Raw genomic sequence first — 72,089 nt, forward strand, 5'->3', positions numbered from 1 at the left:
AAAAGTGTTTGGAATTCTTAACGAGCCTGGAATTTTTAACCTAAATGCGACGGGGTTCACCTGCTTGATGATAAGAAACGGCCCGATGAACTTAGGGCCCAATTTCCTGCAAGGTTGTCTGAGCCTGATATTTTTCGTAGACAGCCAGACTTTCTGGCCAACCTTAAGGGAGCAGGCGGTACGGTGTCGGTCCGAATTTTTTTTTGCAACAAGTGAGGCTTGTTTTAAAGATGAATGTACCTTCCTCCAGATAACTCTGAGATCCCTGGCAGTGGAACGGATCTCCTGGATACCAACGGACTGGAGTGAATACAAAGAATTAGATCTGGGGTGGAAACCATAATTGCAAAAAAACGGAGAGGTTTTGGTGGATGAGTGACAGGAGTTGTTACAGGCAAATTCTGCCCAGGACAACAAGGAGGACCAGTTGTCATGGAACTCCGATATGTAGCATCGCAAGAACTTCTCCAAGGACTGGTTAACCCTTTCAGTCTGCCCATTTGACTGAGGGTGGTATGCAGATGATAAACTGACCTTGATTCCCAGGAGGGTACAGAATGATCTCCAGAACTGAGCTATGAACTGGGAACCCCGATCGGAGACTATGTCTGTAGGGAGTCCATGTAGGCGGAAAATGTGTTGAATGAACAAGACGGCCAAATCTCGAGCAGTAGGAAGCCTAGTGAGTGGAATGAAATGCGCCATTTTGCTGAACTGGTCTACCACGACCCAAATGGTATTGTGTCCCGCAGAGGGTGGCAGATCGACTATAAAGTCCATGGACAGATGTGTCCAAGGTTTAGCAGGGGCGGCCAACGGAACTAACTGGCCTACCGGGGCGAGTCCTGGGAACTTTGTTCCTGGCACAAACTTCACAGGACCGGACGTGACTCTTGACGTCAGCAGACAGAGATGGCCACCATACAGTACGGGAAAGGATTTCCAGTGTTTTGTGGACTCCAGGATGTCCAGCAGTCCGACTGTTGTGTGCCTCAGCAAGGACTGTCTTCCTTAGATGAACTGGGACAAATAAACATCCTACCGGAGTGTTATCAGGAGCCAACCTCTGGAACCTTTGTAAGGTACAGCTCAAGTCTTGAGTTAATCCGGCATGAATCATAGACACAGGAACAATAGGCTCTGGGCAGGTGACCGGAGCATGATGTGCCAGGAAACTTCTAGACAGGGCATCCGCTTGAATATTTTTAGAACCAGGACGATAGGAGATAATAAAGTTGAACCGAGTGAAGAACAGCGACCACCGAGCCTGTCGGGGGTTCAGACGTTTGGCTGACTGTATATACTGCAGGTTTTTATGATTCGTTATAACGGAGATCTGGTGTGCAGCGCCTTCCAACCAGTGTCGCCATTCCTCAAAGGCCCATTTAATTGCCAGCAATTCTCGGTTTCCTACGTCATAGTTGGTTTCCGCTGATGAGAACTGACGGGAAAAAAAGGCACATGGATGTAAGCGGTGGGTCTGGGGGTCTTTTTGTGACAAGATGGCCCCAGCACCGACGTCAGAAGCATCTACCTCAAGAACAAACGGTATCCTAGGATCCAGATGTCTGAGAACCTGAGCAGACACAAAAGCTTTCTTCAGGGTTTTGAATGCATTTATTGCCTGTTGTGACCAAACAGTTGGATCACCTCCTTTGCGGGTTAAGGTGACGATAGGAGCCACGATATCAGCAAAGCCGCCAATAAACCTCCTGTAGTAATTGGCGAAACCCAGGAATCTCTGGACCGCCTTGAGGTTATTCGGTTGTATCCAATCCAGAATGGCTTGGACCTTGGCTGGGTCCATGGAGAAACCTTCTGAGGAGATTATATAACCGAGGAAGGATACCTTCTGGACCTCGAACTCGCATTTCTCGAGTTTAGCGTAGAGGTGATGTTCCCGTAATTTCTGTAGGATTTGTCTGACATGACCCTGGTGCACAGACAATGATTTAGAAGATATGAGGATGTCATCTAAATAGACAACAACAAAGTGTCCCAGGAACTCACGTAACACCTCATTAATCAAATCCTGGAATACGGCAGGAGCATTACTAAGACCAAACGGCATGACCAGGTATTCGTAATGGCCCGAGAGCGTGTTGAATGCCGTCTTCCACTCATCACCTGCTCTAGTACGTATGAGATTATAGGCCCCACGAAGATCAATTTTTGTGAAGATGGTGGCTCCTCTTAATTGGTCAAAAAGAACGGAGATGAGGGGAAGGGGATAGGTGTTCTTAGCCGTAATAAGGTTCAGCCCTCGATAATCGATACAGGGTCTGAGTCCACCGTCCTTCTTGGGTACGAAGAAACACCCTGCACCTACTGGGGACTTGGATGGCCTGATGAAGCCCTTCTCCAAGTTTTCGTCAATATACTCCTGCATGGATTTGGTCTCTGGACCGGAGAGAGGATACAAGCGTCCCTTGGGTAATTTAGAGCCCGGAATGAGCTCAATGGCACAGTCGAAATTGCGGTGCGGTGGTAGTGTGTCAGCAGCCTTTTTGGAGAAAACATCCCAGTAGTCATGATACTGAGAAGGGAGCTGCTCCGGAATAGACTGAATAATACGTAGAGGTAGTGTCAAGCAAGACTGTGTACAATGGGGGCTCCACTGGACAATTTCTCCTTTTGCCCAATCCATGACGGGGTTATGGCAGGATAGCCAAGGGTGGCCCAGAATTAAAGGAACCGACGGACATTCGATAGGACGTAAGACTATGGATTCCGAATGGAGAGCGCCAATGTTCAACTGTAGTGGTGGGGTCTCCCAAGTAATCTTGCCGCCTGGCAACGGACTACCATCTAAGCCACATACCGTAATGGCAGATTGGAGATTAATTCCGCGGAATCCCAGCAGAGCGGGCAAACTCGATGTCAAGGAAGTTGCCAGCAGCTCCACTGTCAATGAAGGCTGATAGTTTCGTAGAACGAGCACTGAACGTGAGCTGTGCAAGGACCAATAGTGCATTTTTCGGGGAAACGATCTGCAAACTTAAGTGAACTTTCTCCTCGTTCCCTAGGCATGCTCGTCCCGACTTGTTTGGGCAAGAACGGGAGAAATGGCCCCTTGTGCCACAATACAAACATAAGCCTTGTGACCGTCTCTTTCTTCAGAGGAAAGACGATATGCTCCCAATTGCATTGGTTCCTCACCAACCTGGGAGATAGGAACGAAGGCGGATGGAGGTGATGCTGTTTTCTTTTCAGTTTTCCGCTCCTTATATGTCCTGTCAATTTTAATGGAGAGGTGCATCAGATCCTCCAGAGAGCTAGGAGACGGGTATTGCACCAAAGAATCTTTAATCTGTTCGGATAGGCCAACACGGAACTGACTACGTAAGGCAGGGTCGTTCCATCCACTATCAGGTGACCATCTACGGAAGTCAGCGCAATATTCTTCTACCGACCGTCGGCCTTGTTTCAAAGACCGTAGATGAGCTTCCGCGGAGGCCACTCGATCTGGGTCATCCTACAGTAGACACAATGCCTCAAAGAAGGAGTCTACGGACTGCGTGACAGGACTGGTCTGTGGCAAAGAAAACGCCCAGGACTGGGGGTCACCCTGTAGAAGGGAAATAGTAATCCCAACTCTTTGCTGCTCTGAACCGGAGGAGCGGGGTCTCATCCGAAAATAGAGCTTGCAGCTCTCCCTGAAGTTCCGAAACAGGGTTCTATTTCCGGAGAACTGATCCGGTAAATTCATTTTGGGCTCACAGATGGGATCTAGAGTAGGTTGTGAAGCTTTTGTGGCTTCTTCTTGAACAGACATACGCTCAGCCAATCCCTGCATCCTCTGATACAAGGACTCAACATGGCCTGCTAGGGCTTGTGCCGGAGACGGTGAGGATCCACTTGCATCCATTCCAACCTCGTCTCCTTGAGTGGGCCGGTTATAATGTTAGGAACCCCTCCAGCCAGCACAACACAACCCGGAGTCTACTCTGCCAGCCAGGTGTTCACTGGAGCCCCTGATGGTGGGGACAGACAGGGCTGCAGACTGACAGAGGGTCGTGAAGTGTGTACCGGCTGGGGAGAACCCAGGCAAGAAGAGTCAGGTCCACGCAGAGGTCAAAGGCCGGCAGCAGGTAACAGTAACAACGAACAAGCTGAGGTCAGAGGTCACAGGCAAAGTAGTAGAACGGGTAAACGAGCCAAGGATCAGGGTCACAGGAAACACAAGCGAAGTCAAATACGAAGCTAAGGGTCATACACGGGAAGTCAAAATGTAGATACAGGAAACAGGAACTGGAACAAGCAGGTCAGCAGACTGGAGCACAGAAGCTATAACCAGTAGCAGACCTCATTGCCTTAAGTAGTCAGCCCATCCAATCAGAGCCTAGCTCTGATTATCCTCAGCCTTGCCCCTAGATAGTTAGGCACCAGGTGTAGTTTTCTTTGAGCGCATGCGCCTGGCTTCTCCCCGCCGGGACGTAGCGCTGCAGCGTCTACCCGTTGCCCCGGCAACGGCCGAGTCATAGGCGGAAGTGATGTCTCAGTCGCCATAGCGACGGATGGGACGCAGGTAGGAGAGTCGCGGCGGCTGGGCACCGCCATGGCTCGTAACAATCAGTGACTATTGTCAAGAACGGGGACTAATTAAAGAGATCATCCAGAAACATGGGTCGATTTTATTTCTTGACAGAGACTTGTAAAAACTGTTGGAACCAACGGTCATCCCATTTCAAAAACAAATTGGTTCATAGTCACTTCACAAGGAAAAAAAATAACCACATGTTGCTCATATAAATGTGGTACCTGCAAAGCCTGTCAATGTATGATACCAACTATAAAGTTCCAAGAAAAATTTGGTGAGATTCATAAAATAAAGGATTACATTAATTGTAACACCAAGGTGTTAATAAAATGTACCTGTAACAAGGTTTATAGTGGGATGACAACAAGGCCCTTAAAGCAAAGGTGTCAGAATCTGCCTTCTCTTCTACTGCAGATTTGCTTCAACATGCTGCTTTGTCTTGACAACTCCTGTCTCTTGCACTACTCTGGACCTGATATTATTTGAATGTACCCTGCAGTACCACTGAACCACCAGAGGTGCTGCTATCATGTCTTGCCTTTTCTCTCACTAGCAGGGTTTAACCTGATGCACCTACTAATTATTTGCACCTGTTCTCTCCCTATATACACCTGTTCTCTCCCTATTTATGCCTGCTTCCCTGAGTTTCCACTTGCTGGTCATTGATGTTGCTGTTCCTGATATTGTTGTTCACATTTGTTACACCTGTTACTTCCCCTGTTCCCTGGGACTAATGCAAGCTGCTAGCCGACATCCTGATTTCATTTCAATCAGCCTGTTCACCTGCACCAGCCATATTCTTTGTTACCTGATTTCAACCTCACCCAGAGATCCATTGTTCAGTGTCTGCAATATTTGATTTGTACCATTTTCTGCATTATCTGGAGCATATTTACTCAATAAATGTTATATGCTTTTACCATACTCCGGGCTCCATAGCTGTCATTTCCAGATCTCAGCTTAATCAGGGGAGGGCTGGCAGACTTTAACCCCGGGGGCAAGCATACAGCACTGGCCCACAAGTAGCGGCCCATCCTTAAAAGGTACAATATATATTTTTGGCACAATATATATTGGTTTTTTTGGTACAATATATATTTATCTATATAAAAAGAGGCTATTTTAGTGTTGCTCTGGGGGGCCTGGGCACTTTAGACAGGTTAACCTCCTATGATGTAACATGGTTATCATTTTAGACAAATACACAGACGATACTGTGTGCACTGCTGTTAGGAGCACACAGTTCTGCCTTCACGGGCAGTAGACGGTGAAGCGGGACATACCTTCCAACTGTCCTAAGCGAAACAGTCACCCAAATTCGGAACTGTCCCACCAGATTCAGGACAGTTGGCAGACTGTCCTGCTCTCTCCTACTTGTCTTGTCACTGTCACCACTTGTGGCTGCTGGTTACTTTAGTTCCTTTGCTGGTTGTCTGGATCCTTGGAATATTGGTAAAAAAAAATAAAGAATGGGTAGATAAAATTTACAAAACTTAGAAAACAACAATCCCCAGTATTAAATGAATATATAACCCACGTTTTATAATTAGGTCCCCCATTTATGCCCACATGCTTTAGTCACACATGCCTCCCCCTTCTGCCCACATGCTTTAGTCACACTCCACATCTGCCCAGCACGTTTAGCCACACATGTCCCCCCTCTGCCCCAGCACCTTTAGCCACACATGCTTCTCACCTCATGGTGCCGGCTTTAACCTAAGACTCAGGGACACTCAATGACCTTTGATATGCAGGTGCCCAATAAAGAGGGGAAATTTTATATGAAACCAGCCCGCCAAGGCCACCGCACCACAGAAATCAGTTCAGGCTTAAAAGGCGAAATGCAGCCATATGCTGTTCTTCTGCTTCAGGACAGTAAGATGAGCGATTATGGTTCTTTTTGAACTGGTCCAAACTTGTGCTAGCATGTGGATCTCCAAGTCACCAGAGACCTTGCTACCTTGTCTACCTGCAAAAAACAGGAGGACATCGGTCTTGTTCCCTATCTGGTAGGTACATGTGTACCAGACTGTCTGCCTTATGTGCTCTAAAGCCCAAGGGAGATTATTAGAAAAGAAATCCTGCGTTAGGTTAATACCATACTCAATAGGGTACCAGCTGCATAGCAATAGAAATGCCTTATATGGATACAAATCATAAAGACAGTTTTTGTCAGCAATTGTTCATACTATTGGATAGGATTACAGGATTAGAGCATATATTCTTGTTGTATTGGGTAGTCATCATCCAAGATGACTGTTTGGAAGCTATGTGAAGTCTGATTGAAGAAGAATCCAATTCAACTACAATTCTTCTGCATCCTGAAATACGAATAAGGAGGCCCAGTAGGCAGTTGTGCTCCAGACAAGATGGGCCAGTCAACCAACAAAATATCTAGTTTACCAACATTCTGATTTTCTAGCTGTTGCACTGACACCTTCAAGATGACGCTTACAATTTAATTCTGTTATATTAATAGTCAATAATAGCTGACAAGTTACTGTCACGAGCCGCGGCGGTACGCCGCATCCTGGTGTGATCTAGCGGCAGGGCGTGCTCTAGTTTCTATGCTCTGTTATTATTCTTTGGGATTATTCTTGTGGCATAGATGTAGGAGGGTATAGGGACATCCTCCGACTCCAGGGGGAGCTCTCATATGATTTAAACTGGTTCATTTATATTTTTGTACATGCTTCCTGGTTTTTGTTGTTACCTATGCCAGTTCTAGCTAGTAATTAATTAGCAGCCTCCTGAGGCTGATTGTGAGCCCTGTTCTCCTCTGTCCTGATTGGCTCTTAGTACTATTTAAAGCACTGAGGTCTGAGCCTCACTGCCGGTTGTAGCGTCCAGTTCCCTGTCTGCTAACCTGCTCCTGTGCTGTTTGGTGTATACCTTCTGGATTGAACTTCTGTGTATGACCCCTGCCTATACCTTGGACCTTGCCTGCTTGCCTGTGACCCTGATTCGTTTGCCTGTACCTTGGACCCCGCTGTATTGCCTGTGACCCCGACCTTTGGGGTGTTACCTGATTATTCTGCTTGCTAGTAACCTCTGACCGCTGCTTTCGTCTGACCATCCACTGCCATCTACGCTGCATCCTGACCTGCCGCTACGGTTTTGTATTACAAACTTACACTACATCTGGAGTTAAGTCCTGGGGCATCTGAGTACCGGTGAGCGTATAAAGCTCTATGGGAAAGGCGGCTGCTAAATGTGAAGACCTCCGCCATACTAGTTCTCTGAGTTTGTGAACAGACCATCAGCGTAACAGTTACACAAAAGCAAACAATTATGCCTTAGTGATCCCTAGCAATAATTTAACATTGTTTAATTCAGTATCAGATTTACCAGTTTGTCTAGCATCAATTGCCCACCCAAGGGCATACAAGCCCTATAAACCCTAAGTTCCTCCCTGAGCTCTAGCCTAATTAACAGGTGTCAAACCCATGTCTTCCTGCCCTGAGTTTGACACCTCCCATCTTCCTGAGATAAAAGTGATTAGACAAGGTGCTCTGTTAGGTAGTTTGCCAGAGCTCATTACAGCTACATCCTTGCTCTACCAACTGTAAGTGAAGATTCTCTGCTACACATGTGGTAAGTCAGTCATATTTTCATAAACCACAAACAAGATACCATTTCAGATACCACCAGATGTTCATGGTGGTGCCTAGGATATCATAAGCATATTTGAAGTTGTGCTTTCAGGCTCTTTCTGTTAAAAAATTGAGTAGATAGATTCCCAAATACAGCACCTATAGAAGGCAGACACAGTGATAATTTTGGACAGTAGATAAAAAATCTTATTAATAAGGTCTTTAGAGCCACTGTGATTAATCCTCAGAAGCTCAAAACCTAGCAAAGGACATATGTAGGTCCCAACACCATACTGCTTTTAAAAATTGCCCCATGAAAACATTTTGTGCAACCTTTTGTAAGACTGTGGGTCCAGAAGGAAAAGTGCAAAACACAAACTATAGGAAGTTTAAGATGGCTCTCAATTTCTGCAACTTCCAGAACACCTGTAAAAATGAGGTCTGCTTGTGGTGACAGCAGCCATACGACCACCTATAACCTGGAAATGCCCTGATAATGCACATTCTCCATTTATTTTAGCTCATTCCACAACACAAAATCTTTTTTAGCATTTAAGTACAAATAACCCAAATTTAACTAGGAGCTTCGTAATCTGCAAAGGTCCCTCAACATAAAGTGTACCCTGAAAATGATAATGCACCTAATTGAAAATATAGGCCATTTCAAAAATATGCATAAATCTTTTTACAGAAAGAAAAATATTCTGCACCCCCCTCCTCACATTAAATAGGGATAACCCTTTAAATGCATTTCCACAACCCCTTTAATCTCAATAAAGTAAAGTTGTCCAGTAAAATGAAATTTTGTTTCTGCATGTGGGTGCATAGCCAGACACATTTGGTCAGCAAGGGACACCTCACTTTTCCCATCAGAAGAAACTAATTTTACGCACTAGCTGTAAGAGACAACTTGGCTTACAATTAATGTGCTTATCTGTAAAAACTAATGTATTTGCACAAAAAGAGGTGTATAACATCATAAAATGGCATTTCCGCTGCAGGCCTGCAGTTCTGCCCTTTTGAAAATGGCCCTTAGTCTTATATCTAATATATGAGTTAAAAAGCGATGTTTTTTATAAATTAAAAAACAAACAAACCCAACAATAAGCATGAACAGGTGATAGTAAGTAATAAAAGAACATCTAGGAAAAACTGTCCCTATAGAAAAACTAATCATCTTCAAATTACTTTTAAGCAGAAATTTATTTGGGTCACGTATTGTACATAAGATTCACTAAAGAGTATATAGGACCTGAAATGAAGCTATTACTAAAGACATGCACATTTAGCTAAAGGCCAGGGAAACAAAAGCAACTTCAATTCCTAAGAGCCTAGTTAGTAATTCTGAATTCCACAAATAATGACTTCACCTCATAAAAATGATAAGTACATTTCCATCTATTCCCACTTATCAATTTAAGATGAAATCTTTTTTTAGACATTTCAATTTCATCACTGGATAGAAAAAACTTTTAGAAATCTGAAATTACCTTTCCTCTTTGTTAGATGAAAATGGCTCTTGTACTTGAGAATGTTTGGAGAAAGTACCAGAAGCAAAGAAACAATTCTTTCTATTCACAGAACAATTTGGCATGTTAGAGACAGCTGAAAAAAAGAATGCATTACAACTACACAAAGCCTTTTTTTTCTGATATAATTTCCTTTCTGCACCTATGAATGGATTCTGGTTGCGGTCCAGAATTCATGTGAAAGTAAAGTGCTAGAGCGAACGTCATTCCAGATGAGTGGAACTAGGGGGTGATAGGGGGAGAAAATGCTGCAACATGTTCCCATCAATCATCACCACTCCTGTTGCTCCAACACTGATGAGAGGAAGCCGGCAGTAATTAGTTAGTGAGTGACCCAATCACCAATCACTTCACTCTGTCAATGTATGAGAAGTACTATTTAGCAATATTTACTTATTATTTGTGCCATGCATACCATGAGAAAACACACATCCCAACCCGTTGGAGGATGACCTGAGGTGGTGAATGGCCGAGAAACAGCAATGACTACAGCTAGAACCTTAATTAACCTGCATACATAGTTTTAGTAGTAAGGCAGCATGTGATTGGTTGTGAGCCATACAAGAACCTGGGCATGAATTTTAGTTGCCAAGCTCTACTTCTGCTGTGTTTATAATTATTCCTTTTTTGCATATTTTCGCAAATGTTAATTATTCAGGTATAACATTCATTTCTGAAAGATGCTATTTATTATGATGTTACAATATAAAGTAGTGGTCAGAGTGGAAATTTACAAGTGGCAGTATGGAAATTAAGAAGTGGCGGTAGGACAATGTAAGTGAATGGATTTTGATAGCTTTACAATGAAGGCAGTAGGACAAGTGATTGTATGGCATCACTCGTATCGCTTAAAGGTGCACAGCTACACTGAAATCATTATAGCCAAAAGCTGCCCTAAAATCATAATAACCAATCAGAACTTAGCTAGTCATAGTTAGACATTGAAAGCAAATGTCGGTTATTTGTAGAGATGGGCGGGTCCGGTTCTCCGAGAACCGAACCCACCCGAACTTTGGGTATCCGAGTACCGAGCTGAGCAGCTCGGTACTCTCCCGCCCGTTCAGAATCCAAATCGAGGCCGAACGTCATCGTGACGTCGTCGGATCTCAGGGCTCGGTTCTCGCGATACTTCAACTTTATAAATACACGCCTCCACAGCAATCCATCGCCATTTGACAGAGGGAGAGAGCAGGGTGTAGTCATAGGCTGATTAGAGCAGGGACAGAGAATACAATATTGTTCTTGCAATTGCTCTAACCAAAATCGCTAGTGCAGAGAGGAGGATAGAGGTTTATTATTTTTTCTTAATATTTGGCACTCCCCATCGCCTTTGGGGTGTCCCCCATAATTGTGCATTAATATTTCTGGCTGTCAAAAGTCATATCTGTCAGCAGTATCTACCAAATAATTTTTAGCACTCCTCAGTGCTTTTGGGGTGTCCTCCCTAATTGTGCATTAATATTTCTGGCTGTCAAAAGTCATAACCGTCAGCAGTATCTACTAAATAATTTTTAGCACTCCTCAGTGCTTTTGGGGTGTCCTCCCTAATTGTGCATTAATATTTCTGGCTGTCAAAAGTCATATCTGTCAGCAGTATCTACTAAATAATTTTTAGCACTCCTCAGTGCTTTTGGGGTGTCCTCCCTAATTGTGCATTAATATTTCTGGCTGTCAAAAGTCATATCTGTCAGCAGTATCTACTAAATAATTTTTAGCACTCCTCAGTGCTTTTGGGGTGTCCTCCCTAATTGTGCATTAATATTTCTGGCTGTCAAAAGTCATATCTGTCAGCAGTATCTACTAAATAATTTTTAGCACTCCTCAGTGCTTTTGGGGTGTCCTCCCTAATTGTGCATTAATATTTCTGGCTGTCAAAAGTCATATCTGTCAGCAGTATCTACTAAATAATTTTAGCACTCCTCAGTGCTTTTGGGGTGTCCTCCCTAATTGTGCATTAATATTTCTGGCTGTCAAAAGTCATATCTGTCAGCAGTATCTACTAAATAATTTTTAGCACTCCTCAGTGCTTTTGGGGTGTCCTCCCTAATTGTGCATTAATATTTCTGGCTGTCAAAAGTCATATCTGTCAGCAGTATCTACCAAATAATTTTTAGCACTCCCCAGTGGTTTGCGCTCAGAATGGATTCAAAGCAGTCCACATATGATCTGAATGAGCAACCAGGTTCTGTCACCAGTCCTGATGTTAGTGTTCCCAGTACGTCATCTGGCCAAGGCGATGTCAAACAACAGAGAGTTTCCAAATTAGTGCAAAAAACAAAAACCAAAAAATTTTTTACTGTATTGAAGCGAAAAAGAAGTGTAACTGAGCAAAAAGTTAAGTGACGATAAAAAAAAAATTGCAAGCATACCATTCTACACACGCAGTGGCAAAGAGAGAATGAGGCCTTCACCTTTGGCTATTAGTGGCAGATCCCAAAAAGTTACCCAGCCTACAATTGGTGCACAACTACTGTTACGCGTCAAAGCTGCAAGATAACAGTGAGGCATTACAGGAGAATATTTGCTCTGATTCACAAATGACAACAATCCCTGTGGAGAGTTCATTCAACAGTGGGATGTCTAATCGTGAGCATTCTGCTGATGTGTGCCTTAATAGCCCGAGTGTAGCCGGTGATACACAAATTGAGGATGCCACTTTGGATGCCACTTTGGAATTAGAAGAGGATGAGGGGGAGATTTGTGTAGGCGATGAGGGCGCTAATGATGATGTTGATGATTATGATGCAGACAGATACCAAATTGCCTTTCTCAATTTCTATTTATATTCTAGATTATATAACGGCTGATTAGTTTTCTATTTTACTCCTAGTGGAGAGAGGATCTGATGCAGACAGATACCAAACTGCCTTTGTCCATTTCAATTTATATTGTACAGTATATAACGGCTGAATTTATTAGTATTTTATACAAGTGGAGGGGGGCCTAGAGAGACAGAAACCAAACTGGCTTTCTCCATGTCAATTAATATTGTACAGTCTATAATGGCTGAATTTTTAGTTTTTTTAAAAAAGTGGAGGGGGGCCTATAGAGACAGAAAGCAAACTGTCTTTTTCCATTTCTTAACATATTTAACTATAAGTGTGGGGTGTAATATACATCCAAAGACGATGGCTGCATTGCCAATATGCATAGATGGAGAGGAAGACAATCTGTTTTGTGTGTAGAATAAATGAAGGCATACCAACGAAGAATTAAACTGTTTTTTTGGATGATTTATTACCTCAACAATTAGATTACTTGTCTCTAAAACAGTTGGAGCACTAAATTGGGTTAATTTAGGCCCAAAAACATGGATTTTCCAAAAAAATAGCAAAACAAAACCAAACAAAACCAAAACCAAAACACGCAATGGCGGTTTTGCAAAACCAAAACCAAAACACGACGGTAATCCAGATCCAAAACCGAATCCAAAACCAAAACACGGGGGTCAGTGACCATCTCTAGTTATTTGATATGGCATTAGTGTATGTTTGGACTTTTGCGCAAAGTCATTAAACAACCCTAAACTTATCTCAAGTTTTACGTTGAATGTTTCAGCATAACAACACTGGTAAGATTCAGTGCAGCAACATTTGTACAGTATAGGTGAATACAGGAAGAGTAAAAGAGACATCTGAAGTGACTGTAAAAACAGGATGTGACTGTAAAATGCTTATGTTGGCAAGAATAACAGCTGTTACAGTAGCTGAACATGAAGGTCAACAGCATTGATGTAGAGATATGTGTGTTCTGACAACTGCTCTCCCTGCCAGTCTTCAGTCCTCATAAAAAGGAATTAAAACTAAGTGAAAAACTTTGGTGGTCCATGACAATCAGACATTTGTGAAATGTGCTTTTGTAAGGAACTATTTTCTTTAGAGGCTTGTATTTCAGACCACAGTCTACCCGTAAATGTTTATTTTAAGCTTGTGATGGTTTTAATATGGTGTGATTTCTCTTTTGGATGATCTCCCTGATCTCACTTTAATGAGTAGGTTACAATATAGATTTATTTTAGAGTCTATTAATCTTCTATTTTTCTTTTATACCTATTTATACTCTGTTTCACTGTGACGTTTTACACCTTGGAGAAGGTTGTAGCAGCATTTACATTTCCATTTGTCTACTCTTCTCACATGCACTAAAGAATACGGCCTATGGAGTGCATTAACTTCTGCATATATTATTTGAACTATTTGGATTCAAGTTACAGGTATTTTTATTACTACTTTTACTAATTTAATACCAATGCAGTGAGTATAACTTTGAAACATTCATTTTAATTCATGTTTCCAGCATGTACACTACATGTAGAAATTCCACTGAAATAGATAGGCCCATTGAAATGATTGAGAAAGGTTCCAGTAATAAATAAATAAGAAATAACTTTTTCCCCAAAATCTTAAACCAGCTGCAGTCAGCCTTGTTTTGCAGCGTTAGTGAGAGACTATGTTCTTTTGGTGTTTTGTATGGTGATTTTTCTTCTTTTTTTTTTCTTAAATGCATCATATTTATTAACACAGTCACTAAATCTAAAACGTATGAGTCTCCTGCAAACTACGTGCTACGAAGCAATGGTCAGAAGCTACCTAAAGACATATTAGAAACCTGAGAATGAGTACAATAGTCCCACAAGGTGTATTTGCGGACCATGAGCCAATTTTTCAGATGCATAGATGGAACATGAACTTGACTGATGGACCACCGCATTTTCCTCCTTATTAACTTGTGTAGCAGCACGGGCAGATTGGGAACTTAAAGTGGCCCTTGAAATTATTGAAGTGGCCTCATATGGGAGGGACCAAAGCCACTGTATTTGGTCCCTTTGTCTATAAAGTAGACAGGGTTTTTCCAGGTAAGACCTATGACCAATCCATCCCTGTGATCAGTGATGCTATTCTTGCACATGGACACTCTTCAGCCTTTGCTACTACTCTTTAAGTTAGTACACTAAATTTGAGGTGTTTAATATGAAATAGGTAGCATGCTATTATATTAATTTATTGGTGGCACTTTCTTTTAACCAGTGGTTGAAGTGGGCTGGTATAGGGTGGTATACCATACATTTTCTACTGCCTTCTTTGTAAACCTATTAAATTCCATTCACTTATATTTTCCATACGGCAACTTATAAATTTCCACTTCAACCACAGTGTCCTGAACAGAGAGAACTTACAGTTATTTATAAGGGTTAACCCATCACATAATTGTGGGGAATAAGTGAAAAATCATAACTGCAGTGTAAATATGTTATATCAAATGAATCCATTGATAAATTGAGCTATTAAAGTGTAAAATGGGAAGACAGAAAGTCTGTTGTATGTTCCAGTGTGAGAAGATAGGAGTGTCACCTGGGGCAACTTCAAAGAGCCCCTGCTGTGAGATATAGCCTGGCCTGGGATGGAGTTTGACACCTGAATAGACTTTTAGGAACCGCTCAGCATGTTGTCTGCTAACTTGACTATACTTTATATAGACAAATAGAATTCAGTTTTAAAATATGCCACTTAAAATCAATAAAAGTAGTGATACTACAACTACATATTGCTTCATAGCATGATGAAGGGCAGCTCATATGTCAAAGTCAGAATTCTGCCCCACAAGGAAGTTAAGGAAATGAGTATAAGCTCTACGTTTACACTGTATTTAGGCGTGTTTGAAATCAAAAGATGGACAAGTTCATAGGGGATTTATTAATAAAACTGGATCTGTGTGACGCTCCACAGAGTTAGGTCACATAGTAGAATTGGTTAGTAAATCAGGCAACATGCAAATGGTGATTGAAAAATGTGTCACAGACCACAACCCCCAGGAGATTGGAAGAGGTGTGGAAGTGTCTTTGAAAGGCTGAGACCAGGTACAGCAAATTGTCAGACTTTGGGAAATCAATTCACATTGATAAGCTGTCCAACTTCCAAGTCAATTTTCCTTAGCCAGAATATACCACTTCGAAGTAAGTTATACTCTGAATTTAATCCTTTTTATTTTAAACTGTTTTGCTTGTGTATGTTATGTCTATCTATTTATTGTTTATTAATTATTTTTTATATCTGGATGCCCTGTACTTTTGTATATTAAATCTATAATTTAATATGTTGCGTCCTTAATACTCTAATGAATCCATTAGCCTGTTAAGAATTTATAGCTTGACCAAGTTAACCCTTTGAATGCCAGTGTATGATTTGCTGATACATTTGATTGACAAGCTTATTGTGTGCTTGCATTTACATTTGTGCAACAGTCTGGAGGTGTGAAGAGTTAACCCTTTGTTCGCTGGTGTGGGTCTTGCTAGTCTGTGACCAGCTAGAAGCCTTGTGTGCCAGTGTGGGACAGTAGATTGGGGTCCTATTGCCTGTATTCAATAGGTGGTGGCAAACCTGAAGTGTGTGAGGTGTGGGCGCTGTTTGGGGGCGATTCAGTAGGTCTATAACCTGTGTGATAGGTAGAGAGAGACTGCGGACTGGAATCGTGTACAACCTCATACAGCAAACACCCAAAGTCACGGCAGCTGGGAGCGTATTCTTGACACACAGCTTTTAACCATAATACAGTACTTATATGGAAAGAATACTTGTCAACATTTGAAAACAACATCTAAGCATGCTTTGCTGCTGGGTATCTGAATTTGTACCAGTTGTGTACTAATCTCTTTATGCAGATCAATAAAACTTCAGGCCAAACCAAGATGATTACATTTATCTTTCTTTTTTTTTTTTAATAAAGCTGTTTTTATAAAATTGGCAATAAAAATAAATATTTTCAAAGGTTGATAGGAGCCTTGACAGTTATGAATACTGGTACAAGGGGAAAAGGAGCTGTAACTGCACCGCATCCAAACATTTGAATAATTGCTATAGATAATAGAGAGATAACTATTGGAAGTTATGGAAATCATTTTGTCATCATATATTATAATAGTGGTTATTTTAAAAGCTTGCACATTAATTTGTTAATGCAAACACACAAAAAAACAGTAAAAATGTTCCACATTTATAAACTACATTAGTAACACTGTTACTGTATTGTATAAATATCCACCAATATGTGCCTTACACTGGCCGTGTAGGAAAAGTGTATATGGTTTATAGTCAAATGTATTATTTCTATTTTAACAATATCACGCTGAATTTTGTATGGTAAAACCACACACCCCAATGTCCACAATCGTATTTCATCAGTTTACTAGCTTGTGTCGGCGCAGTTCAGATCTGTGATGCAGGAGACATCTGTCGGGATGGAACTGAAGTAAGGCAGCCTCACAATTCACTGCCAGGACAGCTTCACTGCCGGGAACGCCCCCTTCAGGACAAAAAAAGATAACAGAAACAGATCTCTTCTGATCCCCCTACTGCCCACCACCATCCCCCACGCTGCCGGGAGATAAATAAAAAAGTGCACTGAAAGAAGAAAATACATTGGCCGTGTCCATACAGCCTCATTAGGCCAACAGCCTACCAGGAAAAATTCCCAGTAAGGTCTATGACCAATCCATCCCTGTGTAATAGTGCTCCTAACTGATCCCAGTTATTTATGTACTGTCTTATTTGGGTTTTAGAAGACAGAAATATTTAATGCCTATACATAAATTGTTTTTACATGGATCCAAAAATCAGCAAACCAGAGAATATAATCATCCATAGCAAACTGACTACAAAAACAATGTATGAGTTTCCATTGGAAATGGGATCAAACTGGGTAGGACCATTTTGTGTGATATAGGTTTTAATACAAAAATGCAGAAAATACCTTATCACAAGAAACAATATTTTCACAAATGAACATTGTCTTCATTATAATCTAGCAATGACAACATCATAGTTAAACTCTCTACATGATATGTTTTGCTCATTGAGCTCACAAACTTAAATTTCAGTGCCTGGTATTTTTCTCAATTACTATAGATTATCTGTAGACCGTTACCATGGACCTTCTGTAATTCAGTGTTGTTAAAATACAAATTTTTATCTAAAACATGTTTTTTCTAACTCTGCTCTTATAAATTAATTTTGCATTTGTGTTCTATATTTTACCATGAACTCACGTTAGCTTAGAGCATAACTAAAGGCCAGTATTATTTATGCATGGTGAAGCATGCAAGATAACTCTCACGGGCTATTCCAGAGTTCTGTCAAGGGTAGTGAAAAAGTCTCATAAAATTTAACAAGCACTTAGAATTATCCATTCAAATGATTTTGATTTGCTTTTAATTAAAATATTAATATAAAAGGCAAGATGTTCAATAAAAATACTTGAAAGCAAATAGGGGCATGAATTACTTAAAATAAATAAAATGTTGCACACTAAGACCTTACATGGCATTACATATATTATATAATATATAAATATATTTTATTTAGAATTTTTAAAACTCCTGTAAAACAACCAGGTGAGAATTGAATAGCCCTATTATATGATGCTGCTTTTAACTCCTCACAGGGCTGAATACATCATGTCAACTTAAAGAGATATAGCCCAGAAAATAGTACTGAGAAGTATTATTTTACCAAAACCTGAAAAAACAACTTTTCATCCTTTCCTCTTACATAAGGAGCAACTCTACCACTTTCCAAACTTTCTTCATTCTATCCATTATCAAGTTGTCATGTCTTAGTACATTAAAGACAAATGCTACGACCCAGAGTCCAAGGCTGATGAGGCAAGAGATCTCACAGTAATGGAATAAGTGCAGTGAAGGCTTGGGTATCAACTTGATTGAGTGTGGGCATTTGTCTGATTGGCTCCTCTTTTCTGTCTTTTATACTAGTAGGAACTGTGGTCTGCCAGATTATCATCATTACCATCATTGTTTATTGATAAGGCGCCACAGATTCTGCAACGCCTGTCAATCAGCATATGGATACATGAATACAGCGTAATAAATACATGAACACACATAAATATAATAAAAAATATAATCTAAGCATAATAGCAGATGTGGTAGACATAGGGTAGAGAGGACCCTGTTTATGAAAGCTTACAATGTAGATTATGTAAAAAAAAGTTTATCTACGTAAAGATATAGGAATTTATCTCCTCTTATCCTTTTAATTTGCATTTATCAGAAATGTGAATTATGGGGAAAAAGGCATTGTAAGTAAAAGGATACCTCCATCTTAAGTGGAGCCAATAGTAATTAAATATGTCCCTCAAGGTATAGGGAATAAATAAATAAATAAGGATATCTCCCCTCGAACAAGGCCTGTTGCCCAAAGCCAAGAGCCAGCTCATGCTGCAGTTCTCTGCACTGGAGGACTAGTCAATCTATACTTGTACAATCCAACTCTGAGTCATGAAGAGGTGGTGCAGAGTGGGAAAGTGAGCAAGTGGTGCTGAGAAGAAAAAAGGTATAGCTTGCAACCAAAAAGAAGAGGAGTAAGTATGAGCCAGGCAGAAAGACAGGAAGCAGATAGAGGAGGAGAAAAAGTCTGCTAGAGCAGAATAATAGAGCTGGTAACAGAAGCACAAGGGACAGCGAACAGGAGAGTGGAAGATAAAGTGAAGAGAGGGAGAAAGAGACCACTTGGAGAGGAGTGGATGCAACTGCCAGACTCCATGCTGCCAATGGAAGCTGTAGGCCAGTGAGATAAGTAGAAGCCAATTTCTATCTTATATACTTGAAAGGACTGTTGTCAGACCGGGAACTGGCATGGAGACCTGAAGATCTATTTGTAAAAACCCTTTTGCAGGCGTATGCTTTAATATCAAGGGTGTAGTGCAGGGAGATATAGATTGGAACTTTGAGTATGAGACACTAGAGAGAAAGAGTGGTAAAATCACTAAAAGCAAATCCATTCAAGTGGAAACCATACAAGTGTGAATTGTGACACACGTTAAAGTTGAATAAATAGCATCACAGTAAAAATGAGGGAACAGTGTGCATTTATTACACGTGCTTCTGCATCCATATTGGATTGTTCTTATATGACAGAGGAGTGTTACTCATAGAATCTTCTGAAGCGATCTACTGTTCTATCAGGAAAATATACCCAAAGTGCTATTACCAGAAATACTGTATGCTTTGTCAAGTTAAGTGATTCAGAAAGAATGTGTTATTGATTTGTTCATCCCTGTTATATTCTTGTGTCAGAACTGGGAACAAGTAGAGAGGATCCACATCTCTGCCACTATCTGACATCAAAGACATGAACTTCTATATTTGCTTTTTCAAATTATATTGCATTATGTATGTTATTCTGTTTGAAGCAAGGTTGAGTGTGATAATAGTGCATTATCATAAGAAGTGTTTATGTGATTAGAGTTTTGTGTATGATCAGCTAACTTATAGATAAGTGGGCCAGAGGTTCCTCTTAATGTGATAGAGGAAACGCACAAATGTGTTTAGGTATTCGTAAACATTTTACTGCTATCTTAGGATTTTGCTCTCATAATTCTTGTGCAATGTTTAAACTATTTCATTAAAATATACCTACTTCATAAATAACCTTTTTTCTATAGTAAAATATATTTTTGATAACAAAACGAAATAAAATTTTTTAGTAGTCGACACCTCAGCAAATAAATGTGCTGCTGTGACTTATAAAGACCAGTTTGGAGTATTGAGATTTCAAATGTGTCTGCGGTCATAAGTAGGTGAGCAGAAGGCTCCTTAATCTCCACCTAGTGTTACAGATTCACTCAACATTACCCACCAAAGATACTACTGAATTCTGACAAAGGGGTGCTACATTATTAAGAGCTATGGATGGCTTCACAGTGTGATTGTTTTTCTGTAGTGACTCTACCATTTGGCAAACTTAGGTGAATGCCTAGGACGCCAATGTTAGGGGGCGCATAAAACCGTGAAGTCCTAAAATAATGTCCCAGAACCTATGTAAAACAGAGCCAGGGATCAGGTGTCAGAATTCACCATAATGCAGAGTCAGGGACCAGGATCCAGGAACCAACTGAAGCAGAAGTTACAAGACCAGCAAGCTAGCATATAAACGTAGTCACAAGCAATATGAAACTTGTCAGGTGAGGACCTACCTCAGAGATACCACCAGAGGGCATACCTCCAACAGTAACTGATCCACTGTTTACCCCAAGATGCCAAGAAAGCAACCAAGATGAACCAGAACACCATGGGAACATGTATATGAAGGTAACAAGCTGAGAAAAAGACAAAAGCGATCACATGCAAATCATATCCAAATACTAACACCTAGCAGGACAAACCTAGAGCCACAACTGCAAAGTCCATCACCTCCATGCTGGTAAAGTCTAGACACTAATTTACGCTCCATTCCTTAGGTGAACCAGTGTCAACCACAGGCTACACTCTCACAGCTACAGCATTGTTTTATTACTGTTTCTTCCCAATTGTAAAGCGCTACTGAATTTGCTGGCACTAAATAAATAAATGTTGATGATGTTGATGATTGATTGGTATTACCATAGGTCAGTGCGATTTTGCCACTTGCCCTGAGAACTTTAGTGAAATAATGAAGCTACCTTCTGACAAGGACTTTGAGACAAAATCAAAGATGAACTGACAGTCCATATTCCAGCATCTTTTAATCAACTGAACACTCTTTGTAGTCAAATTGTTGTTCACTTTGAGAGCATTTTGTGGAAGAGAATGAACCAAGAAGATATACCATTTTCATTTGGCTCCTAATTTGAAAAAATCTCATTTTTTTGTTCTCCCAAAAAGGAACACTAGCACAAACAATCCTTATGTCTCGTGACAGCAAGGGACTTTTTGTCAGCCAATATCCTCTCAAGCCAGAAAACACCAAAGCAACTGTTAGGAACCCCTCCAGCCGGCACAACACAACCCGGAGTCTACTCTGCCAGTCAGATGTTCACTGGAGCCCCTGATGGTGGGGACAGACTGGGCTGCAGACTGACAGAGGGTCGTGAAGTGTGTACCGGCTGGGGAGAACCCAGGCAAGAAGAGTCAGGTCCACGCAGAGGTCAAAAGGTAGGCAGCAGGTAACAGAAACGATGAGCAAGCTGAGGTCAGAGTTCACAGGCAAAGTAGCAGAACGGGTAAACGAGCCAAGGATCAGGGTCACAGGAAACACAAGCGAAGTCAAATACGAAGCCAAGGGTCATACACGGGAAGTCAAAACGTAGATACAGGAACAGGAACTGGAGCAAGCAGGTCAGCAGACTGGAGCACAGGAGCTATAACCGGCAATGAGGCAGCAGACCTCATTGCCTTAAATACAACCCATAACCAATCAGAACCTGCCCCTAGATAAGGCCACACTTGTAGGCTAATTGCCAGCACCTAGCAAGACCAATCAGGGCTTAGCACTGAAATCCACACCTGCAGGCTAATGCCTGCTAATTCAGCCACAGGCTAAATCTGCCTGATTGTCCCTAGAGCGCATGCGCGCCTGGCTGCCAGGACACGGCGCTGAGGAAGCGTCCGACCGTTGCCTTGGCAACGGTCGGGAGTTGGAAGGAAATGACGTCCCGGTCGTCATGGTGACGGCCGGGACGTTGGGACCTACAGGAAGCGAGCCGCGGCGGCTGTGAGTACCGCCGCGGCTCGTGACAGTACCCCCCCCTTGAGGAGGGGTTAAGGAACCCCGACATCATAGTTGGCCTCCGCTGAAGAGAACTGACGGGAGAAATAAGCACATGGGTGCAGACGATTAGTATGAGGATCCTTCTGCGATAGGATGGCACCGGCACCGATGTCAGAGGCGTCGACCTCAAGAATAAATGTCCTAGCTGGATCCGGATGTCTGAGGACCTGAGCGGAGACAAAGGCCCTTTTCAGGCTTTCGAATGAGGCTACTGCTTGGGACGACCAATTAGTTGGATCCATTCCTTTACGGGTCAGAGCGACAATGGGAGCCACAATGTCGGCAAAGTTGTGAATGAATCTCCTATAATAATTGGAGAAGCCCAGGAACCTCTGCACCGCCTTAAGATTGTTGGGTTGCACCCAATCCAGAATAGCCTGGACCTTAGCTGGATCCATGGAGAATCCCTCAGAAGAGATTACATAGCCTAAAAAGGATACTCTCTGTACCTCGAACTCACACTTTTCCAGCTTAGCGTACAGGTGGTTCTCTCGTAATTTCTGTAGAACTTGTTTGACGTGAGTCTGATGGGCGGGCAAAGATCTGGAATAGATGAGGATATCATCTAAATAGACGACCACGGAACAACCAAGGAATTCCCGAAGAACTTCATTGATCAAGTCCTGGAACACTGCAGGTGCATTACTAAGGCCAAACGGCATGACCAGATACTCGTAGTGGCCAGAGTGCGAATTGAATGCCGTCTTCCACTCATCTCCTTCTTTGATACGGATGAGATTATATGCTCCGCGAAGGTCGATTTTAGTGAAGACAGTGGCCCCTCTTAGCTGATCAAACAAAACCGAGATGAGCGGAAGGGGATAGGTGTTCTTGACTGTGATATGATTCAATCCCCGGTAGTCAATACAAGGTCTTAACCCTCCGTCTTTTTTTGATACAAAGAAGCATCCCGCTCCTACGGGAGACTTAGATGGCCTGATGAAGCCTCTCTCCAGGTTTTCATCGATATACTCCTGCATGGATTTTGTTTCTGGAGCAGAAAGGGAATACAAACGCCCCTTAGGTAACTTGGAACCAGGAATAAGTTCGATGGCACAGTCAAAGTCACGATGTGGCGGTAAGGTATCAGCAGCCTTCTTGGAGAACACGTCCCAGAATTCATGATACTGTGAGGGAAGCCGCTCCGGAATAGGCTGAATCATACGCAGAGACAGTGACAAACAAGACTGTGTACAATAAGTACTCCACTTGACAATCTCTCCTTTTACCCAGTCTATGACAGGGTTATGACAGGAAAGCCATGGGTGGCCCAAGATCATAGGAACCGACGAACAATCGATCAGGAAGAAGGTGATTGACTCAGAATGGAGAGCTCCGATCTTCAACTGTAGTGGTGGGGTCTCCCAGGAAATCTTGCCACCAGGCAACGGACCTCCGTCTAAGCCACAGACAGTAATGGCAGAGTTGAGTTTTACCATCGGAATTCCGGCAGAGCGGGCAAACCCAATATCAAGGAAGTTGCCTGCAGCTCCGCTATCAATGAAGGCCGACAGGTCCACAGAGCGAGCCCGGAAGGTGAGCTGTGCAGGGATTAATACAGCATTTTTCGGGGAGATAATTTGCAGACCTAGGTGAACTTTCCCCTCATTCCCTAGGCATGGTCTTTTCCCGACTTATTTGGGCAAGAACGGGAGAAGTGGCCTTTTATGCCACAGTATAGACATAGACCTTGCGAACGTCTCCTGTCTCTCTCTTCCGAAGAGAGACGATATGCTCCTAATTGCATAGGCTCCTCACCATCCTGGGAAACAGGAACGAAGGCGAATGGAGGTGATGATGCTTCCTTTTCAGTTTTCCGCTCCTTATATCTCCTGTCAATTTTAATGGAGAGGTGCATCAGATCCTCCAGAGAACTAGGAGACGGGTATTGCACCAAAGAATCTTTAATCTGTTCAGATAGGCCGAGACGGAACTGACTCCGTAAGGCAGGGTCGTTCCATCCACTATCAGGTGACCATCTACGGAATTCAGCGCAGTATTCTTCTGCCGACCGTCGGCCTTGTTTCAAGGACCGTAGATGAGCTTCCGCGGAGGCCACTCGATCCGGATCATCATACAGTAGACCCAGTGCCTCGAAGAAGGAGTCTACGGACTGCATGGCCGGACTGGTCTGCGGCAAAGAAAACGCCCAGGACTGGGGGTCACCCTGTAGAAGGGAAATAATAATCCCAACTCTTTGCTGCTCTGAACCGGAGGAGCGAGGTCTCATCCGAAAATAGAGCTTGCAGCTCTCCCTGAAGTTCCGAAACAGGGTTCTATTTCCGGAGAACCGATCTGGTAAGTTCATTTTGGGTTCACAGATGGGACCTGGAGTCGGTTGTGAAGCTTTTGTGGCTTCTTCTTGAACAGACATACGCTCAGCCAATCCCTGCATCATCTGATACAAGGACTCAACGTGGCCTGCTAGAGTTTGTGCTGGAGACGGTGTGGATCCACTTGTATCCATCCTAATCTTGTCTCCGTGAGTGGGCCGGTTATAATGTTAGGAACCCCTCCAGCCGGCACAACACAACCCGGAGTCTACTCTGCCAGTCAGGTGTTCACTGGAGCCCCTGATGGTGGGGACAGACTGGGCTGCAGACTGACAGAGGGTCGTGAAGTGTGTACCGGCTGGGGAGAACCCAGGCAAGAAGAGTCAGGTCCACGCAGAGGTCAAAAGGTAGGCAGCAGGTAACAGAAACGATGAGCAAGCTGAGGTCAGAGTTCACAGGCAAAGTAGCAGAACGGGTAAACGAGCCAAGGATCAGGGTCACAGGAAACACAAGCGAAGTCAAATACGAAGCCAAGGGTCATACACGGGAAGTCAAAACGTAGATACAGGAACAGGAACTGGAGCAAGCAGGTCAGCAGACTGGAGCACAGGAGCTATAACCGGCAATGAGGCAGCAGACCTCATTGCCTTAAATACAACCCATAACCAATCAGAACCTGCCCCTAGATAAGGCCACACTTGTAGGCTAATTGCCAGCACCTAGCAAGACCAATCAGGGCTTAGCACTGAAATCCACACCTGCAGGCTAATGCCTGCTAATTCAGCCACAGGCTAAATCTGCCTGATTGTCCCTAGAGCGCATGCGCGCCTGGCTGCCAGGACACGGCGCTGAGGAAGCGTCCGACCGTTGCCTTGGCAACGGTCGGGAGTTGGAAGGAAATGACGTCCCGGTCGTCATGGTGACGGCCGGGACGTTGGGACCTACAGGAAGCGAGCCGCGGCGGCTGTGAGTACCGCCGCGGCTCGTGACAGCAACAAGCCTCCCCGTTCATACTAAATCAGCTGTAATAACGGTAATAGTTTTAGCGCGGCGGTACTTCGGGGGGGAATTGAATTCCACCCTAGCTGTCATTTTGTAGAATGTACTAAATAAATGACAGCTAAAATCTGATTGGTTGGTATTGGCAACATCTCCAGTTTTTCAAACCCGCAGTTTAGTAAATATACCCCTTAGAGTGACTAGCCTGTAGGCCACAACTTCTGTATTCACCACAGCAAAGTCCATCTGTCTATTGCAGGGGTAAAGAGCAGAATTCCCATTAAACTCCACACCCTTGATTTAGCTAATAGCTATTGGCATATTAGGTGTACATCTGGACTTGTTGTGACACACCATTTATACTTCAAAAATCCATTCTGGAAAAACATTTGTCGCCACTGATGGCCCTCCTCTTATTTTGGACTCATAACTCAAAGTGTTTAGGTCATTTTGGCATTAAGACTCTGGAGTTGATCACCAGAACATATTTGTGGCCCAATTTAAAGAAAGATTTCATCAAGTCCTTCTTAATTTCTCATATTTGTGCCCAAAATAAGAATGTGCATAAATTTCTCTCCTGTTCCACTTTTTTCACTACCAGTTACAGCTAAGAAATGGAATGATAATTCTATGGACCTTTACAGACACTACCCTCCAATATTATAAGTCATCTGAGTTGTGGTCGATCGCTTTCTAAGATGTTCCGTTAATTCCTCTCAGAGCACCATCTGTATCTCTCCTTACAAAATTCGTCTGTCTCCATGGGCTGCTTTTTCACATAGAATATAAGTTAGAGGGAAGGGGGTACAAATTGTTTCTCAAAATAAGCCATTAGACATTAATCTGGACTTTCCTTTTGCATACTAGCCGAACTGACAGGAGAGAGTTAATAAAACCATTGAACACTACCTCTGGGCTTATTTCTCTGCTCATCAAGACAACTTTGCATGTAATAATCATGCTCATGAATCTACTAACAAAACTTTGTCAGTTTTCTCTTCTTCTGGATTTCCTGATTTGAATAGCAGTGTCTAAGATCTAAAAAATGCCTGAAAGTAGGCACATGATGCCCTTCTTGAGGTCGCTATATGTCACAAAACTTACACTGAAAATGATCGTGCCTCTTTTACAGCCTAGAAAGTGTAGCTTTTCACAATTTTTTTACCAGACTCAAGGTTCTCTTATACTCCCTGCTTCATCTGGACAAGGTTATGGAATGTTTAAATCCTGTTTCTTTCTTGAAGATACCCCCTAGTTTATGTATTTCCAACATCTTCCATATTTCCCATCTCAAACCTCTGGTAATCTCCACATTACATAGTAGAATTATTATTATAATATCATTATCTTATTTATATAGCATCAATTTTCTTGCAGAGCTGTACAATGTGAAAACTTAATTCAGACACATGTCCCGAAAATTTTGCAAAGCTTACGGCAATAAAGTGCTCAACACAAGGTAGTCTCTGGTTTGTGTACTTAATAAATAAAAAGAAAACATACAGTAAGGCTGCTCCTTTCTTATACACCTGTTTCGAGTGCACATCTAAAATATACTATAAAAGTAAACAGAAGCACCACAACTAGTGTAGTAAACATTGGATACATTTATAACAATAAGTGATTCAACATGTGGCCACACAACAAAAAACATATATATCAAGCTTACTTGAATGAAAGATAAGAGTTCTGGTTGTCCTCTTCAGTTAATCATAGAGGGGACTTCTCCAAACTGTCCAAGCTCCAAACAAAATAGAGTATATCATTGTATCATCATCATCATCAACATTTATTTATAAAGCGCCAGCAAATTCTGTAAAGCTTTTCAATTAGAAACAAACACAGTAATAATACACTACTAGTTTAAACAGACAGACAGACCGAGAAGTAAGAGGGTCCAGCTCACAAGCTTGCAATCTATGGGAAAATGGGAGTTTGATAGATGAGTTTAAGTACTACATATTGTATATAGGTCCAGCCAGATTGCAATGATAAAACGTTCTTAGTGGGCTATATGATCCTGTCACACAGCAAAGTTGATCAGGGGGTCAGATAACTTGTTTTATGTGAGCTGTGTAAATGGTTAAATTAGGGTACCCTGGGAAGGTTAAGAGGGTGGTTGAGGAATTTTATAAGCTTGTCTGAAGAGTTGAGTGTTTAGAGAACACTCGAAGGTTTGAACACTAAAGCAAATTCTTATTGTGTGAGGGAGGGAATTCCAACAAGTGAATGCAGCCTGAAAAATAGTTCTTTAACCGGGAATGGGAGCAAGTAATGAGTGTTGATGAGAGACGCGGATCTTGTGCAGAACAGAGGAGTTAAATTGGGAGCTATTTTAAGACAAGTTAGGAGATGTATGTTTGTTCAGTTTTGTTGATGGCCTTGTTAGAGGACCAGTGTAGAGAATGACAGAGCAGCTCCGCAATGGAAGAACGATTTGCAAGGAAAATCAATCTAGCTGCTGAATGCAAAATAGATTATAGGGTGTTACTGCTTCCAAGTAACTGTTGTAAGCTATTAGAACTAGATGTAGAGAGCTTCACCAATAGCAGCCACCTTTCCCATAGTGTTAGTAGCACTCACAGATACTTGGATGCCCCAAGACTTAACTCAATATAGTAAAAGCTTATGAGCAGGAACCAGTAGCACGGAGATTGGAGGCAGGGAGTCAGATGTTTCAATACACGGATAATCAGGGTCAGGCTGGGTCAGCAGCGAGCAGGGAGCATCCCAAACAGGTCAAAAGGTATGGCAGTAGACAAGGCTAATCCAAAAGACAGAGCCAAAAGGTCAAGGGAAATCAGCAAGCAAGCATGGTCAAGGAAATAAGCCAAGGGTCACAACAGGTATCAGTCAGAGGTCGCCAGAGTAAAAACAGGCACTTGGGGCAGATTAGCTAATACAGGACACAAATGCTATAACCAGCAGGGAGGCTAAGGTCCGAGCTGTACATGGGGCCTTTCGAATAGGCCCATGTGTGGAGGAGTGACTTCGGGGTGAACCTGGTCCTTTATGGCCGTTATATAGATGATTTATTTATTATTTGGGGTGGTGGGGAATTGCAAGCATTATCTTTTGTTTCTACACTTAATGATAATGATTTCAATCTTAAATTTACATATCGTTATCATGAAACGGTTATGGATTATTTGGATCTTCAAATGTCAGTAGGAGGAGGGAGGTTGAAAAAAAAATCCACCTACTAGAAAAGGGTGGATGTGGCCAACTATCTCCACTACAATAGTGCACACTATTCTGTGTGTAAGAAAAAATATACCTAAAGGACAACTTATGCGCTTAAAGAGGAATTGCACAAATTAAGACACTTTGTGGCACAGGCTTTGGAAGTAGTAAAGGATTTTGAGGGAAGAGATTAGAAAAGAATTACTGCAGAATGCAATGAGGGAAGTTTCGAATATGGATAGGAAGGATCTATTATTGGGAAAACAAAATCATAATATTAGGGACAGAAAAACTGAAAAGGAAGTTTCTGTTCCTTTAGCATTCATCTCAAAGTATAATAAACAATCATGGGAGATTAAAAACGTAATTAAGAAAAATTACCCTATCCTCCAACAAGATAATACACTTAAAAATCTATTACCACAAATCCGAGATAGTTTTTAGAAAAGGGAACAATCTTAAAAACATCTTGGCCCCAAGTTTGATTAAAACTAATTTAGTGGAGGCTAGCATTTCTACATCTGTACAAAGCTGGATCCCTCAAAGATTTTGTTACAGATGTGGGGGTAATAGAAGTACCACTTGTACTTATTTAGCACACAGTGTGAAGGAATTTTCTTATGCTGTAATAAAACTACAAAATAAGAGGTTTAATTAATTGCAGCAGTTGCTATGTAATATATGTGTTGAAATGCAGTTGTAATCTGGTTTATGTGGGGAGAACAACAAGAACACTTAAATCCTGATTCATGGAACATAGAAGAAACATCCAAAATAAGAAAGAAAATCACAGTGTTCCACGTCATTTCAATCTGAATCATAATGGAGAAGTTGCAAGTTTATCAATAACTGGGGTGGAACATATTAAAGATACAGTGATAGGTATAAAAAATTACCCACACAACAAGTGTTTTGGATAAATAAGTTGAATGCTCTGAGTCCTGTTGGACTAAATGAAACCGTAGAACTGAATGAGATTCTTTCTTAAAATAACAGTGAATAATTAAAAAATGAATATTGTGATTATTAACAGAGTATATCATATTGGGGGTGATAGATGGTTTATTATTAATGTAAAACATATTATAAATAGGAAGTGGATTTTATTAGTTTTGGAAATGTAGATATTTTGAGTTAGGAATTTTTTTATAGCTTTTCTTTTTTCTTTTATATTCATTTGATTTTTAGCTGTATATATTTCTCTTATACATTTTTTTTATATTATTATATATTTTTTTTTTTTTTTATTATTTTTCATTAGTTGATATGTTAATATGGATTTATCCAAATCAAGAATACAGTATATGCTCATAACAAAAGAAGCATAGAATAAATTGTGAAAATAAGATGAATTGTGAGATTATATAATACCAAATAAAAACATTGATGTTTTAAGAAAGTTTATTTGAATGAAAAAGAAATTATTTTATTTGTCTGGTTGAGAAAGAGAATCGTGGAATGGTGTAAAAAAGTTTTATTTGTACAGAAGAATAAGCTTTTATTGATCGAATAGCTAAATGTCTTTGGAATGCTTTTATGCAATACTGTGAACAAAGTAACACATTTGTCACAGTTGTCAGCTAATTAATTAGATGAAGGAGGTGGACTAAGGTTTAAAAGATGCCCAGGATTAGATATGGATACCTTTTATGATCGGCTCTCTGAAGAAATCACTTATTGTGATGAAATGCGTTAGTAGAAGAATACTCCGGATTGTTCATAATCCCTTGTTTCAATATCTCTGTATTTGCACGATTTAAGAGTTGCCCACTCACAGAAAAGGTAATTAGGCTGCCGGGAACATCGGTTTTCAGTGTGACCGAAACCCACTGATTAAGAGCAGCAAAACGAGTCATCGGGAGAACAGACAGAGAACATACATAGAGAAGACGTGCCACAGATATACATAGAGAAGACGTGCCACGGGTAACAAGATTGCCATATTCAAATATATGGTACCCATTCTCACACTATATGTGGAAGCTGCTTTTTTATGTCAGTTATCCACATCAGTGCAGCTATTGAGATTTTATCAGATGAATGACTATACTGGATTAATGTAAGTTTATCCTTGAATCTTTAATAAAACGCCTGTTTGAACCTACTACACCAGTCATTCCCAACTCCAGTCCTCATGGACCCCTAACAGTGCATGTTTTCCATATCTCTTTGCTGGAGCACAGGTGTAACTATTACTAACTGACACATTTTGAATGATCCACAGGTGGTACTAATAATTTCACTTGTGACCTGGAAAACCTGCACTGTTAGGGGTCCATGAGGACTGGAGTTGGGAAACAGTGTACTAAACTATGCATAATCTTATCCGTCTCTCAAGCCGCTGACCTGCGCATGCGCGAATAGACCAACTCGTCCGGCAGAGGGGAAGAAACAGTCAGACCATTCAGATCTTGATCCAGACACCATACCATCATTGGAGTCGGAAGCTCCAGACTATCACACCCACACGCGAATGGTACACCATTAAGGTAATCATGTAAGCCTCACCTTGATCACAGCTTTCACAGAAATATCTGGAGGCTACACGATGACGTTGAGCGCTCAAGCAGCTCTTTGTCCACAGAAGCACACAGAACACAACAGAACCTCATTGTTACTGGGACTACGTGATAACACCCCCCACAGGGTCGTTATTCACATCACGCATGCCACTGAATTTGCATGATGTTAGTTTGTTGTGTTTTTGCTTTTACTGTGGTCAAGATTGATCTATAACAAGCGGCTCAGCATTGTTAACTGTCTGTCACATTGAGCATGTTACATGTCTACTATGTCATGGTCCTATAAGGAATAGAGCAGGATGCTATCACCACTCAGTCCTCTCTAGAGATGGGCACTGAACCCCGTGTTTTGGTTTTGGATTCGGTTTAGGATCTGGATTACCGTTGTGTTTTGGTTTTGGTTTTGCAAAACCGCAATTGCGTGTTTTGGTTTTGGTTTTGGTTTTGTTTGGTTTTGTTTTGCTATTTTGTTGGAAAATCAATGTTTTTGGGCCTAAAATAACCCAATTTAGTGCTCCAACTGTTTCATAGATAAGTAATCTAATTGTAGTGGTAATAAATCATCCAAAAAACAGTTTAATTTCTGGTAGGTAGGCCTTCATTTATTCTACACACAAAACAGATTGTCTTCCTCTCCATCTATGCATATTGGCAATGCAGCCATCATCTTTGGATGTATATTACACCCTACACTTATAGTTAAATATGAAAAAAAATGGAAAAGGGCAGTTTGCTTACTGTCTCTCTAGGCCCCCCTCCACTTGTTTAAAAAACCAAAAAATTCAGCCGTTAAAGACTGTACAATATTAATTGAAATGGACAAAGCCAGTTTGGTTTCTGGCTCTCTAGGCTCCCCTCCACTTGTCGAAAATACAAAAAAATTCAGGTGCTATAGACTGTACAATATATATATATATATTTTTTTTAAACAAGTGTTTATTAGCAGTCAAAAATAGAAATAACAGTGCAAAAGGATACATGTTATATCAAACAAAATATATTCAGTACATTGGATAGCGAAGTAGAAATCTCCGTGCTTCAGAGATAAAATAGCACAAATTCTATGAAATAAAGACCGGCATTTTTATATTTAAAAGAGAAGAAAGAAAAGAAAAGGAGAAGGAAGAGAAAGAGGCAGATAAAAGAGATGCTGAGAGGTGAAGAAGGGGTGTCACGGGCACTAGGAGTCTTTGCCCAGGATGTCACCAGATGATGATCTTACCAGAGTAGTGTTGGTTACACAGTGGTCCTCTGGTAGCAGGGTGACTAGCGGAACATATGACTCAGCAGATGGTGAGAGGATGCAAATAGAAAAGTCAATGACTAGCAGCAATCTGGTTAATGATTAGGTAGATATGAACACGAGGATCTTTAAGGACGTGAAGAAGTCACAGGAAGGTAACAGGGAAGTTAGTGGTCTGCGTACAGCAAGTTGTACCACTGCTTATGGTGAAGAGACTTGTCCAGGTGCAGGTAGGTAGCGGGGAAGTCAGTGGTCTGCGTATAGCAAGTTGTACCACTGCTTATGGTGAGAGGACTTGTCCAGGTGCAGGTAGGTAGCGGGGAAGTCAGTGGTCTGTGTATAGCAAGTTGTACCACTGCTTATGGTGAGAGGACTTGTCCAGGTGCAGGTAGGTAGCGGGGAAGTCAGTGGTCTGCATATAGCAAGTTGTACCACTGCTTATGGTGAGAAGACTTGTCCAGGTGCAGGTAGGTAGCGGGGAAGTCAGTGGTCTGCGTATTGCAAGTTGTACCACTGCTTAATAGGTGAGGAGATGTACAAGTGTTGATGAGTGGAAAAATAGAATGTAGGCACTGAGAGCACAAGGAACTTGATCCCAAACAATATGCACAAGTCTATGTTGGTGTGGCAGGCGCTGCTTGACAGAGACGAATTCACTACTGGAATCCAGGCTAATAGCAGAAGGTCAATTAGCATATGTATCTCACGACTGAACAAAGAGGTAAACTTCCCAGCAGATATGCGGAGTAATAATACAGTCTCAGGGAGATAGAGGATTCCGTGGGTAAGTGGAGAACAGTCCAAGCGGATATGCAGTAAACGAATACAGTCAATAGAAGGTAAGCATACCGCGGTTCAGTTGAGCAGGCTTGTCCACGATAGGATACAGGAACAACTGAGCGGCTGCAAGCCAGCACGAGTAAAGAAACCACAGGTGAGTGGTAGCGGTAATCAGGGTCCAGGTCAGCACACAGACAGAGAACTTGACACGGGTAGAATAACGATGAGCAATGCAGGAATCACTGGAGATAGCGAACACGAGTAGAACACGGGAGACTTGTAGCGGTCTGGAAACCGGCAGGAATCAGCAGGGAACTGAAGACATTGTAGAACACAGGAGATTTGAAGCGGTCTGGAAACCGGCAATGAGTTGAGCAGGAATCAGCAGGAAGCTGAAGACATAGTAGAACACAGGAGACTTGAAGCGGTCTGGAAACCGGCAATGATTTGAGCATGAATCAGCAGGAAGCTGAAGACATAGTAGAACACAGGAGACTTGAAGCGGTCTGGAGACCGGCAATGAGTTGAGCAGGAATCAGCAGGAAGCTGAAGACACGGAGAAGTACACAGGACCACCTTCAGAGACTCACAGGGAATGAGACTCCAAGATCAGGCAACGAGGTAATGAACACAGGTGCTTTAAATAGGGAGCGTTGCCTGATCAACCAATTAACTAAAGGCAAAGGTCAGAAGAGTTCTTAGGAACTGCGCATGCGCAGACCATCAGGATGGCGGGCGGCCACGGTTCAGGATAGGTGCTGGCAGGAATACTGGAGAGCCACGCACCAGTGAAGAGGCACTCACAGTCCGATGAGTGACAGTACCCCCCCTTTTAAAGGTGGGCACAGAACACATGGAGCCGGGTTTGCCCGGATACTTAGAATAAAATTTTCTTAGAAGAGCTGGGGCGTTGAGATCTTCTGCCCGAATCCACGAACGTTCTTCAGTACCAAAGCCCTTCCAATGAACGAGGAAACGAAGAACTCCTCGCAAAATTTTTGCATCTAATATATGAGTGATCTCAAACTCCTCCTCTTGATGAGTAGAGAAGTTATGAGGTTGAAGTTTAAAATGCACGGAGCATTGATTAAGAAAGCCCCTACAGGTTTTGGGATCTCCATCATATTTAGAAGGAGTAGGCAGGTGTAGCGTGGAAGCAATGGACACCTGGGATGGTACTGGGGAAGGAGATGGAGATACTGGAGGCTCAACGGTTGCTGCTACATTTTGCACAGGGGTTCCTTGGGAGGCTAAAGCCTGACAAAATTGCAACAACTGTTGTTGGCGAACATCTTGTTGTTCGATACGGGTGACCAGATACTGCAGCATCTCTATAGCTGTTGGTTCCGATCCTGGGTCTGTCATGGCCTGATCTTACTGTCACGGGCACTAGGAGTCTTTGCCCAGGATATCACCAGATGATGATCTTACCAGAGTAGTGTGGGTTACACAGTGGTCCTCTGGTAGCAGGGTGACTAGCGGAACATATGACTCAGCAGATGGTGAGAGGATGCAAATAGAAAAGTCAATGACTAGCAGCAATCTGGTTAATGATTAGGTAGATATGAACACGAGGATCTTGATGGACGTGAAGAAGTGCAGAAAGGTAACAGGGAAGTCAGTAGTCTGCGTACAGCAAGTTGTACCACTGCTTATGGTGAAGAGACTTGTCCAGGTGCAGGTAGGTAGCGGGGAAGTCAGTGGTCTGCGTACAGCAAGTTGTACCACTGCTTATGGTGAAGAGACTTGTCCAGGTGCAGGTAGGTAGCGGGGAAGTCAGTGGTCTGCGTATAGCAAGTTGTACCACTGCTTATGGTGAGAAGACTTGTCCAGGTGCAGGTAGGTAGCGGGGAAGTCAGTGGTCTGCGTATAGCAAGTTGTACCACTGCTTATGGTGAGAGGACTTGTCCAGGTGCAGGTAGGTAGCGGGGAAGTCAGTGGTCTGCGTATAGCAAGTTGTACCACTGCTTATGGTGAGAAGACTTGTCCAGGTGCAGGTAGGTAGCGGGGAATTCAGTGGTCTGCATATAGCAAGTTGTACCACTGCTTAATAGGTGAGGAGATGTACAAGTGTTGATGAGTGGAAAAATAGAATGTAGGCACTGAGAGCACAAGGAACTTGATCCCAAACAATATGCACAAGTCTATGTTGGTGTGGCAGGCGCTGCTTGACAGAGACGAATTCACTACTGGAATTCAGGCTAATAGCAGAAGGTCAATTAGCCTATGTATCTCACGACTGAACAAAGAGGTAAACTTCCCAGCAGATATGCGGAGTAATAACACAGTCTCAGGGAGATAGAGGATTCCGTGGGTAAGTGGAGAACAGTCCAAGCGGATATGCAGTAAACGAATACAGTCAATAGAAGGTAAGCATACCGCGGTTCAGTTGAGAAGGCTTGTCCACGAGAGGATACAGGAACAGCTGAGCGGCTGCACGCCAGCACGAGTAAAGAAACCACAGGTGAGTGGTAGCGGTAATCAGGGTCCAGGTCAGCACACAGACCGAGAACTTGACACAGGTAGAATAACGATGAGCAATGCAGGAATCACTGGAGATAGCGAACACGAGTAGAACACGGGAGACTTGAAGCGGTCTGGAAACCGGCAGGAATCAGCAGGGAACTGAAGACATAGTAGAACACAGGAGATTTGAAGCGGTCTGGAAACCGGCAATGAGTTGAGCAGGAATCAGCAGGAAGCTGAAGACATAGTAGAACACAGGAGACTTGAAGCTGTCTGGAAACCGGCAATGAGTTGAGCAAGAATCAGCAGGAAGCTGAAGACATAGTAGAACACAGGAGACTTGAAGCGGTCTGGAAACCGGCAATGAGTTGAGCAGGAATCAGCAGGAAGCTGAAGACACGGAGAAGTACACAGGACCACCTTCAGAGACTCACAGGGAATGAGACTCCAAGATCAGGCAACGAGGTAATGAACACAGGTGCTTTAAATAGGGAGCGTTGCCTGATCAACCAATTAACTAAAAGCAAAGGTCAGAAGAGTTCTTAGGAACTGCGCATGCGCAGACCATCAGGATGGCGGGTGGCCACGGTTCAGGATAGGTTCTGGCAGGAATACTGGAGAGCCACGCACCAGTGAAGAGGCACTCACGGTCCGGTGAGTGACAGTATTCCATCTTATACACATGCCAAATCCTATTAGTCACAGAGGAGATTGAAGGGGGGGCAGCCTGCCTCCAATCTATGGCGATTTGACATGTGGCCGCTGAAATAATGTGGCGAGCAAGTTTATTTTGGTGCCTAATGGCCGTGGGAAACCCAAGGGGTAGAATGAAAAATTTAGGGTCGAAGGGTAAGGGGGTTTGAATTAACATTTCTATCAAAGCTTTAATTTCGCGCCAGAAGGGAATCAGTTTCGGGCAGTCCCACCTTATATGTAAGAAAGAGCCCGCGCCAGAGCATAGACGCCAACATCTGTCGGAGGAATCAGGCCGTATCTTTTGTAGTTGAGTAGGAACATAGTACCATCGATAGAGGAGTTTGTAAACACTTTCCTTTATTCGGACGCATATTGTGCTGGAGGCAGCATTGTCCCGAATTTCTGACCACTCCTCATCATCAAGAGGAGAGCCCAGGTCATGTTCCCATGACATCTCATGAGGGTCTCGAGAAGGAGTAGAGGGAGCAATTAGTTCAAAGTAGATATTAGAAATAAGACCTGACGTCGATGCCTGGCGCAGACACAGTGTTTCTATTGTTGTGAGATGTCGAGAAATAAGACATAGTTTGGAGAAGGAGTGAAAATTGCGAATTTGCAGGAATTGATAAAATATCTGTGTGGGCAGGCCAATTTTAGATTGAATGTCCGTAAATTGGGGAAATGTTATGTCGCGGGTTATGTCATTTAGGAAACGTATCCCTCGGGAATGCTAGACTGTACAATATTAATTGAAATGGACAAAGCCAGTTTGGTTTCTGGCTCTCTAGGCCCCCCTCCACTTGTCGAAAATACAAAAAAATTCAGGCGCTATAGACTGTACAATATATATATTTTTTTTTTAAACAAGTGTTTATTAGCAGTCAAAAATAGAAATAACAGTGCAAAAGGATACATGTTATATCAAACAAAATATATTCAGTACATTGGATAGCGAAGTTCGGTTTCTGGCTCTCTAGGCCCCCCTCCACTTGTCGAAAATACAAAAAAATTCAGCCGTTATAGACTGTACAATATTAATTGAAATGGACAAAGCCAGTTCGGTTTCTGGTTCTCTAGGCCCCCCTCCACTTGTCGAAAATACAAAAAAATTCAGCCGTTATGGACTGCACAATATTAAGAGAAATGGACAAAGCCAGTTTGGGGTCACCCTGTCTATGACACCCTACCCTTGAGGAGAAATTGCCCAAACAGCAGCCTTTCAAGATGGTACGTGATATGGAAATGCCACAAGTCCCTTTTCTCTTTGGGGTTAGATTGCACCCTACACTTACATAGAAAATTTTAAAAAGATGTTATCATCATAATCTTCAGCTTCATCGTCACCCTTATCAGTGTGTACGTCATCATCACAGACTATCAATTCATCGCCGCTTGAATCCGCCATTAGAGAACAGTCAGTGCTTGGATGTCTTGGATGGTGAAGGCCTTCCTCGTGGAAGACGTAGTTCATTTTTATAAACATCATTTTCTCCACATTTTTGGGAAGTAACCTTCTACGGCGATCACTGACTAAGTTCCCTGCTGTGCTGAACACTCGTTCAGAGTACACACTGGAGGGTGGGCAGCTTAAGTATTGCAAAGCAAGTTTGTACATGGGTTTCCAAATGGCCTGCTTTTCTTCCCAGTAAGGAAGGGGACTGTCTGACATTTCCATATCAACTACCTCTTGAAAGTAATCCTCTACCATCCTTTGCATGTTTATACTCGTATTGGATGGAGTTATGGGCAAAGTGACACATTTTTTTGAAAAATCCTTCAAACCAGACCAGATGTTAAATTGTTCTGGTCTGCCCCCTGTGTCTTCCTTGCTTCTTTTTGGGAAATTCAGCGCACAACTTGCTGAGCAATAGCTCCTTGCAAAAGTTCACATCTCGCTCATTTACAAGTAAAGACTCAATGTAGGTTTTAAACCTTGCATCAAGCACAGTGGCGAAAACGTACTGATCCGAGTTCAAGATCTTAATAACTCGAGGCTCAATGTGAAGCGAATTAAGTACTTGATCGACAAGGCCAACATACTTTGCTGAATTGCTTGCTCTCAGCTCCTCCTTCATTTTCTCAAGCTGCTTTTCCAATAGTCTAATTAAAGGAATGACTTGGCTCAAACTAGCAGAGTCTGCCTTAACCTCACACATCACAACTTCAAATGGTTTCAGCACCTTGCACAGCACTGAAAAGATTCCCCACTGTGCAAGAGTGAAATACATCCCCCCTCCTTTCCCAATGTCAAGGCTTGTGCAATATGCTTGGATGGCTTTGCACTGTTCCTCCATCCTCTGAAGCATGTACAGGGTGGAATTCCACCTAGTTACCACCTCTTGCTTAAGTTGGTGGCAGGGCAAGTTAAACTGCTCTTGGAGCTGCTGTAATCTCCTACATGCTGTGGCTGAATGCCTGAAATAGCCTGAAATTTTACGGGTCACCGAAAGCATCTCCTGCACCTCACGGTTATTTCGTAGGAAGCTCTGCACCACCAAGTTGATGGTGTGAGCAAAGGGAATGTGTTGGAAATCACCCAGCTGTAATGCTCGCACTATTTTGTTGGCGTTATCGGAAATGACATACCCTGGGGAGAGTCCAAGTGATATAAGCCATGCATCAATCACATCTCTCAGTTTGCGTAACAAATTGTCAGCCGTATGCCTGTTAGTGAAGCCGGTGATACAAAGAGTGGCCTGCCTGTGACAAATGTTACGTAGTGGTGTACATGCTGCTGCTGTTCCTGCTGGTGAAGGTGAATGACCAACCCAGTGGGCTGTAACAGTCATATAGTCTTTGGTTTGGCCACTTCCACTTGTCCACATATCTGTGGTTAAGTGGACAGTGGGCAGAATGGCATTTTTCAGCGCAATCTCTACATTATTACACACTTTTTGATATAGTTGTGGAATTGCTTTACGGGAGAAATGGTGTTGCGATGGAATTCTGTAACGCGGACACAAAACCTCAATTAACTGTGAAAAACCAGCTGCGTTTATTGTGGAGATTGGACGCAGATCTAACACTAACATTGCAGCCATAGCGTCTGTGATTCGCTTGGTGACTGGGTGATTGCTGTCATATTTGCTTCCTCTCGCAAATGATTGTTTCACAGTTAATTGCTGAAATGTAGGACTGCTCATTTTCTTGACCTGCCTCTGGGATGACGATTCACCCCCAGCAGCAGCAACAGCAGCAGCAGTGGGACTAACGCTTTCTTCAGAGGAATCAATAATAGTGCAGGAGTCATCCAGCCTTAAGTGGGATGCCGGGCTAACTCCGAGCGCTACTGAGGATATTGATGAGGATGGTGTGGTGGGTGTATTTTGTAGCCGTCGGGATGTCGGTGAGCGGAGGGTCTTAGCTGATGATGGAGTGCTTGTAATTTTTTGGGAAGAACTTTCAGCTTTTCCCAACACTTTGCCATGAACTCTCGTTAAATGGCGTTACATAGATGAGGTTCCAAGATGGTTAAGGTCCCTCCCTCGACTACTGTGGCTTGACATACACTACAAATGGCTATACAATTGTTGTCTGGATTTGGGTAGAAATAATTCCACACATAAGAAGTGGATTTTTTTGTTTTATGCCCAGGCATGATAATGGCCTATTTCTTGTCACTGCTGCCACTGGTGCAGGACTTACACAAGCAACCTCATCCTCATCAACATCCTCATTAGCGCCCTCGTCGCCTACACAAATCTCCCCCTCATCCTCTTCTAATTCCAAAGTGGCATCCTTAATTTGTGTATCACCGGCTACACTCGGGCTATTAAGGCACACATCAGCAGAATGCTCACGATTAGACATCCTACTGTTGGATGGACTGTCCACAGGGATTGGTGTCATTTGTGAATCAGAGCAAACATTATACTCTAATGCCTTAATGTTATCTTGCAGCTCAGCTTTGACGCGTAACAGTAGTTGTGCACCAATTGTAGGCTGGGTAACTTTTTGGGATCTGCCACTAATAGCCAAAGGTGAAGGCCTCATTCTCTCTTTGCCACTGCGTGTGTAGAATGGCATGTTGGCAATTTTTAAAAAAAATTTTGCTCAGTAACACTTATTTTTCGCTTCAACACAGTAAAAAAAAAAATTATTTTGTTTTTTGGACTGATTTCGAAACACTGTGTATTTTGACATCGCCTTGCCCAGATGACGTACTGGGAACACTAACATCAGGACTGGTGACAGAACCTGGTTGCTCATTCTGCTCATATGTGGACTGCTTTGAATACATTCTCAGCCCAAAGCACTTGTAGTGCTAAAAATTATTTTGTAAGATACTGCTGACAAATAGTAATTTTGACAGCCAGAAATATTTATGTACAATTAGGGGGGACACCCGAAAAGCACTGGGGAGTGCTAAAAATTAGTTGGTAGATACTGCTGACAGATAGTAATTTTGACAGCAAGAAATATTTATGCACAATTATGGGGAACACCCCAAAAGCACTGGGGAGTGCCAAATATTGAAAAGAAAAAAAACCTCTATCCTCCTCTCTTCTCTAGCGATTTTAGTTTTTGTACAACAATTGGAAAAAGAATATTGGATTTTCTGTCCCTGCTCTAATCAGCCTGTGACTTCACCCTGCTCTCTCACTCTGTCAAATGGCGATGGATTGCTGTGGAGGCGTGTATTTATAATCTTGAAGTATCGCGAGAACCGAGCCCTGAGATCCGACGACGTCACGATGACGTTCGGCCTCGATTTGGATTCGGAGCGGGTGGGAGAGTACCGAGCTACTCAGCTCTGTACTCGGATACCCAAAGTTCGGGTGGGTTCGGTTCTCGGGGAACCGGACCCGCCCATCTCTAGTCCTCTCCACTAAATAAGGGCACATCCATACATATTCCTATACACTTCATAATCCGTATTCCTCCTGACCGTAATTTGAGCGCTTATGTTGCAATTACTTATATCTTATACACTTTGATTATCTATCTGCATGCATTTGAGATTCATTTGCTAAAAGACTAGATATTGTCAGGTGTTGTCAGTCTGTCATCACATCTCTGCGCTGATTGTTTATTGAGTTATATCTACATAGCCACGCTGATATTAACATTTAATTTTGGCATTTGCCTAAGAAAACCATTTGTGAAGACTGTTGTTAATATATTGGTCTCAACCTTATCTGTTTTGAATATAAACAGTAACATACATAGTAACATTGTTGATGAGGTTGAAAAAAAGACACCAGTCCATCAAGTTCAACCTATTTTGGATCTTCTGAGATCCTGCACTTATATTTGAAATTAATCCAGAGTAGGCAACCACCCATCTGTGTCAATTTTGAAAATCCCCCCAGACTCAATATTGCAATCCAATTTTTACCCTATATCCACTACTATCCTTTATTTTAAATTAACGGTCGTATCCCTGGATACACCTTTCCGCTAAAAATTTGTCTAACCCTTTCTTAAACATATCTACTGAATCTGCCATCACAACCTTCCCTGGCAATGAATTCCATATCTTGACTGCCCTTACTGTAAAGAACCCCTTCCTTTGCTGGTTGTGATTGAAGATTTTGGGAATATCTATTGATTAGATGAATACAGTGTATCGTTTATACACTATTAAGAGAAGATCTAACAAGTGGATGTAAGGACAAATAAGGAGACTGTCACACAATAATATCCAATCAAAAGAAAAAGATGTATATATTTAATGATTGAGATTTATTTATTAGATCAGTGCACTGATCAGATCGTTAATATATGAATGTGATCATTTATTTATTTTATTTATTTTTTATTATTTAGTGTTTATATATAATAAAGCATGTTATTTTTTACATAATTCCACGGACTCTTTATCCTATTATTGGAATAGTGGTGATTCAATTTTCAGCGCTGTGAATTTTTCTTTATAAGGCTAATCTCCCCCTGCCTTTTAAATAGATGTGGACCAATAAGATGTGAGGATAACACATTCCTCCCTAGTCTGCACAAGAGTCTGTGATTAATTAAATCAACTAAAGCCACACGGCCTGGCTAGTTGTCAAATGGCCATAAGTGAGAGAGGCCGCTGGGATATAGCGGCAATGAAAGAGGCATCCTGGTTGCCCTGGCAATGGCCAGGACAAGAAGGGCCAGAAGTGACATCCTGCCAGGGCAATGGACAGAATGCAGCTGCAGACTGGAACTACTCAAGCCCCCACGGCGAGAGCTGCATCTCATGACATAGGTGTGAGAGTCTGATTTTGGAAGACTGGTAAGGAAGGGGTTGTAAATGTCAATGCAGAAGATGATGAGTTCATCATTTAACGTTTTTGCAGTGTTTTGTGTGAGATATGTGCATATATTGGATTTTTAGCTGTATGTAACATGATTTAGATAAAGAGCCGATGTGAGAATAAAAGAATAGTTCGGAGTCAAGGCTCAAACCTAGGCAGTGAACTTGTGAGGTGGGATTTATGGTCATGTTGTCAACAGAAATAGAGATGTCACGTTGGTAATTTCTGTCGGCGGGTGGGAATATTTTTTAACTCTTAAAGTCAAGCACCAGGCTCTCAGGTCCTGTTACTAACCCCTCCACTATCTTTCTAAGTTGTCAATGCGGTCCGCAGGTTCTGCTGGTCTCATGTCTCCCTGCAGGGTGCTGCTCAGTTTGTCTCCATTCCAGAGTTCCCTCCAAGAACAGTGCCTGGGTGCCACCATCTTGGATTCAGTCACCTGCTACCTCTAAGCCAGTCAGAGTGCTGCTCCAATTCAACTGACCACTACCTCCAATCATGGCATAGCTGTCACCACTCCAGAGTTCCCTCCAAAACCTGTGCCTGGGTGCAGCCATCTTGGATTCAGTCTCCTGCTCCCTTTCAGCCAGGCAGAGTGCTACTTCATCTCAGCTAGCCACAGCTTCCAATCAGGGGATAGCAGTCCCTATAAAAGGACTTCTTGGAGGCCTAACCTGTTGCCAGTGCAATGTTAATTCCTCAGACACCAACCTGGTTTTCTAGCAGTCTGCAGTCTACTCAGTTGTTTCTTCCCAGACATCACATCCTGCATTCCGGTTCCAGTCTTGTCCAGCAATCCGGTTCCAGTTTGGTTTCTGATTGTATGCATATTGTATTAATGTTTTATTTGGATATTAAAACTTTTTAAAATGTAAAATCTGTCGGTTCACTTTTCAATAATCTTTAATAGTGATACATGCTATATTGAAGTCACACTTCTAGTATGGTTACACATTCACTTCTCTATTCTTAACAGCCACATCTTTATATCACTGTACATACACTTTAGTAATATATTAAAAGTCAGATCAAATCAAGTTGTTTAGTGAAATTGCTTGCAAATGTGCTGAGTAAATAAGTGAAAATCCAAATTCATGCTAAGTATAATTCAGGCATGGAGGATGTTTTTGTAAAATGAACTATATACTGAGTTGAAAATGTGCTATCATGTGCTATGTTATGTTATTTAGAGCACACTAAATTTGTGCCAACCTAGTTTTATGCATTTTGTCTGTTTTCACTTGCATGTTTTGGTAAATAAAACAGTTATCTATGAAAATTCACAGTTAAAAACATTGCCTATAAAACAGTGTTACATTCAATTATGAAAGGAAATCCAGGCATTGATAGCTGGGGAGAACATTTACTGGAAAAAGTATGTTTGATGATACTTGGGAACACTCATGTGAATTTATTTGTAAATGATTGTTCCTATAACAGCAGCTGCCTGCATGATGAGCCAGTCCAAATACATTTCTCTGGGGAGCTTACCAATATGGATGGTATAAAATTAATTCAAAAAACATGTATTGGTTTCTGGCACTATCTTGATCTATAATAAACATTTTAATTAGGAAAATCTCTACTGAGTTGTGTCATGAAGATTTTAATGGTTACAAGTAGGAATGCAAAGACTCGGTTTTCTAAAAACCGAGCCCCCCCCAAACATGACAAATTCGAGTACCGACCTGAGCTGGCTCAGTACTTTCTTGCTTCCTCGGATCTGAAATCGAGGCAAAACGTCATTGTTGCGTCGTCAGATCTTGAGTGTTTTGGATTCCATGAGTACCTCTCTTCACCGGAGATCTGGTGCCATTGCTCAGACAGAAACAGAAGAGGTAGCATTGTCATTGTCACTCTTCAGTCTCCAGTGCCATTTCTCACACAGAAACAGGATTAGCAGTGTTCTTGTCACTCTCCATTCTCCAGTGCCATTGTTCTGTGATATTACTCACACAGAAACATTAGTGGTAACAGCATTCTTGACAGTCTCCAGTGCCATTGTTCAGTTCCATTGCTCACACAGATACAGGAGGGGTAGCAGTGTTCTTGTCACTCTCCAGTATCCAGTGCCATTGTTCAGTTCCATTGTTCACACAGAAACAGGAGGTGTAGCAGTGTTCTTGTCACTGCCCAGTCTCCAGTGCCATTGCTCACACAGAAACAGTATTATTAGGTCGCCAATTCACATGGTAGACAGTATGATTAGGTAGATTATTCAAATGTGGACAGTATTATTATAGCACTAGGGATATGGTGAAGGACAGGTCTAGGGACAGGATAGGGATATGCTTAGGGACAGGCTTAGGGACAGAGTTAGGGACAGGGACAGGTCTAGAGATAGGGACAGGGTTAGCGTTAAGGATAATACTGTCTACATTTGAATTTTAACCTAATAAATACTGTCTACAATTCAATTGTTGTCCTAATAATACTATCAATGTCACTATATAGTCGTATGTATAACCTTTTCTAGTCTGCTGCCCATCAATCATATCATGGCAATCCAACATAGGAGTGGGTGCGAGTCCCGAAGGACAAATCCAACTTGCGCCAATGCTGTGTGGCAATGTTTCCTAGATGTGATAGAAATGGCCACGTGTTTGTGTCATTGCTCTGTCGCTCAGTAACCAGCCAGCTCGTTGCAGTCTTTGGCCTAAACTAGATGAAAATAATATTCTGACCTGTGATGTGGTCAAAATTGTCTGGAAATGACTTGAAATTAATGCTATTGAGGTTAATAATAATAATGTAGGAGCAAAAAAATAGGCAACATTTTATTTTTTTTTAGCATTTTTTAGCATTTTTTGCAAAAAAAACACAGATCGAAAACCAAAACTAAAATACGTGAGAGCAGGTTTGGCAAAACCAAAAGACGAACTTAATACAGATCCAAAATCAAAACTAAAACACGGGGGTCAGTGAACATCCCTAGTTACAAGCAGTACACAGGCTACAAAAATACTGCAGCAGGGCCAGTGACCAGACATTAATGGAGTAAGGTACATTTTCTTTTGGCTCTATTCTCACCTGGGCTTTTATTGGGTTTATACTACACTGTACTCAATTTCTGATAGATGGGTTCTAAATCAAAAGAATGCCTGCCTCTGGTACATCACAACTCTTTTTCGCCTACCTTCAATTTCCTGTGCAAGACGGCAGTAATTCCCACTTTGAAGACTTTGCAGGATTTGTTTGAAGATGCTGATAATCAGAGTTGCAGAATTCCTGGAAGAGATTGCAACTTACAGGTATACCTACCAATGGTGTTTAAGCAGATTCACTCTGATATTTGGAAACTAGAATGGAATCAAAGAGCTCTACGTCAAAATAGAGGAAGATGGGCAAACTGGGAGAGAGAGATGGGGCTCAGTTTTATTAAACAGAAAAAGAAAACTTCAAAATAAACACCTTACCAGTCTGGCACTAACTAAACACACAGGAAGACCCTCTCTCCTGTGAAGAACCTTGTGTCCCACACACATACAAAACTTAGAGTTAATTGCTCACCATTTGCAGAGTCTCTCAGGAGGCATCCAACCTTCTCCCCAGGTCAGAGAGGCTGCATGTTCAGTCTGACTGCTTTTTAATACCCACACGCAGGTGCAGTTGCAAATCAGCCTACACTAAGGCTGGAGGCCCGAAGACCCGGAATGGGCCTAACGAATGTAGCCTGCCCTCTCTCTCCATTCATAACCCCCAGGAACCCTTATCATATTTTCCTACAGCTGAAAAACACTCTTTGGGAAGCTTTTCCCACACACATAAATAATTTTCCTGAGGTTTTAATGTACAGAAGGCAGAAAGCCTGGAACATATACCTCTGCCATTCAGCACTTTCCCAGTGCTTCTGTCACACCTATTACTCTTCAGCTCCGGGACCTCTAAATCAAGTACCAGTGGGGCTTCCTGTTTTGCCTTATTATAGACATAAATGATATCACTAAGAGATGCTTCTTTCCTCCATTCTTTGGGACACACACCTGCTGGACCGTGTTAAAGCATGTGATATGAGAGAACCAACAGAATTTGAGGACTCTTGACGATCTCCACATCTGTAAGCGAAATACATTTTGCTAAACCCTTACATTTGGCTAAAATTAGGATTACTGCAAAGATTGCTTTTCCTGATGCACATGACAGCTAAAATGTACAGCAGAGTCATTACTATTTTGTGTAACACTTACATAAAGTTGATACTCATCTAGATTGATTTTAAAAAGCTTTAACACATATAACATAATGGTTTGAGTCTGGGCATGTTGCACTGGTACTCAACTGTTGAGAACAATAATTCATATGCTAAATTCATATATTCTTACTCTATATACTCTATTTCCTTGTTCCTTTCTTTCTTGCATCATTCTCTCCACAGACCCTCCCCACTTGTTACCCTATATCTCATCCTCTGCTATCTCCTCCAATCCAGACCCAGCTGCCTTGTGGTCAGTCATTAGCCCCCAGATGTTTCCTATTTCTTATATCAGTAGGGAAGGTGGCCCACATGCTCTTTTATTTTCCTGAGAGGACACTTACACAGTCTGACAGGTTTCTTTTCCCGAGACTAGTCTTTTTCTTTTTTTCCAGCCTCTTCTTTTACATCGTTTCTTCCTGTAGAACCCTCTGAAATGTTAAATGGTCACTAAGGAATATAATAGACTTTAATATAATCTTTCTACAAGATATGCAAAACAAGAACCATTTTTAACCTAAATTTTGGCATTAAAAAAGTTCCAAGCCTCCACAATGAACAAAATGAAAGGATTGGCAATATTCCTTCAGAAGAACATTCAGTTCCAATTTACGACTATCATGAAAGTCCAAGGGTCACTTCTTGATATTTTATGGACATCTTCATCACCCGGATCTCATTGTACTAATTTATGTTCCCAATCAAATCCAAGACCCATTCTTTCAAATAGTTGCAGACAAATCAGTAACTCTCCCTATTTCACTGATTTGGAAGGCAGGAGACCTGGGGTAAAATTATTAAGCTGCAAGTTTGAAAAAGTCACCCATAGCAACCAATCAGATTCTAGCTGTCATTTTGTAAAATGTACTAAATAAATGATAACTAGAATCTGATTGGTTGCTATAGGCAGCATCTCCACTTTTTCAAACCCGCAGCATGATAGATTTACCCCCTGGACCGTATTAATTCAAGTTTGGATACATTTTCATCTTAAACTCTCCAAGGTCACTTTCTAACTTTCAAATTCTCTAAAGAATCTACTCCCCAGTTAGTACACCCCACAGATTCAGATTAATAATATACATTTTATTCCCATTCTCATGAAGTATATAGTGAGATTAGTTATAATTATTTGAATGCTATAGAACTTTCTAATATTTTTTAGCAGAAATGTACCTTGTTTCCTGTTCTGACAATGGTATTGTTGAAGCTTAATTTGATAGACTTATATACTTCAAATGTGAATGTTTGCCTAATCCTGATCTATGTCAAGATCATACTAGATTTAAAAAATGTGAAGTATCCCTCCAAGAGCACTTTGATTTGAGTTTCACCTCTGATGTTTCATGAGGCTGCTCATAAGTCAGTGATCAGGGAAATATTAATCAAGGAAGGAGGCAGCCTGAAATGCAAGAGGTTGAGAGAGAGTACCAGTACAAGAACCAATTACTAATAGCTAAAAACCTGCACAAATAGGAAATGCTCCAAATCTCATGGCATCACTTCGCTTAGAGGCATGCTCAGTCTCCCTCTGATGAAAAGGTTGATAAGGCCATGCATTACCTAAGTTTCAAATTCAACAACAAGAAAAATAACTTCCACTACCTCCGTTAATTGCTGTCTTCATAAGCGTTGGTTTGCTAAGGCTTATGAGTTGCAAAAATGATCACTCCAAGCAGAAGTCATATATATATATGAAAAAAAATGTAAATTGTTTTTTAGTGAAGTAAAGTGGACAAAGTCCCCTGGAAAATATTATTAAACCTTTCTTCCTTCTGCACCTGAGAAGTATGGCAAAATTTCTGATAGCAGGCAAACAAACTCTCCTGACTATTGTAGAGCTAAACTAGGCAAAGGCTCCTTGGTGTGCTCCAATTATCAGCCTATATTGTTGATTAATAGAGATGTTAAACTAATTCTTTTAAACTTATACTGGGATCCATTATACATTCTGATCAAACTGGGTTAAATCCTTCTCAAGGGAACCATAAATAATATACTGTATGCAGAGTACTTAACCTTATCTATAAGTTACAACAAGAGTATATTCCACTAACATTGCTAGCCTTCAATGCTGAGAAAGCAATCAACAGAGTAGACTGGCGACATATGAAATTTATTCTATACCATTTTGGATGTCCTCCGAAATTATCATAGCTGTTTCAGCACTTTATAATGGCCCTACAGAACAGATCACCAATGCTGGATGTTATTCCAAGAAAATTAATATCTGTAACAGTACTTAACAAGGATGCCAATGTTTTAAGTTTTATGAAGTAGGTTCATTCAAATCCTCATTACTAGAAAATATCCTTTCCTGACCCAGTATCTCATTACTCTCCCCAAACTCTGCTGTATAATTTCTGAATTCAACACTCTGTCAGGTTTCAATATTAACCACACAAATATAATAATCTTGCATCAACATGTTGAAAACTTATTAGAGATAAATTTTCAATTCATATAGATATGTAATTTGATGCAGTATGCAAACCTTGTTGCAATGCGAGGGGTGCAAATGTGATTTTTTTATTACATTCAGGGAAAATACTGCCTACTTTTGTACTTTTGGATTTGCCATGATTGCACTTTTTAATGTACTCTAAATTAGACCCTCAGTATTAAATCTCTGTCAATTAAACATTTTGACACATCCAGTTAACACACTTTGCTAAAACACTTACATAATCTCTTACTCTATTGGAGAGGCTTTGTTAACATTCCATTTCTAAGGCTAAATTTCAGGAATATATGGGTATGTCTTACCAATTCAAATTCTATGAAAGTTCATTTTAATGCTTTAATGGGATTGATGATTGCAGAAGGAGTTGACAAGCTTGATGCACAGGAATATACTTATCATAAACAGGTACTACACAAGGGGTAAAAGCAAAAAAAAAAAATATGAATAACTTGATTTTAGCACATGGGGTGGGGAAAGGGGCGGCATTAAGGTGAGAACCTCATTTTAGATGATACAATCCTAGTGTTAACAAATACCTCATCTTCTGGTCCTAACTTGATCTGCCCCAGCACTTTAGCCATTTATCTGGTAATAAATGACTAAAGTGTGACATATCTGGTAAAGCAGACAATACATAAGTGCACAATAATAAGTGCATAAATAACTGCTTATGCCACAGCATTCAGGAAATTTAAAGAATGGATACCTGTATGACTGTAAAAACGGTTTAATAGCAAGGCAAATACACTAATGACCATTTAATAAATAATCTCCTTAAATAACCAATTACAAAGGCAGTTGCCAGCTTACCCAACTGTTCCTTTCTGCTGTGAGACATATCTATCAATATATACTATTCACATGTACACCACAGCAGACATCATAGACATGAGACTTACAGTCATATGTACGTTGCACATATAACTTCTTTACAGCCACTTACACACAGATTCTGCTACATATTTATGCAGAATGTATAGATAACCATATATGTTTAAATACACATAACACACCGCAGAGACAATGCTACTTATATCAGGAATGATTGCATGCAGAGCTTCATGTAAGATCATTTATATTCTCATTAACATTTAAGATAGCATACAGTATTTTCTCATTAACATAACAGTCTTCGGTAACAATCTGACACATAATACAAACAAGTTTGACATAAGTAGTACAATACATTACTCAGAATTTCTCATTTTTACAGCTGTGTATAAATACCTTCATCTTGAATGTGTGTGCATGTGTTTGTTTGCATCTGCCAGATTCCATTACAATTCTCATTCCTAGTAACAGTATGTACTACAACTCCCATTCTTACAACACTAACATTATAACCACTAGAGATGCTCAGGCTCGGTACCCCGAGAACCGAACACACCCGAACCTAGCACATCTGAGTACCGAGTCGGCTCGGTACTTTCACGCGCCCTCTGAATTGAAAATGAGGCAAAACATCATTGTTACGTCATTGGGTCTCGGATCTTGCGAGTTTTGCATTCTATAATTACTGCCCTCCATGGCGATCCAGCTCCATTTCACAGAGAGACACACAAGGGGTAGCACAGTTCTTGGCAGTTTCTAGTGCATTGGGCAGCGTCATAGATAGAAAAGAAAGAGGAGGGATAGCAGTGTTCTTCAAAGCCTCCAGGGACATTCAGGAGAGCTCCATTGCTTCATTGCTAATTGTCATTGCTGAAATAGAAATAATAGGTCTGGCAGGCTAGGTCTTCTAAATCTGCAGTCACATTGCACTGTGTTATATAGGTAACATACAAAGAGGAGGGCTCCATTGCTAATTGTCATTGCTGAAATACAAATAATAGGTCTGGCAGGCTTGGTCTTCTAAATCTGCAGTCTTTGTTTGAAAGTGTATGAAAATAATATTGTGACCTGTGAGGTGATCAAAATTGACAGCAAATGACTTGAAATTAATGTTATTGTGGTTAATAATAATGTATGGGGGAAAAAAGTAAAAATATGTGATTTTAGCAAAAATAAATATGGATTTTAAAAAAAAATCAGGATCCAAAACCAAAACACGCAAGGACGGTTTTATCAAAACCAAAACCAAAACACGAAGTTAATCCAGATCCAAAACCAAAACCAGAACACGTGGGTCAGTGAACATCTCTAATTACCACATACAGTATGTACCACATATTCATATATATTACAAACACCAATGTTACTCTCATATGCGTCTACAAATCACACACTCTCATATACTCCCATATATCTCCATATATGCATCACATACTCCTATGTTACCCCATATATATTCACCACATACTCTCAAATTACTCCATATATGCTCTACAACTGTGATTGCCAAGAATAATCAAATTAAATGCTATAGGAACTTTATCAGGCATATTGGAAAATACAGTCACTATTGGGTTCTGTTTGCTGTTATCTTAATCACATACAGGCCCTAATGACCTGGCTCCATGGCCAATAGGTGGAATCAGTGTATTTATGATTGGCTAAACTTTTTTTCACATTCTTAATCACAGAGGGCCTGATTCATTAAGGAACAAAATGCCAATACGTGCCACATTTTTCATAAAATTGCTCTGCACATGTCCAGAACTGGACTATAATCCAGAGAATAGAAGTGCACGCAATCAATCTTTGAACATAAAGGACACTTTCAACAGCCTACAATTTCATGAACACAGCGGGGGAGAGAGCATAGCCAAAGTACAGTAAAGGCGTTCCCAAGCACTTACAAGGGATTCAAGATGGGGTGCATGCAGAAGTACACTCTATTTACTTCTCGTCACCTAATGGGATGAATGAAAATTCACTTGCACACCTGACACACCTCATCCCATTACACAACACTATATAAGACTACTATAGTTGCATTTTTAAAAGTATTTATCCATTTTAAAAGTAAATTCTTTAATATTTAAAAGGCATTACATACTTTAAGCATGTGTGAATGTTTGAAATTGTTTCACTCACCCTTTCAAATCATTTACATATATTTACAATGTACTGTGGGTTTTGAAATGTTATTTTACACATTACCAATGATGTTGTCTGTTTTAAAATGTTATGTCCATGTTCCATATTATCTAGTTTCTACATAGTTTCATATATTTGTAATGTGGTTGTCTGTTTTTAATGAACTTTTTTTTTTTTTAAATTTTCATGTTTAATAAATTTAATGTCATTATTACTTTTCCTTTTTTTTTTTACAGAAACCTTGTGATAAACAAAAATGAATCAATCTAGTTATACGTATGTCTATAATGCGCAATGTCAAAGGACACCCAAAAATCTGCAATGCATTAGGTAATATATAAATATTTTTTTTATCCCCCCATCTTTCTCACATACAGCCAAGCACGAAATCTGGAGGACGACAGTCATCGTCCCCTCCAAAACCAGCTACTGGTACACCATCGCTGGTCGAGAAAGCGTGTCAGCCTCTGTGGGATGTCAGATGCTAAGGTGGTCTGTCGCTATTGGCTTCCACCTCATCATGGACACCCTGCACATTGTGCATCTTGACCTCAAGCCTTTGTGCAACATTCCGACAGCAATACTGCAACTGACTAAACTCTTGGCAGTATTGCACTTCTGTAAATCTGGATCTTTCCAGACCAGAGTGGGTGTTGTGGCAGGATTGTCCCAAGCCACCAGCTGAAGGTTGCCCTGTGGGCTTTCCTGTTGCGCATCCAGCACTTTATCCATATGCCACTTGATGAGGAGTGCCTTGTGCCCATAGAGCAGCAGTTTTCCACCATAGGAAGCTTTCCACACATTATAGGGTCAGTAGATGGTATACATATAGCCCTAGTCCTGTTGGGTGGGAGTACTTCTGTTTATTCAATTGACAGTATTTCCACTCGATCAATGTCCAGGCTATGTGTGATCTCTCCAAATTCGAGGCCTGTTTGCTAAATGGCCAGGAAGCACCCATGACTCCTTTACCATCAGGCAATCAGGCATATGGTGCAGATTGTAACAGAAGCAAGGATGTGAAGGCCACATGGAGACACACAGTTATTAGGTGCTACTTTCAATAATATCATTAGATAAAATTAGGCCTTTAGTGTCCTAAATATATAGGCATGCATTGTACTTTTAAATGATAGGTCTAGCACCTTTGCAAAATATTAACACTTTTTACAATATTGTGTACTTATTTGATCAATTGTCGAATATTGTAGCATTACAATAGCACCATATCATGTAAAAATATCTTCCTAATTGTTTTTATGATTGTGTGATTGATTTTTGGTATGATTTGGTTCACATTACTCTTTTTTTTTTCTATTTTCTTATTATAGGAGACACCGCTTACCCTTTCCACTCTTGGCTCCTTACTCCCATGTTAAATCCACACACTGAGCAAGAAGTTGCATACAATTCAGGGTGCATACTTCCACCAGACCAGTTATAGAGCAGACTTTTGTGCTTTTAAAGGCCAGATTCCGCTGCCTTGGCGAGTCTGGTGGAGCTCTTATGTATGCGCCAAATATTGTGTGCAACATAATTGCTCTAAGTGTGGTATTCCATAGCATCGCTATCTGGAGTGGGGTTATGGCCAGGGTAGGATTACGTTGATCCTAGTTCTCCAGGTTCCCAAGACTATTCTGGCTTTAAAGAAAATGTGATTCCATCATACTTTGCAAGTAAGTACCTTTTGGGCTTAGCTTAAAATGCAATGTTTACGGTAAATGGACAAATAACGAAGCAAAAGTTTTAGCTTTTCAATATTGTGTATTCAATGAAACAAACAGCAGTAAACAATAACACACAAAAAAACGTGAAAAGAAAAAAAAACTGCTTAGACTTGCACTCTCTCTTGCCCCCTGGTTCAACATTGGCTATATTGCTATATCTCATCTTGCTCCGAGTCACCCATGCAGTAGAATTACTATTAATAATTTTGTTTTGCAGCATGAAAGTGTAGGCATTGGAAAGTCTGTGGCTGGTGGGCATCATGGCAGGGGGACCCCCTCCTGCAGGTTCCCCTGCTATAGTGCTACTGGCTAAGCCTAGGACTGGTTGAAGGAGAATTGGGGGAATCCCAAGCTGTTTGTCCCCCCAACTTTCCACTGACCAGCATTAGGGTTAATATGAATGGGGAGGGGGCGCATGCTTTTTTTTTAAATGTATTTATTTATTTTTATGGCTGTTTACTGCTGGCAGCTCCTGTATAGCCACTGGACGCACTGGCATTGCGGATTTAATGTCAGAATTGTGACTGTTGGCATTTTCACTATCAGCAATCACAATGTCAGTATTTTATCAGTGTCAGGCAAATTGAAATACCAACTTTTAGCCTGTCGCCATTTTCCTGTCGGCAGGATAAGTGTCACTATTTCTTTCATCAGAAATATGACTACCACAGAGTAAATGTATGTAAAATACAGGGAACATAAGATGACTGCAAGCTTACAAAGGGGCCCTCTTACCTCTTTTTTTATTTGTTAATACCGAGTCTTGTTTTATTACTGTGCTGCAGTATGCTGGTGCTACATAAGGAAATGTTAGTGAAAACATAATAAATAAGATGCATTATATATTTTATTGCTAGACCTGCTAGATCCTTTAGCAAAAATATCAGCAACAAATAATGCAGTAGAATAAAATAGAGTTGGATGAAATATTTTTACTAATTAATGTTTTTGTTGTTGTTCTCTTAGACTTGCAGCCCATTTCAATGTCAATCAAAAAAAGGATGACTTAAATTACTAATAATACTACTTATAATAATATTTTTAAGTGGGACACAAAATATGGCAACTGAAAAGTGAGCAGACATTTGTCACAGTAGCTTGGCTCCCAACAGGCTTGATAATAAGTAGGAATTCATTACTGTTGATATATTACACACAGCTGTGAGAATATAAAGCTTTTCAGATTACTCAAGCAGTAAACAAGAAGCTAACAAAGGGCCTGGTGTGGACACCTGCTGTACATCACAGATCGATGTGTCAGGTACTGAACAGCTGTAGGGTGTGAATTTGCAGGCTTGTGGATTCTTATGTTACATTTGACTCCATGGCTTGCCACTGGGAGAGCATAGCAACTTTTCAACTTCACAGAGTATTGCTGTGACAATTACACCTGTGCTGTGTTTTTGTAAATGCATGTTGTGTCTACACGTCTCTTAACAAATTTAGTTTAGAAAACAAATGTTGATAATGCTGGAACCTGCCAATCTATACTTCAGTTCTGAAAACAACACAAAGTAAACAGTGACAACAATTTATGGACACAGTTCAACAAGTTGCCATTTTGTAATGGATTATAGGGTTAATTTTAAGTACAAAATTATAACATAAAATGCATTTTGTAATAAAAACAAAAGCGTGGATAAATGGTACCCCAATGAAGGCTACTAAAAGGAATTCAATGACATAGTTCTTCATGTCACCTGATACATTGTGTGAAAAAACGTATCATACACCCCGGCAACCAGAATACTCTATGTCACATAGGTAAGAGGCTATTTTCTACAGATGCGTCATTATGTCGTGATTTGACTCATGAATCTTTTACGTAATGCTTTCTGTGCACTGTATTCAATGTAAGACTAAAAGTATAAAGAACTTCCATAGCCCCCAATGAGTTTATAACAAAAGATTTAACTAAAAAATACTTTAAGAAAAAGCATGAAAAAGCGTGTTATGTTTGTTTTCAATTACATGTACTGTAGCAATTTATTCATGGACAGGACCAAATTTATTTTAGTCCCATTTATGAGAGGGCCTTTGACTACAGTTGACGTGTTAATTAATCTTTGATGACAACTCAATACTTTTAATGTAAAACCAACACAATGGAAATTCATTTTATAATATCCACCACTAATTATAGTAATATTTTTCTGAACAAAAAATATTCTAGTCCTAATCAATATGTGTCCCTTGTTAAAGTGAATTGCCTATATATTTTATAGAAGCAACATTTTAGCATTTTCCACTATAGTTTTCCCAGTTTTTTATTTTTTTTAAAGGATAAAACATTTTTTAATACATTGTCCAGAAAATGGAATGTCTTACAAAAACATATGTGCCGGGAAATTTGGTTTAAACAGCTCTCACATAAAATTTATACTTACTGGTTTATAAATTATGTCAAAATGTATTGCACTGGTGAAAGGGACTGAGCAACATTTGCTTAATATAGCATTGGTACATTGTGTACATCAAGGTCCATATTTATTTTTACCTTTGTTTTTCTAGAGATTCTAATATCCCACTATAGACAGACAAGATTTGTATTTACAAAACCCTACCTAGGTGTATTATATTTATTTATTAGATTTAGTATGTCTTCCTATGCAAACCTTTTGCACAATGCATTTCATTGTGCTCTGTTTTCAAATGAGCAATGTAATGCTGTAAGTGGGCAGAGTCTGTTTATTGAGTACCTGTTGAGGTAAAGTTGGGCCAAGCATGAGAGGAACAAGGGTTTCCTCTGATATAACACTTTTTGTTCATTGTATAACATTGAAAAACAAGGACAACTAATAGAATAAGAGACAGATGATACATCAATATTAGCAATGAATGCAGTAGAGTTTTTGATCAGTGGCATGGAGATTAAATGGACATATCGGTTTCTGTTACGCCTTTTCAGGTAATGTTTTAATTGACGACAAGACTGGCATTGGAACACTTGTGAAAGCAGGAAATTATGTAAATCTACCTGTTTTTCTAGGTCATACAGTTCTTGCTGAACTGGCATTGTCAGTGAGCAGATTTATCTGCCAAGACTATAACAAGTAGAGTACTAATCTTTCCAACAGCAAACAAAGTGTTTCTTCCTTTGTACATCTCTATAAGGACCAAGGTATTGCCCCCCCCCCCTCTCTCTCTCTCTCTCTCTCTCTCTCTCAACAGGTCCTTTTACTTTTGCTTGAGTGTTGAATGGATTCCCTGTAGTGAAGGAAATGTTAAATTTACAGGACGAAAATGTCAAGCATAACATAATGGCCCTAAATTAGGGAACTACATTGGAAGCAGGGTTAGAAACTCATTTTCTCATTATTTTTAATGTTACTGTTGGTTTGAATTTCAGACACTTAACATATAGACTGTGTGCTTTATAAAGAACTGAATAGTTTAATTTGCTCATACAACATTTGAAAAGGGAAGATGTTCTGTTCTGATACCACCTTTGCAAATCAGTTATTTATAGTCTAAAGTATGTGTTTTGTAAAGCCACACTATTTTCAGGCTGCATGTTTTTCAATATGTTGTGTCAGTTTAAATATAATTGAAATGTGCATTATAAATAATTGAGTAGCTTGGATTGGATCGTAATGCCTCTCATATTATGTTGTTGTATATATCTATGCAATGCCCAAGCCCAGGAAGCTAAAGGAGGTAGTGACCTGATTTTTCTGTCCGTACTATACAATCACTAATGGTACATGACAGGCATGTCCATTCTCTTACCTACTGTTTGATGTAGCAATGAAGTCCTAGGAATGAACCATTTGGTCTTATCTATTATCGCTTACAGGTTGACCTATTGTTCTCTATGGTTCAACCAATTCTCTTGCTTTCTTTTGTTGGTTTATTATCTGGACTAAAAATTAAAGCCTTTAAGAAAGAAGATTGTAATATCTTTCTTTAAGTTGCTTTCTACATTCTATACATGTCAGGTTTGCCAAAGAATGGGCTGGATCCTTCTTGGTTCTGCTGGGATTGGTACTACTCCTCCCAGATGCGCGGAGTCTAACAGTGCAGATGATTTTCTCCAGGGACCCCACAAGGAAATTTGGACTTTGCGGCCTCTGCACTGAAGGTTGTGCCCCTCTAGGAAGTACCCAACGAAACCTGGGAGAGCAGAATAACTGCAAGGCACTTAGAAGTAATGCAATAGCAGAGCCGTGCAGAACGATAACTCTGTAGATAGATAAACTTGGAGGTAGTTGAAAGATGATGTGATGGTCTGCAGAGAATTACCATTATTCAGTGGTGATAGTACCAAGATGCATAGTCTGGGGACCAATACACAGGAGACGCTGAGGACAGGATGCAATGGTCTGCGGAGTCTTACCACTGGACAGTGGTGATAGCACACAGGATGCAATAGTCTGCAGACCAATTCACAGGGAATGCTGGAGACCAGGGGCGGGCTGGGCCGGGAGGCAGGGGGGCATCGGCACCCCGGGCCGCTCACAATCACGGCTGTTAGGGCCGGCCGTCCCCCCGGAAGTAATATAAATGTGATGCGGCCGTGCAGGCGGCCGCATCACATGACACGTGTTGCGGCCGCGGCCTCCTGTGCGGCGTGTGCCCCCCGGGCTGACGTCCGTCAGCCCGCGCCTGCTGGAGACACAGGGTGCGATGGTGCTGAGCGTTACCACTTGACAGTGGAGGTAGCACACAGGATGCTATAGTCTGCGGTCCAATTCACAGGGAATGCTGGAGACACAGGGAGCCAAGTCCTAGAGAGACAGGTAACTGACTAAAAGAACTGGCATCTGGAAGATGAGGAGGTGCTAGTTATAGAGCTAGCAATGAATGGGCAGCCAATAACAGAGGGGCAGGAGGATAGAAAGGCAAGCAGTTCTGTGCCGAAGACATGGCCTCCAGGAGCAGCTGCACGGAGCAGGGACAGGAGAGCAGGTAAATGCGTCCAACCTTGGATGGTGAACCAGAGAGTCTGGCGTGTAACAATATAGAATGACATTCAGGTTAAAATGGGGTGGCCCTTAGAAATACTGTCTACAAGTTTACTCTTTTTGTGTGGAGTTTGTTCTACCTGTGTTTGTGTGAGTTTTCTTCGGATGCTCCGGTTTCCTCTCACCCTCCAAAAACATACTAGGTAAATTGACTGCTCTTAAAATTGACCGTTGTCTCTCTCAGTCTGTGTGTGTGTGTTAGGGCATTTAGACTGTAAGCTCCAATGGGGCAGGGACTGATGGGAATGAGTTCTCTGTACAGTGCTGCGGAATTAGTGGTGCTATATAAACAGCTGCTGATGATGATGATGATGATGATTATTGCAAAAGTTGCATAGATATAAATAACTAGCCATTCTTGAATTATCAGGAGCTAGAGAGACCAAGAAAATGACCAATTGAAAAGACAAACACCCAGAAGAAAGTATGATAAACAGAAGTCTGTTAGGATTACCTGCTCCCTGGATATAGCATTAGCAATGGTGTCAAAGCATGGAAATACCAGAAGCAAAGGGCAGCAGTAGATTACATACCATGAGAGTGTGACACTTATACAGTAATATGAAATACAATTCAGTAATATGAAATGCTAGGTAAACAGACAAGTTACATTTAATCATTTGGCTATCTAACAAGTGTCCGCAACAAAAAATACCATGGGGCCAGGACATAGTTTATAACAAAATCATGGGAGGCAGTCAGATATGAAATATGCAATATGAATCTATGAAACTAATAGCAGTATGATCCACATGGACTGGACTTGCTAACTATCCACAGCTGAGCAATCATCAACATCATCATCACCATTTATTTATATAGCGCCACTAATTCCGCAGCGCTGTACAGAGAACTCACTCACATCAGTCCCTGAACCATTGGGGCTTACAGTCTAAATTCTCTAACAAACACACACAGACAGACAGACTAGGGTCAATTTGTTAGCAGCCAATTAACCTACCAGTATGTTTTTGGAGTGTGGGAGGAAACCAGAGCACCCGAGGGAAACCCAGGCAAACAAGGGGAGAACATACAAACTCCTCACAGATAAGACCATGGTCGGGAATTGAACTCATGACCCCAGTGCTGTTAGGCAGAAGTGCTAACCACTTAGCCACCGTGCTTCCCGGAGCTGTTGCAGCTTGCCAGTTAACTTACAGTTTTTCTGGATAAACTTGCACAAGGTTCACAATTTTGCATGATGTATATGGGAGGCTATTAGGAACAATCCATTCCATAAAATGAGATTCCAGTGCTCATATTTATTGTCCCTCTTTGTTTAGTTTGTCCACTCTCATTTATTTAAAAGCACTTCCCAGTAATAGCTAATATATTGAATAAATAATCATCTTAAGAATTCTGAACCATCTAACATTTCTCAGCCCTTATGCAGTTTCATCAATGATATGTGTATCCATTAAAAGGACCTTCTGGTTTTTACATCCAAATTAGCCAATCATGATAGCAATTCAATTCATTGTCAAAATTAACCCATTGTTTTCAAGGTAAGTTACAATTTGATATACAGATCAATCATGATAACAATTTTTTTTATTGGTAAAAATTATCCAATGAATTTGTAGGTGAGTGAGTTTTTCTAATTAATTTTTAATTAAATAATGATATGAATTCCATTATTATTTTTAAAATTTAAATAATATTATATTATATATAATGCATTCTGCTATTCAACACCAAATGAAATCATCATAAATAATAATGTAATAATGTGGAAATTAATATGTAAATATTATTATATTTAATATTACACATGAAATATATATAAATAAATGTGTAAAGATAAAGCAGAATATTGCAATACATTTCAGTAATAACATAAATAATAATTATAAATCAGTAAATAAAAAAATCTATTTTGTGCAATTGGCAAATGAATTAGTGTCTATATATTATATAAATCAGCGTCTCATTAAGTCCTTCTGGAAATAATGTTCTTAGTCTAAAAATCCATCTTCTCATAGGCATAGCTTCTTAAACCTGTATCCTATTGTTAATACTGTAATGATAATCTGAATTCCTTTTACATTCAACCTATTTATATTCCTTTAATGACATGCAGCACAATTTTTGGAATAATGTAAGTGCCCACTTTTTTATAATACTTTATATGTGATTCAAAAATCTTACTTTCAGTTTATGTATTGTGCATCATACATATTGTAGGCCACAAGTACATGCTAAGAGTTAAATGGCAAAATTTCTCTCATAATGAATAAAACATGTCAAATTCCTCTATTTTATTGTGAGAATCACATTTTACAACTTCATTGGATAACAAGTGCTTTTATTACATTTGAAGCATCCCAAAGGTCTAGAACCTGTGGGCTTTTGGTCAAACTACACCCCTGTTTTTCTATCAATTCTTGATGACTTATTTGGCTTTTCAAAAATAATTGTTGGTCTGTAGTTAAAATAAGTTTTTAAATATGATCCTCCTATAAATAGCCCTCCTAATATGAAAAACTAAACACAATTGACATAAATAGAGGCACATTTTCTTCATTATTGGTGAATTCTCACATTTCATCTAGAATTTATTGTCTATCCAATCTCTTGATATCATTAAATCATCTATTAATATAATTATTTTAGATAGCCTTACTTTCTAAAAGAGCCCAATATTTTTTCTGCATATAAAAAAAAAAAAAAAACCTGTTTCTAAAGAGCAATTTTTCTTAACTCATTGGGTTGTTGGTTAACCAGCGTCTAGGATGCTGAATGATCTAATGACTGATATAGTTATATAATGCCTGATATAATGTAAATCTACAACTTTGTGTATCCACTTATTTCTCATGATGGATCAGTATGGATATTTTTATCATCTGTATTTGAGAGGGAAACATCTAAAGAATTAAGAAATTAATTTAGAAATGGTGACAGTGATAAGTATATATTAAATTAATAAAATTAATGGTATTATTATTTAAGTGATTAACAAAATTTAACATATCATAAATATCTCCCTTCCAAATAAACAGACCATAAAGCATGTAATTAAAATAATGGCTATAGAAGAACAGATGCCGTATGAGAACTGTCATACGCCTGAGGTTGGATACCGTTATGCCTTTTTGGCTCTATTACCGGAGACATTGTCCAATTGGCGGTAGCATCTTATGGGAGGTGTGATAGTACTCTAAGTGGCACTGACAGTTTACCGATACCATCTACAGCATCATTGATGAAAGTGGAATTTTTCCCTCGTGATCGGTATGTGAGTATTTTACTGTTTGTGACCATCGCCTCTTGTTATAGACATATAGTACATCAACTGTTTTTTGATCTGCACTGTCTTCAAAAAGGCAAATTTGCATTATATAAGTGCCATACCTTATTGTGATATTGCTGGTATCTTTCAAAGAGGAACTCCCTGTCTGTATTCCTTGATCTTTATGTTTACAACACATTAATTAAAGAGCTGACAGTATTCACACAGTTATCATAGCCTGGAGCTCCATTTTGCATCACAAGTATACGGAGACTTACCAGTTCAATAACTAACCTTGGTCCTTTATCTATGTGTACACATGCCGACCTGATGTTATTTTAATATTTTACTTAAGAGAGGATATAAGTTGATTGCAGTACAACTCTGTTGTTTTATATTTTCATGAGATATTTACTAAAGAACATATTCTGCATATATCTTCTGATATTTGTGTTGGTGTCATATTTGTTAACAGGATGAGTGGCAACTCTCTGCGCTGTACACCTTCTCTTTTTGTTACTGTATATGATTAGGAATTACACATATCCTCTGTATATCATCAGGAGTTGCCCAGCCCATCACATTACATTGAACATGATAATATATTTATATTAAGAATATAATTTTTTACATTGAGACTTACAGGGGTATATTCAATTGACGGCGGGATCGCCGAAAATCCTGCGCTAAATATCTCGTTGGATTTTAGCTCGCAGCTCCCTGAGCGATCCCGCCATCAATTGAATATGCCCCACAGTGTGCCATTAGGAGATTGTGTATTTATTGCATACTTTATTTTATCATTCTTAGGGACCCCTAACAGTACACGTTTTCCAGGTCAGAAGTAAAATAATAAATACCACCCGTGGATCTTTCAAAATGTATCTGTCGGTAATAAATATACCTGTGCTCCAGCAAAGAGATAGGGATCCCTAAGCACTATTAGGGGTCCCTAAGAACTGGGTCTGGGAAACACTGTATTAGAACATCAAATAGGATCTCCCTCTGGAAATAGTGGTAACATTTTAGCAGCATTAAGAGGACTTTAGGCAATGAGTGGTAAGCATGTAAGGGAGAACACTGAATGGTGGTTTATCTTATGAAACAAGGAAGCAAACTGGCAACTGCATACAAGTTCAAATGAGCACCTGGCAAGGAGAGTAATGAAATGACAGCAACTGGATAGAGCTATTGAGTCAGGAGCTTTAACCTGAGGGTGCCAATTCCAGCTGAGTATAACAGATGTAATTACACTTGTTTGTTATCCTTCTGCGAGATCCCCATTTCCCTTTACTGATTTCTTGGAAAACATGATCTTAAGAGCAGAAACTAGGCTAACGCTATAGGAAGGGTGGGAGGGCTGCTGCTGCTGGATGGCAAGCCCTTGTTCCATAGAACAAATAGAGTTTGCAGATCATAAATTGCTATGCTTTCCCGTTTTTGTTCTTCACGAGGGCTTGCCACCTAGCAACAGCTAGCGGGTAGAATAGCCAGTACCTGGTGGTTGTTGTGTGGAACTGCAGTCTGTGTAAGTTAGTCTCCAGTAGTGTCTAATGTACATACAGGACAAAGACCAAAGAGCTGAATGCGTTATAATTAGTAAAGAGACACCTTTCTCCATGGCCTTGGCAGCTCCTAGAGCAGTGATGGGCAAACTACGGCCCGCGGGCCCGCCGATATTTAAAAAAAATTCATTAAAATATGCAGAAAATTATTAGGGCCGACCCTGTGTGTCAGAACCTTCATTTTTATGCCTTCCCAGCTATTTCCTCCATTACACTTCATCCTCCTTCCTAAAAGGACACTTCATATGTCAATCACTCAAACACCTGCCCGCCCCCTAATGGCTGAAAGTCATGTGAGAAGAGATGGGCTGGGCCATATACTAAGGCGGATTTCGATTGGCTGCTGTGTTGTCAGTTAGTGGCTCACCAGAAAGACGGATCTGCAACAACCTGCTGAAATAAGTGCTGTGTCTGTACGATCGCTGCACTTATAGAGGTAACACTGCTATATAACACCCTCCCATCCCATTCAAACCATTTGCATTATACATTTCAATATTTGAGTTTTTTAATAAATTATATGGCCCGCCTAAAGTTTTTCTTTTTTTATTTGGCCCGCTTCTGAAAAAGTTTGCCCATCACTGTCCTAGAGTAGGCACCCCGTAGGCCTTTCACATGGATAAAACTTTTAAATTGGGAAGAATCAATCCCGGAATTTGACTTTGCAGATAAAATCCATTTCCTTTAGTTCTGCGATGAGCAGCTCTGTAGGGCTTTCGACATGTAATGAGTAATTGGGAAAATTCATGCCTGTGTGTGGTTGTGAACTGTAAAACATGCCTCTATGCACAATCCCAATTTACCGGTATCTGGAACAAGGTCAAATTTAATAACTGGCTGATTCAGCTTACATGTTTTTTTTCTACCTTTGAGATTAACATGGTAGTCACTGGGAGTCTGGATCATCTGTTGTATACTACTTTAAATTTCATGGACAGTGCGGTGGACCTACTGTGGTGCCTTATAAATAAAAGATAAAAATACAAATAATCCATGGGTTCTTAATATGCATAAAGGATAATTCTGCACCTCTGGAGGACAGTGCAAAGGTCAATAAAGAGGTCAATTTCATAGACAGTATAGATAAAGAGAGGTTGTTGAGGGACTGTGGGGATGACAGTAAAATGTCAATATTCCATGTATTTTATGTTACGAACTCACCTCTCCTCGTTCCAGCAACGTCCCGTTCTCTGCTATCGGATGGCACTTTCGTGTCTCGGTGATCACATAATCACATTTTGGGGCAGGGGATTTAAATCTCTGTGCACATAAAACACTGCTCTGACACTTGTTCTGTGTCAGAGCAACTTGCTTGCATCTTGACACCTGTTCCTGTGTTCTCCTGCTTGTGCCTCCTTGTACCTTTGATTGTCTCCTGTGTACCTGACCCTCTGCTCAGCTGACCATGTTTGCTCCCTCTCCCTTATGTGCTGACTGCTGGCTTGTTAACTATCCCTGTATTCTGCTTTTGCTGCTTGTGTACCAGACCCAGCTCGCCCTGACCCAGATTCTGTCTGCTGACTCTGTACCATGCTGCCAGATTGTGTACCAGACTGGGCTCACCCTAACCAAGTGTCAGGCGCCGCCTCTGCACTGACCCTGGTGCAAGAGATGGCTGCCTGTCTCTGCCGCTCGTCGCATCCTGTTGCCTAGCAATGGGATGCCTCCCCTTACTTCTGGGTTACAGCGCACGAATGCGCAGTCCCCCGGAGGGTCCCGCTGCTAGGCAATGGGATGTCTAAGCACTTCCGCTTGGCGGTCAGCGTTCCTGACCGACCGAAACTCTGCCTCCTATCAGGGGAGACACAGGGGGTGTTAAGGAAGCCTCTGGCACCATTAGGGTTCCAGAGTATTGATCTCACCTTGCTCCAGCTATTTGCCTGCATCTGTTCCTGACATTGTTCTGACCCGGCTTCCCTCTGACCTTCCGTTTGGATTTCACCTTGTACCTCCAGCTCCAGTTTCCTGATATTTGACCTGTCTCTGACTATTCTTTGGTTTCTCCTTTTGTACCTCGCTGCCCGTTGGTTCTGACCCGGTTGATTGACTACACTTCGTCTACTCTGTTACTATACTGGTGACTGTCTTGGAGAACCGCGACCCCTCTTGCAGCAAAGCCCAAACTCCCTTGCGGGTGTCCCTGGTGAATACCAGAGGTGCGTTAGACTCCGCGCCTCCTTGCACGGCTGCGCCAATACCAGCTAGTAACCAGTACATTACACAAAGATTCTGTCTGCTGAGTCTGTAAAGTATTGTCAGATTGTGTATCAGGCCCAGCCTGTCCATCTTGATCATTCATCTGCACTTCCTACATACTGTCTCTACCTCCATCCAGAGTGCTACATCTTGGGGCAGACCAGAGAACCACGACCTGCAAGCTCTTGGCAGCTAGTCCATCCCGCCTTGCGGAAGTTCTTTGTGAACACCGGGGGGCTTGTTAGACTCCGCATTTCACAATTCTGAATAGGGGAACCTAATGGGACCTGTGTAAGCACCCCAGCAGTGCCACCACCCACTATGCATATATATATATATATATATATATATATATACAGTCAAGTCCATAGATATTGGGACATTGACACAATTCTCCTATTTTGGGCTCTATACACCACCACAATGGATTTGAAATGAAACTAACAAGAAGTGCTTTAACTGCAGACTTTCAGTTTTAAATTGAGGGTATTAACATCCAAATCAGGTGAACGGTGTAGCAAGTACAACGGTTTCTATATGTGCCTCCTACTTTTTAAGGGGCCAAAAGTAATGGGACAAACTAAACAATCCTACATCAAACTTTCACTTTTTAATACTTTGTTGCAAACCCCTTTCAGTCAATTACAGCCTGAAGTCTGGAACGCATAGACATCACCAGACGCTGGGTTTCATCCCTGGTGATGCTCTGCCAGGCCTTTACTGCAAATGTCTTTAGTTCCTGCTTGTTCTTGGGGCATTTTCCCTTCAGTTTTGTCTTCATCAAGTGCAATGCATGCTCAATCGGATTCAGGTCAGGTGATTGACTTGACCATTTCATAACATTCCACTTGTTAGCCTTTAAAACCCCTTTGGTTGCTTTTGCAGTATGCTTCGGGTCATTGTCCATTTGCACTGTGAAGCGCCGTCCAATGAGTTCTGAAGCATTTGTCTGAATATGAGCAGATAATATTGCCCGAAACACTTCAGAATTCATCCTGCTGCTTTTGTCAGCAGTCACATCATCAATAAATACAAGGGAACCAGTTCCATTGGCAGCCATACATGCCCACGCCATGACACTACCACCACCATGCTTCACTGATGAGGTGGTATGTTTTGGATCATAAGCAGTTCCTTTCCTTCTCCATACTCTTCTCTTCCCATCACTCTGGTACAAGTTAATCTTTGTCTCATCTGTCCATAGGATGTTGTTCCAGAACTGTAATGGCTTTTTTAGATTTGTTTGGCAAACTCTATTCTGGTCTTCCTGTTTTTGTGGCTCACAAATGGTTTACATCTTGTGGTGAACCCTCTATATTCACTTTTGTGAAGTCTTCTCTTGATTGTTGACTTTGACAGATATACACCTACTTCCTGGAGAGTGTCCTTGATTTGGCCAACTGTTGTGAAGGGGTCTTTCTTCACCAGGGAAAAAATTCTTCTGCGTTCTTTCTTTTTGAGAATGTTCCAAACAGTTAATTTGGCCACACCTAATGTTTTTGCTATCTCTCTGAAGGGTTTGTTTTGATTTTTCAGCCTAATGATGGCTTGCTTCACTGATAGTGACAGCTCTTTGGATCTCATATTGAGAGTCGACAGCAACATATTCCAAATGCAAATGTCACACCTAGAATCAACTCCAGACCTTTTACCTGCTTAATTAATGATGAAATAATGAGGGAATAGCCCACACATGTCCATGAAATAGCTTTTGAGTCGATTGTCCCATTACTTTTGGTCCCTTAAAAAGTGAGAGGCACATATAGAAACCGTTGTACTTCCTACACCGTTTACCTGATTTAGATGTAAATACCCTCAAATTAAAGCTGAAAGTCTGCAGTTAAAGCACATCTTGTTAGTTTCACTTCAAATCCATTGTGGTGGTGTATAGAGCCCAAAATATGAGAATTGTGTTGATGTCCCAATATTTATGGACTTGACTGTGTGTATATATATATATATATATATATATATATATATATATATATGTATATTTTATATATATATATATATATATATATATATATATATATATTCAAGAGGAGGTACATGGAAGGTTATGCACAAAGAAGGTAGAACCATATTCATGAGAAGGACAATGAATCTATCCTCCAAGTATTTGGATGTTTTATTTGGATGCTTTGGCAACGCCCACTTCCAGTGGATCTCTTAGGCTGCAAAGAGTTCTGAACTTCTAATAAACTGATATGGTGAGGGGAGGGTGAGTAGTGGATGTGGAGGGGGAAGAGAAAAGGTCAGCCAACTGCTGAGTTTCTCCCTCACCTGGTTGGTTAATGCTGTATGTGTTGACCAAGAACATTGCTGTCTAAGAAGGCTTCCTTGTAGTAAAGTGGAACACGAAGGAACCTTCGGGACTATACTAGGAACTTTCCCATTTTCTGAACCAGACCTCGAAGAGTTAAATGAGGGCTGTGGAGAAAGCATCTGACCACAACTTTGATACTCTCCAGCTTTCTCTTGGGAACAGATAGAGGGAGGTTGTGTCCAGGATTACTCTAGGAATATAAGGGACAGAGATGTTGTGAGGAAGTACTTTTCTCCATTTTTGTGAACCCTTGGTTTTGTATAAGGACGGTAGTTATGTCTCTGTGAGTACTGAAGCACTGATGGTCGGGATAGACTAATAGGATATGTATCGTCTACAGTATTTATATGAAACAGACTATACCTCACTTGCAGAGGTAAGTGATAATAACCATCATTACTCTTGTGAACCTGTAAGGGCTGATTGACAAACCAAAATCCATTAATGTCCATTGGTATGTCTAGTCCTGCCACCTGAATTTTAGGAATTGTCTGTGGGTAAATGGAAATGGTGTGTAAGACATCTTTCAAGTCTAGTTTTATGTAAGAATAATTCTTCTCTATGAAGTAGAGTACTCTGTGGAATAAATTTTGATTTAGCTTTTATTTTGAGAATTGTTTGTTTAGAGACTTCTGGCTTTTTATGTGAAAAAGGTATCTGATCCAAACCTTGAATGAATCTGCCAGTCAGTTGGAGAAATCCTGTTTCCAATTACTCATTTAACAAGAGACTGCACCTTCTGAGGTTTGGGCAGTTTTTAAATGGACACTCATTCCACCAACTAATTGTCTGAATTTATAACATCCTCTTCCTGAAAGGAGTTGCAATCTTTTCTCTCTTGGCTGGGGCCCAGTGGAGAGAAAATGACACCTGAGGACCTGGACTGACTCCATTTGGGCTGTCATAAGTGGCCAGAATTGTCAAGACTCCGAAGGGCAAATTCAGCATGGCTTTTACAGGCCGTGCCAGGGAAAGTTGTTTGCTTGAATGAGCTTTCCTTTTTTTTCTTTTTTCTCCACACAACCTTCTGTGGCTGCCTCATTAATATATCCTGAATATTACCCTAAACAGGGCTGAGGTGATATGACATTTCTTGATGGAAGTGGATCTGAGTCAGATGAAAGTGAGAACTCCAGAGGAGGAGTCTCTTCTGAGGAAGAGGAAACTCCCTCTTATGGTAATGTGCACTTTAATGCTTTAAATTTCTTCATATAAGCAAGTAGAGAAGATAAAATGCTTTTATCAATAGCCTACTGTCATAGTGACCTCCATCTTCCCCATAAAATCTGACATTCTAAGCACAAGAGATCTTTGTATTGGTTCTGTTGATCACATGACCCTGTGCTTAGAACTCTGTGAACCATAAAAAAAAATTATATAATTTTATAACATTTTTTTCATGTCATCTACCTGCAACACTACCTGTTGCTAGGGGGCAAGCCCTCCAAAATAACATAGTGGATGTCTTGCCCCCTTGTCTGCAATCAACCTCTTGCAGAGACCAAAACCCCAACATATGAATCTGATAATCAGTAAGATAGAACATGTGTGTAATCACATGATCAGGCTATAGGAGCTTTCATAGTGACAACCTAATAACAGTATCTAAGAGGGGATGACACCTGCTAGTTAACCTAGCAACCCACTCTACAACATAGAAAAAGATAAACAGTATCAGAGGCGACAGAAACTAAAACCCACTTGGGGAACACAGTGTGAAAAAATCAATATGCCCCAGAAAAGCCTACCATAGAGATACAATCATAAATATTGGCAAGTTGTGAACTTGCTGCTGCAGGGGCAAAGCATCTGCTCTGTGCAAAATAAGGGTTATATTAAAAACCAAATTTTGAAACTATGGTAATAATAATATAAAACATACTGATAAATATTGTAGAGCATCAAATATAAAACAAACATGCACATATAATAAAACAGAGGTCGTTAAGTCATGTAGCACCAAACAGATCATATTGAACACACAAAACATATTGAAAATACAAAGAATATTGAAAATGGAGACCATATATGTCTCTAAAAGGGTATAGCAAATGCAGAATCATAGCAACTCATAAATAGTTATTGTTTGTCAGTAAGCAGTCAAAACTGCACAATCACTAGCTAGGAGTCATTTGACCAAGTAAAAAATCTATTAGAAAACCATGTACTCTTGTCAAGAGAACCAAAAGCCAGTCAGGTGGTGGAAGCAAGGGCATATTGAACAAACACTGTAGTGGCAATGTGGATACAGGAACCACCTATGCTGGCAAAAAGACATACAAAAGAAACCAAGGAGATCTCATAGAAAACATGATAAATTTAAGTCCTCATTAAGGCCATGAGGAGTCAGGGAATCCAAACGGTTCTGGCCAGCCTGTAATCTCTTGGTTAATTTCAAGCTGGCTTATCCCCATAATAAATAGGGTGCTGAAATACAAGCATCTTTTTTAACTTCAAAGGGAAAAAAACAAATAAAAACAATTCTTTTAGTCCCTAACAAATATAAAATGAGAAAAAATGTAGCAATCCAGTAAGTGGGAGTATAAACTTCCTATTGTGCCTATACAAACATTTTCAGGTGTATTCCACTAGGTAGCATCAGATATTCAGTTTTCCACCATAAAACCTGTAGTCACATGCAGAGAGTATTCCTGTGATACCAATATCAAGATTGAAAGTAGATATCTCCCAGTAATAGGAAACCAATAGGAAACAGACATTGAAAATACACTATACTGCTTACATAAATAAAACACAGGCCTGCCATACACATTGTGTAATCTACAAACCAGGTAAAGTAGTTGTGGAACTGCTCATTCATCAGCAGATGTTGTTATATCTGTGATCCCCATACTTGTGACTGAACAGCAGAGAAACTGCATAGGAGGCTGGTTTTTGACAGTTACAGAGTTACTTTGTATTTCTCTATGAGTTCAACATAGGATTGCATTAGAGCAGGCAGTTGCTGATGGGGAACATCTGATACAATTGTACCAAACATATCTCTATGCTCCATTCATACAAGATCTGCTGACAATAATGTATGTGGTGCAGAGTTTAGCTATGTAAACACAAACTTCAGATGCAATTTCTGCAACGATTTTACCAACGGCTGAAAGTCCCAATGATCATGGCGATTCATGTGTGCACACGCACATGATTTACCGTCAGATCATCATCTGCATCTTTCACAACCATCTGCTGAAAAGATTGTGTCTCCATACACACTCTATAGAGATAGGCCTACCCTGTGTCACGCCTGAGAATCTGTCTCTACCCGGATTGGATTGTGTCTCTCGAGCTGGACTGGTGACTACATGGACATAGCTGGGTGACCTAATAATGTTCCTCTGCATATAGTGAAAGGACTGGTGCCGATGGTGATTGCACTAGCATAGGAGAGCAAACAGGAACTGGATTGCTGGACCAGACTGTAAACAGAATGCTGTAACCGAAATGCTGAAAGAGGATTGCTGTAACTGGAGTTGAACCGGAATGCTGTAACCGGAACGCTGTAACCGGAATGCTGGAAGAGGATTGCTGGAACTGAACTGGAACCGGAATCACTGTTACAGGAATGCTCTAACCAGACTGGAACCGGAATCCAGTAACTGGAATGGAACCAGAGTACTGGAATCAGACTGGAGCCAGAATGCAGACTGTTCTGTCAGAGTTGGATTAATAGCAAGACTGTATCAAGTATTAAAGTAATTCTATCGTTTTAAAATAAGCATTGCCCAATCAATTGAATGTGTGTCCAAAGCACAAAGTGATTTATTTTTAACAGATGTAAATAGTCAATAATTCAATACATTATTATATCATGATAAAGTACAGTA

Source organism: Mixophyes fleayi, chromosome 4, assembly GCF_038048845.1.
Source record: "Mixophyes fleayi isolate aMixFle1 chromosome 4, aMixFle1.hap1, whole genome shotgun sequence".
NCBI lineage: Eukaryota > Metazoa > Chordata > Amphibia > Anura > Limnodynastidae > Mixophyes > Mixophyes fleayi.